The sequence below is a fragment of the Eleginops maclovinus genome, chromosome 22, assembly GCF_036324505.1.
Source record: "Eleginops maclovinus isolate JMC-PN-2008 ecotype Puerto Natales chromosome 22, JC_Emac_rtc_rv5, whole genome shotgun sequence".
NCBI lineage: Eukaryota > Metazoa > Chordata > Actinopteri > Perciformes > Eleginopidae > Eleginops > Eleginops maclovinus.
The window spans coordinates 19,448,316-19,520,404 of NC_086370.1; the positions used below are offsets into that span (position 1 = coordinate 19,448,316).

The 72,089-nt window shown below is 40.6% G+C and overlaps 2 protein-coding genes and 1 long non-coding RNA gene across 3 annotated transcripts; 2 read left to right on the forward strand and 1 right to left on the reverse strand.

The window, feature by feature from the left end:
* The first annotated feature begins 26,817 nt into the window (after positions 1-26,817).
* Positions 26,818-30,478, forward strand: six2a (SIX homeobox 2a). The gene is made up of 2 exons (XM_063874253.1): positions 26,818-27,843; positions 29,258-30,478. Exons 1-2 carry the CDS (start codon positions 27,284-27,286, stop codon positions 29,568-29,570), a joined length of 873 nt encoding a protein of 290 aa, XP_063730323.1. The 5' UTR covers positions 26,818-27,283; the 3' UTR covers positions 29,571-30,478.
* An 18,920-nt stretch (positions 30,479-49,398) lies between these two features.
* six3a (SIX homeobox 3a) lies at positions 49,399-53,514 on the reverse strand. The gene is made up of 2 exons (XM_063875117.1): positions 52,684-53,514; positions 49,399-50,871 (listed from the first exon to the last, which is right to left on the reverse strand). Exons 1-2 carry the CDS (start codon positions 53,373-53,375, stop codon positions 50,679-50,681), a joined length of 885 nt encoding a protein of 294 aa, XP_063731187.1. The 5' UTR covers positions 53,376-53,514; the 3' UTR covers positions 49,399-50,678.
* Positions 53,515-56,532: 3,018 nt separating this feature from the next.
* LOC134859162 (uncharacterized) lies at positions 56,533-66,542 on the forward strand. The gene is made up of 4 exons (XR_010165051.1): positions 56,533-56,571; positions 56,812-56,940; positions 64,441-64,578; positions 66,158-66,542. It is a non-coding gene; the product is annotated as an uncharacterized LOC134859162 (long non-coding RNA).
* The last annotated feature ends 5,547 nt before the right edge of the window (positions 66,543-72,089 follow it).

A 72,089-nucleotide genomic window follows, 5' to 3' on the forward strand; every position in this document is an offset into this window, starting at 1 on the left:
ATATTTCTCTGATTTATAACCAAAAAGAACATTAAAGCGACCGAAAGGATGAAGTGGGCTTAGTTTAGACCACTTTCTGGTACTGATAACTGGTTACCTGAAGCGGCGTCATATTGGTGAAGCAGCGATGGTCTGCCTGTCAGAATTTCTCAAACAGTGTGAGAATGCAGGAAGTGCCAAAAAACGGAGAAACAAGAGCTGTGTGTGTATGTGTGTGCCTACACAAGTGTGTGTGTGCGCACTGAGGGTCCTGGAGGGCCCTAGCAGAGCAGGTCAGGCTGGGTTTACATGGCTGACACTCTGTCACAGATACCCCCGCTGCGTCCGTCACTCAGCACATACACACATAGACCCAGACAGTGACATAAAAACACACACATACACACACTTAAACACCACAACTGTCCGATCATTATCTGTCAGTAAAAACACAATGACATTAATCAGAAACATGTTGTGGACCCTTCAGCGTTTTGGTTCTTTAAATGAACAAATACTCACGCAGCTTTATTTAGTTTGATGCTTTTTATGATACAATTCCAATCTCTACGCATGCTGTATCATCTATAATTAATGACCACGGAGATGTGACCTGTATACAAATCTGAGAAGTTTATTTCAGCTGAAATGTTATCATGTAAATTCATGGTTTTGTGAAGTTTCCATCCCTTAGCTGAAATATTAATTCCATAGGCTAATATTATTTATTAAGAGTTAGATAGTGAGGTCGACAGTATTGAGTAAACAAATTAGAATTAAATCATAGCAGTTTATTCACATGCCTGTAGTGAAACTATACTGTTTTTCCATACAATGACTCAAAGATTCACATATTTTAAATAACTTTTTCTCTGCCATTTTCAATCCAACATACTCACTCACACAAGGATGGTTTATCCGTCCTACAGTAAACAGAGTTTGAGCGTGCTGTCTATGTGGTTTTCCTGCCAGTGATTCATCCTTCAACTATTACAATGGCTCTGATACAAGATAACTAGCCTCACTTGAACATTACATACAGCCCTTGGCCCCATAAAACGTGTGTGTGAGAGCCAAAACACCAGTGATACTCATAATTTAAGAGATGGACAGTTTAACAGCCGAAGGCATGAGGAAGCTTTTCTAGAAAACAGTTTCCCAGTTAGAAGGCCTCAAAGACCATTAGAGTAAAGAGTACTGTGACTCTTGTTATGCAAATACTGAGTGGTCAAAGGGTTTAAAGTGACAAATGATCTTTATTAATGTAAGTATATTGGCGTAAAAGCATCAGACATGTATGCCATGCTAACCCTGAGTATTCCCTAATGAGCCCCCATCGTCTACCGATCAATAAAGTGTTAAGTGGCCCTTACAAAATAACATCATAGTGTTAAGTTGGTCTGTCAAGCATAGAGTCCACAGGCTGGGCTGCAACACTTCAAATTTAAGAGCTGCCATCTTGTTAACATGGATTTATTCATCAGCCAGTTAAGACAAAGGGTCTCACTCAAGCTCCTGCTGTTAGAGATAGTCAGGCAGTATAACAACACATAGACACACATTTAAATATCCTTTCATAACCACTAAGTGTGTTTTGGTTTGGTTTTAAAAGTACTATTCTAGATGAAATATAGAGCACTGACATGCCAATAGTGTTAATGAAAACCATATCAGTTTAGTAGGTGACCCGTGATGATGGATGCTCCGAGGAGAACACACTATGATACAAATGGTCTAAAACGGTAATGATTATTGAAGATAAAGGGTTCAAGACATGGCTTGACTGACATTACCAAACATTAAAATGCATAATATAGGGTAAAGACAACAATTAACAACTAAAAATGTCTCCACTTTGTTTATTAACTGATTCAGACCTCTCGTCCTCCTCCTTTCCCACCTTTACCCAAACCAACTCCATCTTTCCAAAGAGCCTCACTCTGTCTCCCACCCACGGCCTAGCAACACACACACACACACACACACACACACTCTCTCTCACACACACACGCAAACTTTGAGGGCGAGCTAGCGAATTCCTGAGGGCTATCGGGTTTCGGGTTGCCTTGGCGACCGAGCACGGAGGCAGATCCATTAATCATTGAGAGCGGTTCACTCCAGAGTGGAGGTCAGACTGATTGCTGTGGATAGGGTATCATCCCAAAACACACACACACACACACACACACACACACACACACACACACACACACACACACACACACACACACACACACACACACACACACACACACACACACACACACACACACACACACACACACACACACACACACACACACAGTGAATGTGGACCAAGGACCGTGATTTCATTTTTTTTTAAAGGATACGTCTGCCTCCCCTTTCCCAACACCATGTTTTCTTTTAAAATACATAGTGTATAGCAGCCATACACTCAGGCACATGCAAATAAGACAAACACGATGATGTATAACAACATGCAAACAGAGCATCAGTTAATACCAGCTCTTGTGTCTGGTTGCTTTCTCTTTCTTTTGCTCTTTCAGCCCCACACACACACACACACACACACACACACACACACACACACACACACACACACACACACAGCCAAACAAGACAATGTTTCCCTCCAATGTTGTCTGGGCATCAGGGCGGCCACGGCGGTGTCATGTGACGTGGCTGCGTGGAGCCGAGTGGATTAAGAGATTGGAGCTCCGCATTCATTTTTCAGGGACTGGGCTGAAACACTAGACCTGCACAGGTGTCTAGGAAAACTGAGAGACAGAAAGACAGAGAGAGATGGAGAAATAAAGCAGAAAGAGTAGGGTTACATAAAAAAAGAGGCAATTTTCCTCCTTTTGCGTATTTTTTTTCTATCACTTTTTCTTTGTTATTTATTGTAATGAATGCCTTGTGATATCATGGAAATATAATACATTGCTTAAAAGGAGTATTTTACCACATACATTAGTATATTGGGAATGAAGACAGATCTTCCAAATCAGCATTCAGGGTATGATGATGGAGGATGAGTGGTGCAGGTGAATGTGTAGTAGTAGATGACGTAGTTCAAGGTGCAGTTTGATGGAGCCAACCAAAGGTCAAAGGGTCAGTCCACCACAGCAACCATATGTCCGTGCTGAAGTGCAGTTGAGCAAGACGATGAACTTCAAACTGGCTTAATAAATGTAGTTTAAGCCTCTTGGTGTGTCGATGTAGGTTAATTGCAACCCTCTTGATTTGTTTTTAGAATTAGATCAATTCCCGGCTGTTATTGTTAGACAAACCGGACCTGAGATTTTCTGTCACTGAACAGTGCTGGGTTGCTTCATTTTCATGTTGTTATTGATGGGCGTTCACGGGCCGCCACCTGACACTTTGTTCACTTGGCGCTTTAGTAAATTGCTTGTTTAGCTAGGAGTGCGATATTTAAAAAATCAGTTTTTGGACTGTAGTGTTCAGAGCTATATGGAGCTGCAGTATCAATGTCTACAAAGTGAGGCAGAAGGTTTTGGTGGTGCTATAACTCCTGTAAGACTTGGCCTTGAAGGGTTATGGGGGGGTGTATGGAAAGGATCAAGTCACCAGGCTAAAATTGGTCGGGGCCCCTGAGTCACCAAGCTGTACTCAAAAAGGGTAGTGGTGACAAAAACTGCAGGTTCTGCTCTTTGTGTTGTGTTAAGTCTTCTGGACTTACATGGACCATAGAGAATACATGTGATGGGCAGCCTACTCGTATGTATTTCGCACATTATAAGTTCTGGATCTACTCATTTTTCATCAACTAATGTGTCTTGTAATATGCTTGCAATGCAGATTTAAGATTTGGGGCATAAAATGTTGAACTGCTGCACTGAATTTTAGATTTTTTTAAGACGCATGTGTCCATATTTTAACTCTGGCAAATCATTGGTTTTACATGCATGCATACAACACAAAGGCCTCATACAAGTTCATTCACACACGTCATACACCAACACGTGAATCCATCAGTAATTCAGTTCGTCCAGCTAAATTTACAGCGTCTTTGGGAAACCTAAATGTAGACGGTCACAAATCAGTGTGACTATGAAATAGAGAGCCACATGAACATTTTTACACACACGTGCACACTCCAAATCTAAGCATATTTTGTCACACAGAGAGGCACAGCCAAGACACTTTCAAACACACACACTCACAGCACATGCACGTGCACATGCACACATGAAATATAGTTGCAGCCACTGCACCACTGAACAAGCTCCCTAAGGTGCTCACTAAATTTACTGGCTCCTCCAGCCACTTCAAACGCTCTCCATAACTTAGAGGCCAGACGATTTTATTGTTTCATGGAAGAAAGGAGGGTGAAAAAAGAGAGCCAAAGAGAGCGAAGGAGTGAAAGATAGATGTCCTGGGAAAACATTAAATCCTCTTTTGTCTTGGACAATTACAATTCCTCTGGTTGTGAGGCACATACACATTGCAAATGCATGCACATCTAAGAACTAAACGTTCTGGTTGTTTTCCTTTACCTTATTACAGGTATAGGATATAATTATTTGTAGTCCCTGTCTTTGTGTCTGTTTCTGTGTGTGAACCCCCTTTGAGTTTCTATTGGGTTAGCTAGTTAAAGCTAATGATGTTGACACCCCTCTCCTGCAGGTTATGAGGCAGTGAGCTGGTAGCAGAACTTGTTAATGTCCACTCCAATAGTAAAACCTTCCTCCTGGCCCTGGACTAATGATAAGCAAAAGTGACATGTCATAGACCCTACAGCTTTAAAAAAGGACTAGTTGGATGGAGTTTTTAGAAACTGGTATACGTTTCAGTTATCGTTTTCAAAGTTTGATTTGATCTTAAGTTGTAAATCCTGCAGTGCAAATAACAGCCATAGACTATTGAGGAATAGATTGCACTGGCAGTGTTTGAGACTAACAATAAAACTTGGCCTCTGTGTTTTATCTTTCTGAAGTCACGATTGACGTCTTGACTGAATCATAAGTTATGTGTGTTCTTTCGTACTACTCAGATATTGAAAATCTGTTAAATGTGTTTTATTTCTATTCTGGCCGCCGTTCTTTTAAATCAGTAAGATTTAAAATCCTCTTGTGTGCTCCAAGCGTAAAGAGAGATGTCTGTGCAATGTACGGTAAAGAATCGCAGCTTGCATGTTTTGCGTTTCTTCTTCTTCCTCACACAGTGTTTGTCCTATAACATTATCAGTAATCCAATACTTTTGCACCTCCGTTGTTCAGGTAAATGGCGAATATACACACACACACACACACACACACACACACACACACACACACGCAGGGATTGGTTAGATGAGACTCAGTATTTAGCAAATTGAGCTTCCTGGCAGGTGGTCCACCAAATGTTATCTTTCTGACCTCTGTCCTCACACACACACACACACACACACACACACACACACACACACACACACACACACACACACACACACACACACACACACACACACACACACACACACTCACAAGCCTATTCAGTAGTGAGTGGAGGGGATCATGATGTGATAAGGAGGCCTCTGACATTAGGACGAGGATTTACGTGATTAAATCAACCTGAAAGAGAGCAAACACACACACACACACACACACACACACACACACACACACACACACACACACACACACACACACACACACACACACAAGATATACTTTCACTCAATATGGGGGTTTATAATATGGTACCTTTTCCTTTCTCTTCCACCACTTTGCAACTGCATTGATTTTGTGCTACGTTTTCGAGGTTAAATTGTTGATTGGAAAACAAAATGTGTGTGTGTGTGTGTGTGTGTGTGTGTGTGTGTGTGTGTGTGTGTGTGTGTGTGTGTGTGTGTGTGTGTGTGTGTGTGTGTGTGTGTGTGTGTGTGTGTGTGTGTGTGTGTGTGTGTGTGTGTGTGTGTGTGTGTGTGTGTGTGTGTGTGTGTGTGTCAAGAGTGGTACCATCTGCTTGTTGTGATGTCTACGGGGAAACTCTCTGCATACGGTTGGTGGTCTCAGCTTCAGCAACCCCACAGATTATCTATCTGTGTTTGCATATGTATGTGTGTGTGTATATCTGTGCATGAGTGTGTTTTCAACTCTTTCTCAAATGTGTGTGTGTTATTGTGAGCGCGCTGCAGCCCACCAAGTCAGAAAACCCAGATGGGACGAGGGATCATATTCTTGATTAAAAATGACCGAGGGAGTGCTGAATTCTTCTGTGTGTGTGGTGTGTGTACATATGATTATGTGCGAACACACACTACACACACTCCCATATGTTGGTTTTGTACCTGCTCACACACTGAGTTAGGTAGAGCTTGGTTCTCATTTCCTGAACAAGTTGATAAATTCCAGATATCCTACACACAGACGCGGCAGTGAGTGGATGGAGAGAGAAATGTGGAGCGTTCGCGGGAGGTGAATACTTATTCTACGCAATTAACCTTTAATTAAGCAGGCAGAGGCAGAGGTGAGGCTGCAACGAGCCACAGAGGAACAATGTGCTGTCTGTTCATTTACTCAAGTGTAATTGCCCTGGAGTCTCAATCGCTTGGTTGATAGATAAGTTTGGGTTGGATTGGTTCAGAGCATTTTAGAATTAAATAAACATTTGTATTTATGAGCTGAGAGCACTGATCGCTTTGGCTCGGTTATAGTTAGTCATCAGCATCAGCAATAAAAGCCACTGATCCTTGTGTTTTATATATGATTTTCCTCATTAATGACCATGCCACAGATGCCTTTAAATCTTAATCTGTAGGGTTGATAATCAGGTGATGTTTAAACAGATTTGACAGTAACGGTTTCAAGATTTGGATATTTAAGCTTACATCTTCAAATGTTTGGCCACTCACACACCAAAAAGACTCCCTTACGCTTTCTAAAATGCCATCTTTTCAAACTTAGCCTGACTGCTGGTCAGACCCCACATGTTTTCATTCCAGCTGAAAGGTTCCTATCATATTCTGACAAGACCTGAGCTTTTTGTCATAGCATTTGTAATAAAAATGTTCAATAGTGCCTAATGCAAACAGTGTTGTAAGCACATTCTGAATTGCAAATATTACTGAAACCATAATATTTTTGGGGGGTTCGTGGTCTTGGCATTCAGAACAGTCAAAAGATTGATTTTAATAATAATAATAATAATAATAATAATTTTAATAAAAATTCTAATAAAGGAAGTGGAATTTCACGTTGAAACATTAACCATTGGTAGCTCGTGGGAGAAAATAAATAAATGAAATACATTTACCTTTGGCTCTTGTTGGTTCCATCAGGTGTAATACAATAAGCAAGTTCAACATTTAGGTAGTATTTATTAAAGGGGTCTCAATTATTTTTGCAAAGATTGTGAAACACAATTTTAAAATGTTTTAATTTAGGTCTCTGTTATATTGTGTTGATATATGTAGCTCTTCCTCGCTCGTTATTTTTGATAAACTGTGCTTAGTATACTGCTTATTACATATGGCATGCAAAAACCTGATTCATATCTGCTCTGGTTAGATTGATGTGTCTTGCCAGCTCTAACAGTCTCAAAGTTGGGGTGAAAACGTAACGTGAACGTATCTTAAAATCAAACACTTGGCTCCAGAATTTCAAAATGAATTCTGATACTCTGAACATATGTGATATATGTCCTGTAGTAAATTCTCTGTCCATGTGCAACCTATTTTTGAGACAGTAGCTGGCAAATCAAATTAAGTGTGCCGTAGACACCTCACATACTTTCTCTTTATTTATCCCTTCATTTTTCCTAAAATCAACTTGTCTCTGATCTGCAGATTTAACTTCTTACAGCAGGTAGCATGGAGAGGCGATTTGCTCTTTTCCTGTCAGATATATCTTTGCCCCGCGCTGCCCTGCACAACGCTGCACACACTCCTTTGACTATTTATGGCAGCAGTTAACTCCCAGCGCTCTGGTAAAGAGCTTCAGCAGCAGGTGAAGTCCGAGATACAGAGAACCATATCCCAGACCTGATACAACAGTACAGCGCATCATAAACTTACAGGGATGAAAAATAGCAGGGACCAGGCACACAGGGTTAAAGATTAAAATGTGTGTTTGTGTGTGTTTTAGGGCTAGTAGTGAAATAGCAGATTGATTCCAGACTGGTGTTTCGGTGATTTTTTTAGAAAGGCAATACGCCCTCCTTTAGCTGTAGCACTGCCCCTATCCATTCAGCTGATGGATGGAGCCCGAGAGAGTTACAAACACACAGGCAATGTCAGGAGGGAGGAGAGGACAAAAGAGAAAGGAAAAGAGGACAAAGATTGCTTAAGATTGCGGCAGCCAGCCGATTCTCCACTGCGCTCTTTTACTTTATTCTCTATTCTTTTTGTGACACAGCAAAGTGTCTATTTTCTCTTCCTCGTTCCAACAGAGGGATGCGTCCCTCAGGCCTCGGACCGATTCAAAACAGGCTTCATTGTAGCATGATGTTTCTTTTGATTACAGAATGGTCTCATTTTACCCCAATACTCCGTAGCTCAGCATATCAAATTATCCCCTTGGTATGTAAGTGTGTGCATCTGTGAGTAAATACACAAGTGTATGCAGATATGTAGTCTACATGCATGGTTCCAAGTGAGGTTTTGTCTTTCCAAAGCTGCATTTGTTGCTGTTTTTTAAGGCACATTTTCCCTTGCTCTGTTAAAGTATGATGTTAGAAGCCTCTGTTGTTGTGTGTATCAGTACATGTCTTTTTCATTCTTTGCTCAAAAGTATCACATGGTTGAAACATGTATCTAAGATGCTGGGGAATCGTTGATTTTACGGGTGTACATTTCCTCATACAGTCATCCTTGTGCAGTAATCACACATGCTATTTTGAGAAAAAGCAGTGAGGAAAACGGCATTTGTCGCCATAAGTGGCCTCGGAGAAGGCTGAAAAACCTTTCATATCCATGTCTAAATGCATATCATAACCACATTTGGGACTCAAACACTGAGAATAGAGTTGCATAGTGTTTAATAAATTGGGTCTGACTGGCCAATAAAAATGCAGTCTGCTTCAGAGGGGACACTCAGGGGTCAAGGGCCCAGCTCCTGATGCACACAGACAGCAGTGATTCTGTGTTTTCTGCTAAACACAACTGGGTGAAATTCATACTTTAGCAATGTCAACTTCCCTCTGCAGCACTGTCACTTACAGTGCAGGCCTCAGAGAGTGCAGAGAGAAAGAGAGAGAGAGAGGATATATCCTGTATCATTTCCTGTTCTTCCAAGCAGTGTCTTTCTGACCTTGTTCATGATATGCCTCCATGCTTCTCAGTATCCTCCTGCCTGGCGCTTAAATACCTGGTGTGTCTGCCTGTCTTTCTCACTGATGCTCCTATCTGTCTCCCTGTCTCTTCCTCTCGACCTGTTTCCCTCCATCCTTAACTCTCTCTTCTCCTCCCACGTACCCACAGTCTGCAGCTGGCACGTCACTCCCCCTTTCTCTCCGGGCGACGCGCCATATGCCGCCTCTCCTTCTACACCCATTTCTGACCACACAGTAAAGAGGGAGTGTTTTCTGTTGCTCTTGGACCGCGCTTTCAAAAAGGTTTTCCTTCACCCTGTCTGTCCGGGTTGCTCAGACCCCTTTTTTCCAACTACAAGTGCTAGTTCTGGCATCGTAATAACTGGCTCTACACACACACACACACACACACACACACACACACACACACACACACACACACACACACACACACACACACACACACACACACACACACATACACACACACACACACACACACCACACCCCAACCCCCACACTGAAACACCAAATATTTCATTTTCGAGGCAGGGACGAGGAGGCGAGGGATGAAGGGGGGGGAAAAGATACAGTATATTTATGAAAACAAACTGACGGGTGCTTTGACGAGAGCAGCTTGGATGGTGGATATATACCAACAGGAGAGGTGAGAGGCAGGTAAATGTAAACGTTCATTACATTACCATCGACTGCCTGGCCTCTGATGTGCGTTCCCTGGTTTCTTAAAAGCTCTCCTCTGATCAAAGTCTAGCTTCTTCTAATTCCACACAGAGCTCTGGGAATTTATTCAATTACCTAAAATGATCACATAAGAAAAAGGCCTTCAGAATCTGCTGAGGTGCACAGGATAAGCTTTCAGAGCTATCTACAGAATCTCTTTAATTCACCAAAAGTGTGTGTGTTTTAAAATGTCAAAGTGCCTCAGAGTATCTTTTTTTTGCTGAGTCCATTAAAATCTCCCACATCCTTCTTTGTGTAAACAGGAAAATTATTTGAGAGAGAACCAGTGTGCGTACATGTGGAAACTGAAGGATTATTGATTCATATTTTCATGGCTTTTGTGTTTCTTCTTACATCTACAACTGTTTTTGTTGGGTCTATTCTAGAAATAATATGGTATTATATAGAAGCTAGCTTTGTCAGAACACAAAACCTTTCAAGGCGAACATATTATATGAAAATCCTTAAACAACGTAAAGTCCATATGATATCAACATATTTAATTCAAATCTATGCTTTTCATTTGGTTACGAAATAAATGCCTAAAAGCTGCTTCAGTGAGCAGTGTATAATCATTTGGATTCACTTTGCAACACCTCATCACACACAAAAACAAAATATTTGTTTAGAGATGCAACAAACAATTATCGTCATAATTAATAAGTCTGACAATTATTTGATTAGAACTACAAATGTAAACATATCTTAATTTTCACAACCACAATTCTTAAAGCCCAGGGTCACATCTGTAATGAATTTGACTGAATTAAACTGAAAAAACTAAAGAAAAACTAATATAATGAGACAAAGAAAACACACTTTACTTTGAGAAGCTGGAACTACAGACTGTTTGGCATTTTTGCTTGGAAATCGACTATAAAAATGACAAATGTTTCAATTATTCAATTCCCAGATTGCAAAGAATAGAGGAAATATCAGTAAGCCTGTACAAAATGTTAACCTCATATTGTCTTTACACCTGCAGAGTTTTAAGGATTGGTCTAAATTGAGGTTAAAGAGTATCTTTTCCACCTTCAGCAGACTTGGCCTCAGCATGGAAACACCACCCAGACAGCTACATGCATGCACACACACACACATTTTAAACTTCAGGCGTACACACACACACACAAACCCAGAGTGCTGTGTTAATGAGAGTGTAGTCTCCTTCTGTTTCACTTCTTTTCTGCCCCATCAGGGAATATAAAGTTTAACTGCCGTTTGCTATCAGTGACCCTAAAGAGGAAACACACTCACCAACAGAGAAAGACTACTAATTACCCAGAACTCTGTGGGTGTCTCTGTATCTGTGTGTGTGTGTGTGTGTGTGTGTGTGTGTGTGTGTGTGTGTGTGTGTGTGTGTGTGTGTGTGTGTGTGTGTGTAAGAAAAACTTTAGGTGGTAGTCAGGTTTTAGATTGGTAGGTGTGTTGGGGGTGCAGGCTAATTTATGTCAGCACTATAGTGAGTTCCGAGATGTATTGACGGTAAGGCAATACGGAGAGATCTGCTTCTTCAAAAACGCTCTGTAGTTCCCCCTTTGCTCCACACACACACGCACACGCACACACACGCAACTTATTGCCCTCCACCTCCCACCGCCTATTATACAACATGTCTGTCTCTCACACCGAACCCGACTGTAACTGTAGAGGCCGTACTGCTGCTGTGCTGACGCAAAGGACATATGGTCCCGAAAGAAACCATTAGAAGTATTGGGGCGATGGGGGGGTGCACTTTCTCTCACTCACTCACTGACACACACACACACACACACACACATACACACACACACACACACACTTGCACTGTACATGGCCCATTCCCCCTTTTAGCCGTCCCTATAAAATGACAGAATTCTTTAAATTTGTAGAGGGATTGAGCAAGAAATTGTCCTTCAGAGGGAGGGTGAATTCACCGGCTGAGACGGGACAATAATTTGCAAATGGTTCAGATGGGAGTATCAAGACAAGGAAGGAAATGGCTTGTAAATTGTTGGGAGCAATGTCTGTTTCTCTGCATCAAAAACCCCACAGCTGCATAATGTAAGACGTCTGTTCAAAGTTTAACCGGTTATTTATGTGCAGAGTGAAGTAGGATGTATTATCTTAGAGATCAGAATACCTGTTAAGATCCTCTGTTGGGCTGCACAAATCCATCTTAATTCAATCCCATGTTAGATTGTTTTACATTCTTAAAGTGTTCAAGGTTGTATCTTGAAGCCAGAATGTTATATTAGGCCGATGCGATGTTGGGGTTGTTGCAATAACCTGCATCTGAACTTCATGTCCATCCATTTACATTTTTGAACCTTTTAAACCCCTTCTGCCTTATAAAGCCACCCACATGCATATTCTTATTCACAACTAGTATATCTTTCAGTTTGCAAAAACGCTTGCATCTGTAGTGGCCCTGAGTGTCTCTTCTGTTGAGATCAAGCAGAAAGAACTTCAAAGTCTCGTTTCAGAAAGTCTTTTTATATGCAGGCCTGCGTTTTCTCCCATGCAGCCGTCGTCGTTTCAGAAGAGCTGAAGGCTTATAAAAGCCATGTTATGGTTATTATGAACATCCTATCTGCTACAGCCTTCACTGACCCTCAGACTGTGTGTGTGTGTGTGTGTGTGTGTGTGTGTGTGTGTGTGTGTGTGTGTGTGTGTGTGTGTGTGTGTGTGTGTGTGTGTGTGTGTGTGTGTGTGTGTGTGTGTGTGTGTGTGTGTGTGTGTGTGTGTGTGTGTGTGTGTGTGTGTGTGTGTGTGTGTGTGTGTGTGTGTGTGTGTGTGTGTGTGTGGTCATTTGGCAGGGCTACAATGGAATCCGTTTACGCTCAATAATTTTGCAGTTCGCTTTTTTGTGAGCCTGAGAGGAGGAATGAACATCCTGAGTTTATTGGCCATTAGAGAGCGCTAGACATGTGTGTGTGTGTGTGTGTGTGTGTGTGTGCGTGCGCAAGTATAAATGTGTGTAAAAGTGAGCATGTGCGTGGATGAGTGTGTATGTCAGGAGAGCTAGTTTGTTTGGCTAAGTGAGGCAATTTTGGTGTTTAAGTATCTCATGTCACTTCCCCTCAAAAAGCGGCAAGTGATACAAGCGCTCCATTCTTAGCAACACACACACATTTACAAACATCTGTATGGGCAGGTACACACACTCCATGCATACAACTCATGCTCCAATTTGACAGTAATAGTTGTTTGTATTTTAATACTTAGTAATTAAGTATAATTCCGAAGTATTAATGTGAGTTTTATACTTCATGTAGGTACCTCCAATTCCTCTTCCCACTCACGCACTCAGTCTTGTTTTGCGTGCATTCCCATGTCCTCCAAAGCCCAAATTAAACAAATCAAACTGAGTAATCACTGATATAATTGAAATCAAAGTATTTAATCCCTAAAACAGACTCAGTGACATGCTCACAGAAAACATAGGGCAAGTATAAAACAGAAGAATGTAAATAGTTGCTCGTCAAAAAGCAGCCTAATTCCTTTAAGTCATGTAAGATGTTACCTGATTGGTTCTCCATGGTGGTCCTCTGATTAACCTGACCAGCCAGAAACCCGAAGACTTTGATCTGTGATTGGTGAGGTCAGGCGATGAGGTCAGCCGGCGTCTGCCGTGAAACTGAGAGGGCCGGTGATGAAGTATTTGAAGAGCATCGTTCCAAAATGACACGTGACACCTAATTTCACCCAAAAAATTAAAACAAACGTGATTACGGGCATGAGAGTAGAACTGGCATTGATTCAGATTGACTTCATCAACCATATACAGTCCGTGACTTAGAAAATCACGCAGCTATGTTTGATCCATCAAGAAAATCTTTTTAATTGGATATAAGATTGTGTGATATAGATGAAATCAATAGTATTTTCTTTTGTGATCTGGACATCTGCTGTTTGTGAGGTGGCAAATGTAAGCAAATCACATAAAAAGTGAAGTTCAAGTGAGACCGGTTTTCTATTGTAGAGGAGATTGGAGTTTCTTACTTTCTAGTACATTCATGTGGAGTGTTTTTTTAGATACCATTTAGGATACCATTTAACAAAATGAGATTTAAAATGTTAAGGCAGTTAATCAGATTATCCGAAAGTCGACTGGGAATTTTTTTTTGTCATCTTGTTGCATAAGTACTGATAAAATTCTTATCTCTCAATTTAATATTTTTGAGTTTTCACCATAACCAAACCCTTGAAGATATCATGTTGCACTAGAAATTGACAGAAACTGTACTTGTTTCTGACATTTTATAGCTCTTAGTTGATTTTAATCAGCAATGAAACTACTTTTTGTTGCAGCCCTTCTTATGTTTAAGTATATAGCATTTTTTGAATATGCGTCACTCGAGTCCCTCTTTGTCCTCTTTTCTTCTTACTTGGCTTTTCCCCCTCCCTGTTGTCTCTTTCTTTTTCCCTGCTTTAACATCTCTCTTCATCCCGCCCGCTGCTTCAGAGGAAGATGAACTCTGAACAGCTGTGGTGCTCCCTGCATGCCGTGAGTTATGGCGAGCTGCTGTCCTCTTGGCTTTTATCGATAATATTACACTGGCTGATGTAAATATGACTCTGGCTGCAACAACTCTGCTTGCCCTCTCCATCAACCTAAAACAAAGCTCTGTGTGTGTGTGTGTGTGTGTGTGTGTGTGTGTGTGTGTGTGTGTGTGTGTGTGTGTGTGTGTGTGTGTGTGTGTGTGTGTGTGTGTGTGTGTGTGTGTGTGTGTGTGTGTGTGTGTGTGTGTGTGTGTGTGTGTGTGTGTGTGTGTGTGTGTGTGTGTGTGTGTGTGTGTGTGTGTGTGTGTGTGTGTGTAGGTGTGTAGGTGTGTGTAGGTGAATTAATCTACCGTGTACCTGTGTGAATGCAATAGCAAGTGGAGAGGTCACGGAAAGATTCACTGTGTATCTACTATGTCTTTGTGGTGTTTTATATTCACTTCCTGACCCCAGGACACTCCTTCCCCAGGTAGAGGCACAGCGTTAGGCTGGGAAAAGCGAGCAGAGATCCAACATGATAAACGGCTCTGAGTTTTAAGCTGGCTAAAAGAAGATCCTGCCCTCGTGCGTCCATATATTTTCCGTCTGTCTATGCATGGCTGCTACTTCCCGCAGTGCTGTAAATAATATGTCTCTTCACGGGTCAGTGTCTCCATGCGCTGCACACACAGAAACATGACTGGATTTTACTGCCACATCGCGTTTTATGGCTGTCATTTGTCTTTACATTCCTCCATGTTTGCCTGTTTTATAAATGGTATTCATTATCATTACTACAAAGACAAGAGGTAGAGAGAAATAGACACAGATCAAGTAAAGTGTGGCTAAAACAAGACTACACACACACAGACACACAGACACACAGACACACAGACACACAGACACACACACACACAGACACACAGACACACACACACACACACACACACACACACACACACACACACACACACACACACACACACACACACTTTAAGCCTTCAGCTGCATTGTATGCGATGATTGGGTTTTTGGGTGCCCTGACCTGAAGGTGTAAATTCTACATTAATGCCTTGTCAATTAACCTCAGTGAACTCTAATGCTCTCGCTATCAAAGATATGACACACACACACACACACACACACACACACACACACACACACACACACACACACACACACCTAGACATGGGCATACGTACAAGTACATCATCGTCAAAAAGCTCATCGAGCTGCAGCTGCTACACACCCACACACTCCAACCAAGTCAGTCCTTCCACACACACATATACCAACACACACACACACACACACACACACACACACACACACACACACACACACTTTGTACCACATTCACAGCATTCTCCCATTCCTCTAACACAGGCTGGCAGGAAGCAAATGTGTCATTTATTGGGGCCTGTTTCCAATCTGTGCTGATGATGAATATCTCCGATCCCCCCCATGCTGCTCCTGAATATTCGGAGACAAAGGCCCCTTATGAAATTATACTGTCATTAGAATGACTGCTCTGATTAGATACTGGGACCGGATTAGCCATCTGCTTGGCTCTTGCGCAGAGGAATGATATGATCTGAACGAATTACCATGTATGTATTGGAGGGTTTAGTTTCAAAATATGATATGCTGTATTCATTTTGAGCGGGTAAAAGATGTCCCTGTGTGGTGGAATTCTGTTCAGTATGGCAGGGGGCTGTTTTTTTTTATTATATTGATCATTTCCTTTAAAATACATTTTGATTTTTAGCTAAAAAACAAACACTTTTAAAAATAATAAATGTCACACTAAATCTGGATTAAAGGAGAATAACTCAGATTATAAAACGTAAAAAAAGAGACTGAAGATAAATATTGTCATGACCATTTTTGAGTTTTCACATCTCAAATACTAAAACGTAAAGAATTCAACTTGTTTATCTTGCCTCCTTGCTACTGATTCAGGGATAGGTATACCATGTTTACCAAAATATTTAGCCTTGTAGCACATATTAGGCTAACGAAACAGCTGTCTGTTTTGCACAACCCTATCCAAGTAAACATTTTACATTTTCAATGCCTCTTACAGTTTAAGCCGTTGCACTTGCTTCCACATGTCACGCAGCATAAAAGAATGGTGATCGTTGTAGGCAGCGTGCTGGTGGAGTTGCCACTGCGGAATGGACATATGCAGCAATTTATCACTTGTCTCTCAGCACGTGTGTGGGTGGCCCGGCAGCGGGTATTATTGCAATTTGTGAGCAATTGACAGTAATCCCCCTCTTTCTGCTTGTGTGAAAGCTCATCATCCCCCTGAAGCCGACAGGCACGTCTTCACTAGAGATGACCTCCAGAGCTTTGTGTTGTAGCTCGTACTGTATCTCATTATGAAATTATCTCAAAGATGCTGTTGGTGGTCTGAAGAGGCCTCTCGAAGTAAACAACTCAGAGAGACTCAGCTCAAATGCACCTTGCAGATGTGGATGTCAACTATATGAAGGGCTATTCAACTACTTTCTAGACAGAAGACATACTGATGCATATGCTTTTGTCTTTACACCAACCACTGTATTCAATTGTGTTGAAGAGAGGTGACCCACAAAACAAACTTTAAATTTGGACGTCAGTCTTTCACCTGTGGCTATCAGGTTTGAGTAGTTCCTGAAAGCGGAAGTATTTTTCTTCTAAATATCGTCAATTGTTGAGAGGAAGTCAAGAGTTGTGCCGCTGCTCCGTTGTCTGAATTAAGTTTACTTGCCATGCCTTGTGCAATCCAGGAAGCATGATGTGTAGTAGCCACTGTAAAGAGGTAAAGAGGAGGAGGGTCAGGGTGGGTATGTTGGCGTTCACAGTACAGATTTTGACACCAGAGACCGAGTTTTGCATCCCACATGCTGTTTGGTTTAGACTACTAAAGCACTTGGTTAAAATCAGGTACGGATTGCGGCTTTGTAAGAAATTAAAGTCAACATTTCCTGTCTCATGCTTCAACTCAGTATTGACTTTTTTAATATTTAACCAAGACCACGATCTTTCCTTTACTTTACCCAAGTTTTCCTGAATAGCCAAGAGCGAATTTTGTAGGCAAAGCAAAAGAAAAGTGAACATTTTGTTGGTTGGTTTCATTTGCCTATTCCTTCATTATGCTGATCTTGCTCTTGGTAACACTGTTTATGAAACGTATTTGCCTTTAAAATGTAGTTGTTTTTGACCGCAATTTAAAGATGCTGGCTCCATTGACCCTGTGATCCTAACTGGATTCGATTGACAAGATGATTTATGGATTATGGAAAGAACAATTACAGGTAAACTATTGGCTGGATCACCATAGTATAATAGTGTAAGAGTTAGGGGGTTACCAAACCTGCAAAAGAAAGATTTAGAGGCAAAGAGAGCTTTATTAATCTGTAGTTAAATTATTTAAAGAAGCTCTAGAAGGTTTGACCAGCAGAATAAATATAGGCAGGGAAGATGTAAGAAAGGGTATTCTTACTTTAACGTAAACAAGCTACCCTGATCTTCTTACTTTACAGTAAATATATATCAGAATTCATTCCTTTTTGTACTATTGTCATTTGATATTGGCTTAAGGAGTAACAGCATAGACTATGCAGCAACAATTAGTCTACATATTTAATAGACAGTTTTGAATTAATCTATATTATTATAGCTGTGTGTTTTCCAATATAATTTGATGTAAATAGGAAGTTTGACATGTTGATTTATAGTCTGGCTTGAAGATGAATCACTGGCCTAAACAGCAACACTGTATAGAGAAACTAAACCACAGTAAAATGTAATGATGCATGAGGCAGTTCCTCCGCCTAAGCCCCATCTTTTCTCTCAAATAGCTGTGGTTGCCATATGTTCAGATTGACTATAATTGTTAGTTTCCTGTACCAAGTGTTCAGAGGTTTGCAGGCATTTAATATACCCTACAGGCAGAATTAAAAAGCAATCATGAAATTCAATTCTTCCAAATAAAAACAAATGAGCGACACGCCGTGCCACACGCCTATTTACAAAGCAAACATTTCCTTCATCTTACGCGATGCCCAAAAGAGATCAGAGCACGGCAACAAGTTTGATGGATAGTTTGCTTTAATGAGAAAGAAGTCATTTAGAAGATGAAAGAAAATACATTATTAATGGGAATTCTTGGAGGCCACAGAATGGAAATGGGATTTTCAAAGCTTCAACAACTAATACATTAAACACTTAAAAAACTGTGAAGAGATAAAAAGTATAGGAGCTACTGTAAAGACCAGGCAACAATGCCAACACTTATGATTGATTTTGTGGTGGTCTGTGCTGTGATGGCAGCATAAATCAAAGTCTTCCTTGGAAACAAAGATCAGCTGACTGAGAAGATCAGTTTTCTTTCTGCGCCCGCCTTTTTATTCAATCTGTATTGTTGTTACACTTGCTAGCAGTATGAGTGAGTTTGGCAATGATAGTTTGTTGGTAGGCCCACCACATTGATCCAAACTGAAATATCTTTAAAACTATTTGATGGATTTAGCACCACCAGCTTGTAGACATTTCGTGTTTTTAGATAGATTGATTACAAGTATTCATGGTGCCCAGAGGATGAATCCTAATGGTTTTGGTTATCCTTTTACTTAATGCCAAGTCCAAGTATTTTCTCATCCAATGAAATACTGGATTGGCACCACCTTTATGCAGACATTCATGGTTCCCAATTGATGTATTATAATGAACTGTGATTTGGGTTGTTCCAGGCATTGACTTTTAACTCAAGCTGCTCTTTGTACATCATATCTCTTGACTGTTGTTTCTTGATGTCACCAAATTACCTCTTAAACGGCTTTTTATTTTGCATCTTAAACGTGGGATGTAGGTTAGAATCTCCGTTGCATCTTCGGTGAAGTAACTCATGCTGGTGCATAAGTATATATATATTATTGTCAAAATTCAAGGGTTTCAACACCAATGGAAATAATTTACATGACATTAAACAAACAGTTTCTTATCATAATACCATGACAGTGACACATGGAATTCTCTATAATAAATACATCAACTTGTGCAGCTGTTCTAAACCCACACACCGAGGCTATGAACTATTCTAACCAATGTATCAGGACGCAGTAAAACAAAGCACCAATCACATAACCAAAGCTTCATGTCAATCATCTTCATGCCATAAAAAGCACCATGTAGTATGATATATAATAAGACGTCTCTCTCCCATACAGTATCTCTACAACCCCTGACTCTATCATGGAACTATTTACTGCCCATATGGCCGGTGACACGGGGTCAAGCCTGTGTTTCAAGTAAAACCACAAAGTGTTGTAAAAACCCAGCATACAGGAATGGAGACAAATTCAAGCATTAGCACATTGCTAATTACTGCGGGTCGCTTTTAATAAATTCTTTCCTGACATACGAGTTCCAGCACTGTAAAAAAGGAAGAATGCTGCATAGGGAAAAACATTAAGTGATGCTGCAGACGTAGCTTATAAGTGGAAGGCGTGGGTTGTACGTTAAAAAATACTATACTGAAATATCTCTAACATTCACACAGGACACTGAAGATTTTAAGAGAACACTCACTTGAAGAATAATGTCTTGAATACAAACAGAAACCTTGCCAATCAAAGTAAATAACGTAAGTTGTGACTGCTGTGCTGCAGAGCTCTCGGTGGCTAATTTAACATTCTGTTGTTTTGTGTCTCTATGCTTTCTTTGCTGTTTTAGTAAAACAAGTTTCCAAAATAAATTGGATCCCAATTCTGGGTCTTTTTCACACTGAGATAACATTGTGGTTTCATAGCTGAGTCTTCTTTTTTAGTTGTTGTTAGGGTGGGGTAGACTTTGCCTCACGCCAAAGAGGCATTTATTTGCTATTCCACGAGTTACATGATCAGAGGCAATTCTGGTTATCTGATGTAAATAAACGTCCCACCTTATGTCTCCTTTGATCCAGAACACACTGAGGTTTATCTGATGTTACATATTGGTCCCATGGCAGTTTCCTTGTTGCTTGCCATATCAAAATACTCCAAAGGTCCTCCTCCACCTCTCAGCAAGTCCTCATCAATATGCGGCAGTGATTACACATGAAAATCCATATATACAGTTTTAGTTTGATCGTAGTTGGTCAATTTAGAATGATCAAGGATAAAATAAAGAGTACAATGTGCTATACTTTGCAAGTCTACGAGGTTAAAAAAGAAAAAAAGCATTGAACCCATAAGTCTGCCTAAAAGGAAGTGGATGCATGGAGGGGCTGCACACTTTGCCCTTTGTACACAAATTCTAGACGATAGTAATACATAATTCCACACCGGAGTGTGTTTGCAGTCATTTGAAACAAGCCCACACCGTTGACATAAATCAGGGGTGCGTGAAACTCATATACCTGCATGTCTGCACACTGCTAGGTTGACGAGAGACAGGTCTGAGGGGATTTCACCGTAAAGGTAAGGAAGCGTGAAATATCTGAGAAGTGCTGCAGCCCTACTCCTCTCCAAATTATAGCCCAATGTATGCAATACGGTCTTAGTGGTTGAGGGGAAACGCCTTGGCAGTGCATAAAGGGCTCAGTGTGCGGCTGAAATGACCATGCGACTCCTGAAAATAAACAGGAATCAAATGGAGTGATTGATCGAATAAATTAACCATAGCAGTGAGCGCCACTCTCACTCTCTCCCCATGTTCACACTCTCCCTTCCACACACTCACACACACGCACACTGCTACTGATCAGCTCCAATGACCAGCCTCGTAAAAAAACAGACACTTGTTGCTGTTTGCTCCAGTGCTCAGGCCAGCTGCAATTTAGGTGTACATTTGCTCCACAGCAGTGTGGTGGTGGCAGGCAGTGCGATATTGGTGTGTTAAGTCGTATTTACCAGTGAGTAATCGCTGTAGCAGCATAAGGCAACGTTAAAGGGCTTTTTAATTTACCGTCTGCCCCCTAGAATATGTTCTGACTGCAGTTATGTGGAAGGTTAATGCACCAAAAGGCAATCTAACGTTGCTGAAACAGCTATATATACATGGTTATAGAAGTCTGTATTTCTGTATAGTAGTGACTTTTGGTTAACTTCAGGTATTGCCAATGTATTTCATAAAGTCTTTAACTGATTTGGTGCATAATACTTCATAGTTAATGCATCCTAGTGTTTGTCTTGTTGGGTCACATTGCACAAAGAGCTATTAACCCATAATTGTATTAATTACACAGGTTTGTTATTGTAGTCAAAGTGTTGCATCAGGAGCGTTTTGTCCTTGAACTTGAGCAAAAGGATTTGTTAACGAGTCTATGCATCAGATTAGAATTCAGCAACCCATAAAAGCAGAAACTTAAATTGAAGTTGTTCAGGAATATGTTTGTAGTTCATTCAAACTGTATGAGTATTCCATTGACACAAAAACTTTCAAACTAATGCATTGAGTGGATGCTCAAAGTAGGCTGCAGGTATTAAGCTGTGTGAAGAAAAAAGGGAGAAATTATTGTCTTTTCTACCTTATTTTGCTTGTGCTGTTTGCCCGTGATGAACATGAAGGTGATGCTTGACTCACCTTTTAACTGCCTGTGAAATTGCTGTGTTTTGTGCAGGCCTATGTGTACTAGAGTGGGCCTGAAATGTAAACCGTCCAATCTGATGAACCTGCCGACCGGCCAGAGCCTTCTGGAAATGAAGACAAGACCCACACACACAAGTACACACACACACACACACACGCACCCCCACCCCTCCCTGCTGCTTGCCTCTGTGGTTTATTGAAATCCCCTCCTTGCTCTATAGGATAGCCCGGCCCCTGGGGTAACAAGATAGATGTAAACAACCAATTATTGGATAGGCCCTCATTCATATCCCTTTAACCGGTATAGACACCGAGGCTCTGGCTTTAATAATTTCTCTCTCTCATGCCCAACATTGGGATGTCTGTCTGAAAGAATGTTACTCATCAACCCCTTGTTGCGCCTGTCTCAGGTCAGTCCTATAGAATAAAAAGCCACGTCCCCTCTTGTACCCCAACCACAACATATAGGCTTTGCAACACACACCAAAACACACATCTTGCAATAATCAGCTCAATTAGTGCAGGTCGTGGTGGAGAGCGGCCGAGGTGAGCGGTGGGAGGTTGTGAAAATAGGGGGTTGGCTATTAGGGGAAACGTGATCTCCATTCATCAGCGGCCGTAATAATTACCGTTTCAGAGCCAGAGCCCTCTGATCAAACTGATCCGTGGAAACAAGTGGTTTACAAACACTGTCACGGGCCAGTCAGGGGACTCACCCCGTCACTGCCGGTGCACACACCCGGAGGTTCTTAGCATTAATGCAACCAAGAGGATTTGTTTTTGTTTTCCCATTGTAATTGACTACTTTATTTTTGTATTTGCTCTCATATATCCTTTCTGAGGAAGTGACTTTTTGCTCCCTAATCAGATGCAGAATTAAGAGCTTATGGGATAAACAAAGACCAAGTGAGCAGGTGTTGAATGAGACATGTCAACAGGATGAGTTTCTCTACGTTTTCAAACGTTTTCATGGCAATAATGACAAAAGAAATCCCAATATTTAACTCAATATAACTCCATTCTGATTTATTGTGGCCTGTACATCTGAACGCCTGTCATAGAGCAAGGTGGGATGATACACTGAAAACATTGAAACGTTGACTTTAATTAAATGTGTTATGTCATCAGATTTCACACAGCTCTATTAGGTTATTAGAAGGAATTATATTACGCTTAAACACAAAATCATACATTTTATCCAAGTCAACGTTTCAGTTTGTAGCTGCCTGTTATTCTCACACAGTGTATTATCTCATCCGAATAGCTTTAAAAAGACTCCTGATGGAGCTCCTACAAGCAGATCCTATTTTGGTTACATCTGCGCTCATCATGCCCCATTATAGTCCAAATGACTCAGGACAGAGTAAGCTAGGGATGAGATATAGGCCTTCATGCAACCACTGCTGACAGCAGAGGCACATGGGCAACAGAATATTGCCAACACTCAAAGCTGAGATGAAAAAGAGGAAAAAAGTAAAGAAAAGTAAATACATGACAGAAACACATCTACGTATGTATGTATTTATTTTAAGGTCTTTCAGATAAATCATCACGCCTTAAAAGGCATATCTGAACGTCCTTCGATATAAAAAGCGATGATACACACCCTCTGTGGAAAATGGAGTGACCACTGTGAGTGTAATTGCAGCAGCTCTTTCACCAGGGTGAGAGTGTGTGATTTGGGCTCACTTATGAGGCCTTTAGATGTGTGTGTTAGATGAATGGAGATGATAAGAGAGAAGTTTTATCTGAGATCGTTTTTAAATGTAACGTCTGTCAAACAGTGTTTACAAGCAGCTGCTCATTTTCACTCATCGGTTTCTCCGATTTTCATCAGCTGACTGAATCAAAGTCAACAGAGTAAAAGCGACAAAGTGATTTAATGTCTCGTCTGATACATTGTGAGATATGACTGTGTACTTTAATGGATTATTATCTCTTATTGTATTAGAGAATATTACTCATTCATAATTAATGAAGATATATATATGTTTCGTGTATGCACGTATAAATCGCTTCCTTGTTTTCCTCGCTATCCAGTTCAGTGGAGCCCCGGGTCCCCTGACGATTACCATCAGTCAGCTTAATGCCGTAATACTCTCTGAACTGCGCTTCGGGCGAAACCCAAGTCAATTTATTAAACAAAGGCGGAACACAACACGGAAACAGGGATCAGGCTCCTCTTACAGGACTCCTCATCTCTAGTGATAAACCAACTTCATAATTACACTAATAACTCCTTTTGAGCAGCCCGGACTCAGATGGACTGGCCCTTCGGAATAAAAGGCTTATTCAGCTAGAAAATAATATTTACAAATTGATCTGAGAGAAAATTGAAACTGAGCAGCCAGTGGGCTACATTTATTGTGTATAACCCTGAAATGTTATATGATTTTAAATATTCTGCTGATATTTACATGCAAATTATTTTTTAAAGTATATATTTATAAAGGCTTTATTGAATAGAGGGCTGCAAATATATCAAATGATGCCAATCGACTATGGAATACCATGCATTCTAATAAAGATAACAAATAATAATACAAATCAATATTAACGATTAAATGTATTTTTATTTTTTTCACACTGCCTATACAAGTGTGTGTGTGTGTGTGTGTGTGTGTGTGTGTGTGTGTGTGTGTGTGTGTGTGTGTGTGTGTGTGTGTGTGTGTGTGTGTGTGTGTGTGTGTGTGTGTGTGTGTGTGTGTGTGTGTGTGTGTGGTTTGAGGCAGCAGTCTCGAGTGATGTGATACTGTGTGTGGGTGTAGCTGACAATCGTATCTCTAATGAAGAGGTCCCATGGTGAAGCGATAGAAATCTACCAACTGGTCAATCTTTGGACCAACAGTCAATAACACACATTCCCGTCCGCGTGGCACACGTCTCCATATACCTGACAACACTACGATACAACATATGACACTGTTTTGATTTTGAGGATTTTCATCGGGCGAAACAAACTCATCCTTTTTCATCAACAAGTATCAAAGTCTCCTAGCACTGAAACGATTGCTCTGCTCTTAAGATCCTATCTCCTAATCCGGCTGTGATTATGGTTATATCTGACTTCCATCTTTCTCCACTGTTGCACTGAACCGTGTTAGCTAGACGGCTCCAATACAGTAGTGTAAAATAACTCAATACATTTACTCAAGAACAATTTTGAGGTACTTGTACTTTACTTGAGTATTTCAATGTTTTGCTACTTTGATAAACCACTAAAACTCAGAGGTGAATTGTGTGATTTTACTCCTCCATAAAGTTACGTTGCACAATTGGATTAATGATGTGAAATATGATCAACAATTAAATCAGACTTTAGTTCCAGCTGGAGTAAATTCAAAAGCTACTCTGCAGTATACAAAGTGATTCAAACTAGCTGCACCTTTACCTCTTTGATAAACACATTAATGCATCAATAATTATAATCAAAGCATATCGTATATATTATTCTGGAATGGGCCAATCTGCATAATGAGTACTTTACTTCTGGTACTTTAAAGTCTATTTTAATGCTAACACTTTCATACTTTTACTTCAGTAACATTTTGATTGCATGACTTTTAATTGTAACAGAGTGTTTCTACACTCTAATACTTCTTTATACTTTTACTTAAGATCCGAGTACTCCTCCCAGCTCGGATGATATCTGACCTCCATCTTCCTCTGCTGTTGCACTGAACCGTGTTAGCCAGACGACTTAAATACAGATTGAAATGTTTGGCTCACCGGTGCTGCTGCTGCTGCTGCTGCTTCTGCTGCTGCTGCTGCTGCTGCTCGGTTTTCTTCTCCGCTGTTCCCCGACACACTCTCCCTCTCTGCTCTCCCTCTCTGCAGCACGGTCAGACTGCTGCACACCTTCACATTGTTTCTGAGCCCTCACTGGCTCACCCCTCATTTAGATGTAAATAATAAACAGTAGCACGGTTATATTTAATTAGAGCAACATGTCTTCTCACAGAAATGTAATATCGCTGTATGGATCACATAAATACACGAGTCCATATTTGATTAAAAAAATAGAAAAGTTAAATTAGTAATAAAACGAATTGGTTACGAGGTGTCAGATTTGATCTCCTTTGGGAAAATTCTTGCGCAGTCTTCATACACGAAACGTTAGCACATATTTTGCATATATTGCTTACTAAACTTATACATTTTCAAACGTATAACGTTATCTTTCTTATTATACTATTTGTAACTCATATCCCAAATGACACCCATTTATACATTTAGACATGCAGTCATTTTTTTACCGTGAGACACCTGTAAACCCATTTGACCCAAATTCCTTGTTTACAAATGAGTATAACAATGTTTACATCTTCATGTGGGCTGAAAACACATGTATGTAACTTGTTGGAGCTGAGAAAACTTAAACCTCTCCTAGATGACATATTAAGTCTAATTGTAATTATGTGTTGCTTGCCATAAGTTGGTCAGTTATTTTTGGGGAACCTTTTCTTAATTTATATCTTATTGGTAGACAGCTGACAGTCACGTTATCGTGTATAAAATGATAAAGTGACTAACTTTAAAGTTCCAGGTGTAGTGGAAATGTTGAGTGATTTGTGAGAGCCGCTGGAGGCTGGAAGACAAACTGCAGCAGACTGCGCGCTCTGGCGCCATCATTCCCCCAGCTGCGGGACCTCTCTCCCTCTCCACACCCCCTCACCCCTAGCTCTGTGCTCTTTGGCTGCCCGAGGTGTCTGTCAAAGTGAAGGGAAGAGAAAAAAAAGTGTTTTAGAAGAAAAATCTGAGCAATATTTCTATTGGTAGGCGGGCTGGTCGTGAAGGGAACAATCTTGTTGACTTTGCCAGGGAGCCACCTCAAAGCATATCAGGTTACTTTGAGTGACAGCGTAACCATGGCAAATAATTTGACTAAGGCTATTGTCTTATCCTCGCCATCCCCGGGTCAGATAACCGACCAATCAGATTTCATATAATCGCTTGTCTTGCCAGCTTAGAATAATATTATTAAAACGAGCCAGCGAGCCCGGTCTCTGGGAGTAGGTTATGTTGAAACGGCATAGAAAAGGTGGAGGAGGACGGCTCAAGGAGTAGCAACTTTCTCTCTTTCTCAGCAACTATATGAGGATTTGTCGCCTGGGGTTTTGCATGGCTGAATGGACTTGAGTGTATGCCACCAGACGCAGTTGGATATTACCTAACCTTGGGCTGTTTTAAGTTTTAGGTTGCTCTTTTGGGGACCTTCTGTCGCGTATGGACTTGCGTTTTGATTTAATGTGAGACTGAGAGGGGAGACGTGGAAGTAAGGCACAATATAATCTGAATTGTTGTCGCCATGTCCATGCTTCCTACGTTTGGTTTTACGCAGGAACAAGTTGCGTGTGTTTGCGAAGTTCTCCAACAAGGGGGGAACATCGAGCGGCTCGGCCGCTTCCTCTGGTCCCTCCCGGCGTGCGAGCACCTCCACAAAAATGAGAGCGTCCTCAAAGCGAAAGCCGTGGTCGCTTTCCACCGGGGGAACTTCCGAGAGCTCTACAAAATCCTTGAGAGCCACCAGTTTTCTCCGCACAACCACCCAAAGCTGCAGCAGCTGTGGCTCAAAGCGCACTACATTGAGGCGGAGAAGCTGAGAGGCCGTCCGCTCGGCGCGGTGGGGAAGTACCGCGTCCGGAGAAAGTTCCCCCTGCCTCGCTCTATCTGGGACGGAGAAGAGACAAGCTACTGCTTCAAGGAGAAGAGCAGGAGCGTCCTGCGGGAGTGGTACACCCATAATCCTTACCCATCCCCGCGGGAGAAAAGAGAGCTGGCCGAGGCCACGGGACTCACCACCACGCAGGTCAGCAATTGGTTCAAAAACCGACGGCAGCGAGACCGAGCAGCGGAGGCGAAGGAAAGGTAGGAGTACTAAAACTATTTATCAGAAAAAGGGAATATTGTGTTTTTTTAAGCTTGTGACATTAATTAAAAGTAGACAGAAAACACATTTTAAACAGGCAAAAACAGCTAGGGTTTCGTTGATGCTCGTATATGATTTGACCTACATCTGGCAATTTATTGCATTGCCCAAACGTTTATATATTTTCTGTTCTTACCTAATAAAGTTTAGTTTCCTTTACGCATCTGTTTCTTTAGGTTGACAATTATATTAAAAGCAATCACTTTTCCTTAGTTTTGTGTTCAGTAAACTCACGTCCTGCACTTTTGTTTTCCCTGTTTGTGATAATTATGCAGCCGTGCGTAAAAGTTGAAAGGCAGAAAATGAAAGAGTTTTTGTCAGGTAAATTACAAGGTTATAAAAGTTGCATTTACCCCACTTTTATGTTTTAATCACACTTATTATAACATGAAATTAGACTTTCACGTCAAGATCAGAGAATACAAAAGTTTGAAACCTCCAGATGAGCCCCTGGATGGGACACAGAGTAGATAAGAAAACATCCCAGAACACGTTTAAAAGCTGTTTTGCGGTGTAACTGATGTGGCTGGCTGGGTAGGCTCCACATCAGTCAGGTTGCCATTTCATAGGAGTCGTTTGTATATTTCAAAGTTTTGAAATGACATCGTGTGGAGAGGTTTTAGTCAGGTGTTCACTTGGTCGGTGTCTGTTTTCGCCCTGTGGCCAATAATTCGGGCTGAAAGCTCCACGTAAATCATGTCTTCCCACTGAGCCTTACTCACCACTGCAAACACATGCACTACGCCATAGGCAACAAGCACACGTTCAGCAATATTTAGAGCTGTCAATTATTCAAACGTACCAAAGAGCTAGCGCCCTTTGATAGGCGTTCTACCCACAGGTCACTCTGGTTAGGTTAATTTGCCTTAAACACATGCTTAATGCAGGTTCAATAGTCTGATAGATTTATTGTCTGCAGTCACTCATGTATAATGCAGCCATTTAACTTTCTGTAGTGCTGTAGTGAAATGAGCCAAAGCCTCTAATTATTTCAATGACTTACTTATTGCCCGCATCCTGGCACACGTGATGCATTAATACATCATTTGATCATATATACAAATACATGATGCTATTACGGCTTCAGTTAATGTAACTTGGCCTAAAAAGCAACATTAGCATTGTGTGTTTGTGTTTGTGTAGGCCAATATTTGTTATTTATTCAATGAGCAAGTTTTGTTTTCTCAACTTTAAAAATATGTATTTATAAATATCAAATTTGCAAATTAAAGTATTTATTTTCTGTGAAATCACTACAGCTATTACATCCGTCACAGCTTGACTTAACATCTTTACAAGAGTTGTTTTGCACTTGGACCATAATGACGTGTGATTTTGTTTTGTTGTTGTCAGGGAAAACAACGAGAACTCCAACAGTAACAGTCACAACCCATTGACTTCTTCCATGAATGGAAATAAATCTCTCCTGGGGAGCTCGGACGACGATAAAACACCCATGGGGACCCCGGATCACACGTCCCATAGCCCGGCTCTGCTCCTCGGCTCCAACTCCGGTTTACACTCCCTGCACGGCCTAGCGCCCCCGCCTGGACCCAGCGCCATCCCGGTACCCAGCGGTGTAGACTCGGTGCACCACCACCACTCATTGCACCATGACACCATACTGAACCCTATGTCTTCTAATCTAGTGGACCTTGGCTCTTAAAAAAACTGGCACAGAAGGGGGACAGAGAGCAACCATTTTTTGGAAAAGTAATTTACGAGGTGGAGTGAGGCAAACTTCGAGCACTTGTGGCAAAGTGCAAAGCAGACGGACTGGAGCACTGCTAAAGAAACAACCACCTCAACAAATAATTTAGTCCCATATCCAAACTTTTAAAGAGGTGGGAAAAATCTGCCTGAGGGTGCATTTATCCCTAAAAAAAAGTCCGACGTTTTGTTTTGTTTTTTAGAAACCAGTGTTAAGGCAGAGCACTTTAGAAAATGCGAAAATATTCTAAATGCAGGTACAATTATGTTCTCTTTAATTCGTTTAAGGGAAATGTAATTATATTGATATTTAGAGATTATGACTTGTTAAAATTGATCATTTTTGCAGTGCTGGTGCTGGTGCAGACAAAAGGTGAGGTGGATCTAGGTCGTTTTAGGTAAAAAAATAAAAAATAAAAAAAATAGAAAAAAGTATTTTACCGGAATGTACGTAACATGCTATATTGTTGAAAACAATAACAATAAAATGTCTTAATTCTTGTTACTATTACCGTTGTTATTTTAGGGGTTTAGATTTATCAGCAGACTCTGAAGGCACCGAGTTAAAGGTACCCCATCGCCTTTTTGTTTACACGAGGTTTTCCAAGAGAAAGGGGTGGGTGGGGGATGAGGGGGTATAATATTCTCAAGTGTCTTATACGAGCCGTGATAAAAGGAAATATCCTACCTATATCTCTTAATATTATTATTATCATTTGCAATTTCATTTGGAAAGAGACTGCATGTAAACTATGCGATAAATGATGAAACATAAAACGATTCACCTATAGTTTCATATACCCTTTACAATAAAAGAAAAATAAATACATGGATTAAAAATCGAGGATTTCTTTGATTCAGAATGACTCCTGACATTTTTGCAGAGGTTTCTCTCCTGTGGGTCAATTTGTGTTCAAACCATTCAAGCTGGGTGACATTTTAAGAATATTTAAACAAAAATATTCCCACAATTGAACAGCTGCAGGCAAATATCAATCTTTACTGTGTCATATGGTTTTTGGAATGCGTATGGATGTTTTAGTAATTGCTTTGCACTGGTAATGGAGGATGTTCTAATGTTTACGTTAAATTCTGTTTTCACGAATCTCACTTTGATTGTAGAAATGCACATTCATTATAGACTCTAACTCTATCAAACTGGCATTGTTTGGTTATAAGTAACTCCATGCTTCACTGTGTCCTCTGGCCTTTTGAATGTGCACTGAAGTGAACGGTAGAACATTGAAATTATAGAGCAGTAACTAAACAGCAAAAGCTCTTAGCCTCTGACACAGATGCCTGCTCTTAGAAAGGGGATATTGTCATTTATGTGTGGGCAGTCTGCGGGTTTGCTCGGTTCGATATGCCGGGATTATCGACCATTGTATCACAACTGCTGCACGGGAATTTATTCTCCCTCTCCAAGACATTTGAAAGCTTGTGCCCTCGGGTTTTGCAGGTAAATCGGTTCTAAAAAACGTTTGTTTTAAATACATTATGGCCTTTTTCCACTTATGGGATTCTATTTTCTATTCATTAAATCGGTATATTATATGAGATAGTTTAAAATACAACACTAATTCTCTTTGCATTTGTTGTTTGTATTCACGGTGTTTTTTTAAGTAATGATCGTCGAACTTAAGTTTAGAGTTCATTTAAATCATCATTGCCGATGTTAAAATGACAAAACTAAAGAGGTTCTTAATCTGCTGCTTTGTTAAAACAACACAAGTCAAGAGACTGTGGCATGTGGCCATTATGGGCAAAGCTGGGCGAAATTTGTACGTGCTTTTCCAACCGGGGAACCTTGATGTTGAAGTGATGACACCTTATCTTTCCGCGCTCGGCTGAGGAGAACAAAAGTGCCGTAGTGTTTGGCGCAGAGGAAAAAAAAGAAAACACAGAACTGGAAACGGGCGTTGAAAGAAGACACTTTGTTTGAACAGCTTCAGTCGTGCAACACCTTCAGCTTCCCCCAGAAGTCTGCTGCCCGAGAATAAACCTAAAACAACATGTGTTCTGCTCTTCTTACTTTCAGTACAGTATTGTCCTCTTAAAGGCTACAGGTTCTGGTGCTACTAGAGTGCTACATGTTGTTAATTTTATATACCCCATTGTCCTATAATAAAGGTATTATGGCATATTTGATCAAAATCCGAATCGGTTATAGGCTAGGCTACTACCAAGTAGGTTTAAAAATACGAGGAATTTGCTTTGGTGTAAATTGTGCATACAAAGACACAGATAGAAATATGCCTATAGCCTACGTTTTTTAAAGAAAGGAACAAAGTACTATTATAAAAAGTATAAATAATGCCATATTTGTAAACATTACATACAGAATTATTGATCCCACAGCTGATGTATGATTTACTGTCATGATATTATCGGATTGTTTTGGGAAAATAGCAATTATTACTTTCAAAAATCACACTGATGAGGACTTCATAAATTGTCTATGTCAGCATAAAACTCATTAGATGTTGATTCGTTTACAGGTTGATTTTTAAAGCGTACCTTAACAGAATATTATGATCCGATGATCCATTTTCTGGTAGGAGCCAGGGCGTCTGCAATGGGAGTGTAAAAATGAGAAGTGTACACAAAGAGGGTGTGAAGTGTCTCCCTCCTGTCTGCAAAGGCGAGGGATCAGTCGCTCCTTGTTGGGTACAGCTGCTGCCGCATGAAGGTCAATTGCACATGCAGCTTAAAGCCCACACGTTATAATTAACGAGGACTTGAGTGCACATGGGTCTGCTCAAAACAAGCCTATTACAGCGGTTTGTAAGGAGACAAAACACGGAATAGTTTTTCTCAAACCAACTCTGTAACCCCACTAAACGCTGTGAATTTCGTCTTCTCGTATTTTCTCTCTCTTGTTTTGCCATAAGGCTTGAAATGTGAAGTCAAACTGGCATAGTGAGCGCGCCATGTGTGCCCGGGAAGAGGGGAGGCTCGTAAATGTTTGTTGGGCAAAAGATGTTAGGAAAATACGCAAGCATTGAAACAAGGCCTAATAAGGCGAGCTGGTTATAAAAGCTGATTATTCTGCCAGCATAGCCTTTGGAAAAAAGGATCTGGATAAACAGCCAGACAGGTGTGAACTACTCGTGATTTCTCTTAAATAATAATCTTCAGGCTTTTTTAAAAAAAATCATTCACCATGGGGTGAGGATGTTGAGGAGATTAAGTGATTAACAATTTAAGAAAAACAATCTCGTGGAAAATGGGAAACAAAAAAATTACACAATCAGCAGAGAATGTGTGCTGGTGTTGTGAATCACATCCATTCACTTTATAAAGAAGCTTTGTGTGAGTTTTGATCCGATTTCTTTTTTTACTTAAAAACTGAACAATTTATGGGATTATTAATGTCATATAATAATTACATAAACGTGAATACATTAGCACCCAAAGCACACTCTTTTTTTCAGGGTGTTTTAGTGAATAACTTGAGTTGATTATTTTAGATATTGATTTAATTTCGTTGTTTCGTTGTTTTTAATAATACGCAGGGTTTTCATGACGTAAGTGGATGCGTTGTCGCATCCTGCTGCTGTAGAGAGCTTCTGTTTTGGTTTTGCCTAAACACTATGAAGATTGGTTACATAAATTAGTAACGAACGACATTTTCCCAGTCCTTTGTTTTGTGTCAGGTAAGGAAGGTTAACATTAGCTGCGAAGCACTTGCTTAAATTAAATAATACAAAATAAACAATTGCGGACCTCATAGTCACAAAATCCTTATCCTCCTTATTGTGTTGTTTTGCAGCAAGTTGTTGCTTTAATTAAGTGTCGTTTGCTTATTAGCATGGATGCATTATGAAGAAAATAAAGCCACACGAAGGCGTTGGGTTGATTGTCACATTGTTCCTACCTTTTGATCTTTATGTTTAGATCGTTCACGTAATTAAAATAAACGTGCATTTTTTTTTCCTGCTCTGTAGCACTGTGAGATCGCGGAAATGAAAAGTGCAATACAAATCAAATGTATTATTATTAATAATTTATTCCAAATAAATCGGTATATTGCGCTTGATTTAAATAACGTGTTCCCTTTATATCCTTAGCAAATGTAAAATGCATTCTTTAAATCTGCTATTTTAGACTATGATACCTATTCAGGAATGCATTAATTGATTCAATGCAGGTACAATGCATTTCATTAATCGATTATTTGTTTAAAACAAAAACAAACATCCACAATAATTATTCCCACTGACCAGTAACTCAAACACCAAACAAAAGATTGTAAAAAACTTGTTTCTCCAAAATGTTTTTCTTTTTAGAAAGTTTAAAAAACTACATTATTTAATGCTGATCAAAATGCATTTGCTTGCATTAGCCACATTATTTTGAGCTATCCTGAGAAATTGTCCCACTCTGTTGATGTACATCCCATTATTTAGCGTAATTCAATCTAATCGCAGGATGATAAGCATCAGATTCTCATTCAACCTGAACGTTTTAAGTGATGATAGAGCACTCGGCAGAAATGTCAAGTACAGTGATGATTGTGATAATTTGACACATCATTGGTCCCAGTGGGGAAATTGTCTTTCCACTTAGACCCCCTTCAGGGAGGTCAGAGGTCAAACTTTTATAGCAGCAGCAGCCTCAGAGCTGGAAGACATTCCCCAGTTTGCTCAAGGACACTTCAGCAGAAAATAGAAGCTGTTTTCATTTTCAGAATGGTGAAAGAAGAGTACACAAACTTTTTTATGATAAGGACTAATGCCACTTGTTGCCTTGAGAGGTTGGTGTTTGTACTAAGGGTGTAAAGCAGCAGGGATTGACATAACTGATCAACTGTGACTGCAAAGTCAAAACTCCTCAACAGAGAGGAGTGTCCACACTCCATTTATGCTCACTTTTTACTGCAGGCTTCCACAGCAACACGAAAAGGTGTGTACCACTTCATTTGAACCTTTATATGTTTAAGTATGCAAGTAAATGAATGCCCTTTTACTGCAATAGTACACTTTCTTCTTGCAATTAACCCTGAATATGTCACATTTATCCCTTTTACTGTATATGATTTGAAAGGCATCATCTTCAGTTGGTGAAAAGACAAACTCTACTCTCTCCTCTCGTTGTAGGGAACAGCAGACTGCTCATCAACAGATGAAACTCTCCTGTGAGATGCAGATTACATGCACAATTCTGAAAATCCATTTTAGTTTCTTAAAACAATAACTGGATTGTGAAAGAGCTGCTGGACAGTTAACATCATGATCTAAGAGGTATAAAAAACAAAGACTTCACACAATGTTGTGCCATAGATCTTTGACCAGAAAAGGTTTTTCTTCTGTATCAAACGATATATTATTGATATCTATTATAGATTTTATAAGTATTTATATCATCATATATTTAAATTGTGGATTCCTTGTATGTAAGTAGTTCTTGTATGAAATAGACCCGCAATACATGGTGAAGAAGGCCAACTGATTTAACATGGATTACCATATAAATGAAAATGATTCTCAGTCTGTTTCTGATACAGTATTGCTGACAGGCAGCACAGGGTCACTGCTTTCCGGCATAGATGAACAGATCAAATTATGTACATACAGCCAGAACACCCAGACAGTCAGAGGAATAAAATACTATTTCATCTGTAGTATGAAGGTGGTTTGAATTACAGAATTCCTCTTTTTTAGGGACTCGCCCAAAGGCACAAAGACTCAAACACAAGCTGACCTGGGAGTAAAATGTAAACATTAAACACAATCTGATGTTAAGACACACATCGGGAAGCGGTTATCCCTTTATACTCCTTGAGCACTCTTTTTATAGGAAGTCAATAACCAACACTAAGACATAATTAAAGATAATAGTGTTTTCTGTTAATGGTTGTTTCCAAAGCAATCTCTGTAAACAAAGCAGCAAGCAAAATGTTTTAAATTATTCAAATAGTGAAAATACATGTAGTTCAAAGAGTCCCATGTAACACATTTGTCCTGATTAGCCCAAAACAATCATTAATAAATGAATAAAAAGCAACAATGTTACCATTTTAAATATAAATATATAAGGCATTTCACTTTCACAACACGTAAAGCAGCTTCTTCTGGTCTCTAGTTATTTTGACAACGCTCTGAGGTCAACCTCAGTGGTGTGTTTATAGATGAGCACACTGATTCCAGCCCCTCCTTCGCCATTATGCATATTTGATGTATCAGGTGTGTACCATAAAAGAGGACAAAACAGTAGGGGGGCTGAGGAGGGAGCGGGGGGGGGGGGGGCGGGGGGGGGGGCGCGGTGTAGAGTTACGGTCAAAAAAGAGAGAGAGGGATGGCCAGGGGAGTACGAGCATTAATCCACTCCCTGTGTGCTGGACGCGTACTGTTACAAAACACACACTCGCACAAATACATAAGCACACTGCGGGTGACCTTTGCCTGAGTGAAAGGTCACCTGGCAGACCCAGTGCAGACTTCCATCGCTGCAGCCCACTCCTGAGACAAGGAGAAACGTTAGCTAGAGTTAAACATTAAACTCCTGGAGCTTCTTTATTTCAAACAGTGCTACTTTGAGTCGCCTATAACATGAATACAAACACTGATAACTGGTCATGCCACGTTAGGATGCAATTGCACACACCTATGAAAAGATTTTCAAGTTTCTATGTGTAGTGTTAGTGTACAGTACTGGTTAGCACCTAGATAAATCAACTTAGGAAGAAAAAGCGTATAACTCAAATGATCTATTTATACACCAGCCTCTATTTGTGACTGCCCTCTGGAGGAGTGATAGTCATTAACAAATACAGTGTGCAACACCGGTGTCTTCTTAAAAGTACATTTAGGTAAAGATAAGATAAGATGGGATTAACTTTATTGATCCCAATTTGGGAAAACCTTTTTTGTCACAGCAGCATCATTTTGAACAAAAGAGGAAGAAATAAACAAACATGAAAAATAAACATCAACAACTCAAATTAACAAATAGAACTGATCTTAAAAGTAAAATATACTTTACAGTGTGTGATATAAAGTGTTTCTATGTTGGTATGTTGTATAGAATTGCTTCTGTGTGTGTGTACTTGGGGTTTCTAAAGGCTCACCTGGGCTTTTTTCCCGTACTGTAAATTTCTCTCTGGGAGACAGACACGGGCTGTTCTGATCGCATTAGGTTCACTCCGATGGCTTTTCCAGCTATTGTCACTTGACACCGTTCCATTAAATCTGTCCAGCGTAAGATTAACTACTCCATTCTTTATGCTTTCACTGGGTGTTCACTCCAAAGGGCAGGTTAAATCATGCACCCGATTTTCATAGCACGCAGTATTTTACCGTTTGGCCTATCTAGCTTTTTAAACTCGCAGTACTGTGAGTGTCACTCCGATAAATCGTCAGGAAAGTAGTCCATTCTTCAGCTTAGTACCCCTTTAATTTTTGTTAGCAGTCTGATATTATAAAAACATATGAGACTGAGGATACTCAATGTGTTTATATATTTTGTTCTTTTATTTGTTATGTTGTTGTTATTATGACAACATATTTTAGACATGTTGTCATGTACAGTTGTTATGTGGGATAAGAGCCCCTCTAGTAGATGAGGGGATTCAAATGACACTGATTGACTGTGATTTAAAGTAGCCAATATTAGTATTATCTTAACGGATATGATCAATTAAACATCATAGTACCAGTTTAGGTTCCTTTTACAGTTTATATGTTGAATGAATGAACAATAGAGACAAACAAGTGGCTTTTATGTCTATATAAGTAGCTTGAAGTTCAAGTGAGTTACATTAATGGTCACTAATTAAACTATTCATCAGTTTTTCTTCATCGTTTGCTATTTGTTTTTTATAATGATCTCTTTAAGCAGCACCTCCCACATGTCTGTCGCTCATCTGCTTATATTTGTTTTGTCTACTTCCTTGTTTAGGTCCTGAGAAACGCAAAGTCATCATTAGACGAAAAGTTCTGCATGCTATTACAATGCATTCACCAGGTAAGAGGTTTGGTTATCTACTGTCAGTCAAATAAAAGGAGGAATAAATAAGTGCCAGAAAATAGTCCAACGTAAAATCATTTTGTGCATAAATGATTGCAAAATTATATCCAGCTTCATATACATGTGAGCTTGTGTATTTGCACAAATTCAGCACTTTATTCCAACACCATGTGGCATTTTATCTGGTCCCATTTTAGTTCAATCAGATAAATATAGTGTGTATATTATTTTTGGCATTTGTTTCCAATGCCATTATTTACATTTCCCCATGTGATCTACATGTCTTTGTTTTCTTGTTCTAAATGTTTTTCTAAATTCTTCACAAGAAAATTAACACCATTAATAAAGACTTAGAAAAAATAGAATTAATTCCACATCTATATCTTTCAATAATGAAAGGATATAACAGCCCCATGCATCCTGCTACCCTCATGGGTTGTGTGTTCCAATTTGGAAGCAGATGAAGGGAAGTTTACTCTTTTACTTTTGACCAATCAGTAAGGATGATGTTGATTGTGAGTGTGTACAGTTGAGGTTCATCTATTACCAGCTAAACACACTAACAGGTTGAACCCGTTAGTTAGTGTGTTTTAAACGAGTGTGTGTGTGTGTGTGTGTGTGTGTGTGTGTGTGTGTGTGTGTGTGTGTGTGTGTGTGTGTGTGTGTGTGTGTGTGTGTGTGTGTGTGTGTGTGTGTGTGTGTGTGTGTGTGTGTGTGTGTGTGTGTGTGATCATGAGTTTCAAAGTTGGCACTGTGCAACAAAATAAGGTCATGCTCTTTTAAAGACTACTGTAGACTAACTTTGCATGCAACAGATGGAACGGCAGTATACTTTAAACACCCCTCACGGTTAGTAGAGAATTATCAGTGTGGTCACTCAATCAGGTGTGAATGAATACTATCTTTTCTTTTCTTTTTTTCATGCCTTTACCCATTTCAAATTCATTTTCACAGGTCTGTTGAGTGTGGCACCTGAGGTAGAAAGGTTGTAACCATAGCAACTGATCTATGAAATGTAGGATAAAGGGGAGATGAGATGAGTATAAATGAAGGTGCCTGCTTTATTAACATGAATGTGATCCTTTGACACCAATAAACACACAGTGATCTGACCCTACTCCTCCCAACACTGTACATCAGGCACACACTGTAACACTGTGTTCACTCCACTTAGATCTGTGTGGGTTTTTTTTAAAGAGAAAGAACATCTCAGAAAAGACTTGATGAAAGGTAACCATTTGGTTTTCTTCACAATTAAGAGGGAAAGCAGCGGAGTTCTGCAGAAAAGGTTGAAAAGGGTAACGCTGCTTCTCCCTAGTGATCAGAAAGTGTAACTGCATGGGTGTTAAAGAAGGTACCAAGAACCTGATCACACTTTATGATACAAATACAGAAAAAGGAAATACAGCTTGGATCTGATATGATGTTGCTCATTTGTGCACATATGAGCAAAGTCATGGTTCAGTGGTGTTTTAAAAAGAGTATTAGGATAAGAAAAACACACAACCTTTGTCAGGTTTATACAGAGAGATGACTAGCTCATTATAATAGCAGGGCATGTGTGTTAGTTATTTACTCAACCTTTATTTCTATAGATATTTAACACGAAAAGACAGACCCAGATACACATGTTGACTAAACAATACTCAAGATAGTCATATACTGTAATTGCTGGTAGATACTTTGTCAGTATCGAGTCAAAAGTGTCCTTCAAATTGTTGTGTTTAATGTGAGTATCCTCTGGTTGATTCACCATGAAAAAATGACCCAAAACAAAGCTAAATCTCTCTCCATTCTTCCCTCTGTTTCCCATCCCTCCTCCTCCCTCTTGTTTTCTTCCTGATAACTTACACTAGACTGGTTTCCAAGCTGCGGACTCCTCTTGTTGTTATTTTTCACCCACAGCAGTGGCAGCTGCTTGAAGTCTCTTTTGCTTTGTTGCCGTTCACTTGCTGCTTGATTAGCTTCTCCACTGCACTTCAAACGCTCCTGGGTTTCAGCCAAAGCAATTTTGTAGTGATAAATGCAGAAAACATGCCACGGGTATAATTTCACTACACAATGAGAGATAGGCATAGAGGGGGGCGATATGTGTCAGTGACCTTAAAGCTTCTGTATACACCATTTGTAATTTATTGCACACTTGACTTGACACACACACATGCAACTACTGGAATGGATCTGGAAGCCATGAATGCCATTAGCATCTTGCATAGACAACAGGAAAGGCTGAGTGTTCTTCAGAGAGACAAAGTGAATATTTTTCCATGTAATGTATTCTGAGGGATGGCAGGCCAGATGCTGTCGGTCTGTTGTTGTGTTTATTCTTCAGTGTTGTTCCAAATCCCTCTCATCATTTCATGCATTAAGTCAAATGTTCAGCCTTGAGCTCATGATGACCCCTTGTGGTTGAAATAACACATTTATTTTGATTATGCTTACATACTGTATCAAGGCTTATATGAAAAGAGTTCTTGGCCTCTTATAAATATAATATCTAAAAAAATGACTCTTTTTACAATGAACACGACTTGATGACATCCAAGACTATGGAAATAATTCAAGTTATGCATTTATTTATCTCTATATAATAAGGCCATTTGTTTACACTTTCTTGACTATACTTAAAAAGATAATCTGGGGTATGAGAGATGAGAATGCATTGCTCTTCGGATAGGACTTTAATAATAATTACCTCCATTAATATCTAAGTCCAAATCATTAAGTCACAAATATGAAAAGGTGTGGTCATCATGCATCATAATGATAGTACTATAATGCATGATTTAAGTGGTGGTTTCAGACTTATTCTCATGTTGCCAGTGAGTCATTTTGCTGTGATGGATTGTTCAATAAAACAACTTTGTAAAATGTATAAAGATAGATAATGACTTGTGTCATAATGTGTTCATATAGTGAGTTTCTTTCAGGGTGATCTAGAATGTAGATTTTGAACCTTCCATCCCACTAAAACACAGAGGCCGTTTTCTTTGACTTTACTATGTTCAGATTGTAAGAAATAATGTGTTCCTACAATGCTTTTTAGTAATGTCATGAAACAGTTTTCATGTAAGAGTGTGTTATTATAGTTCACTAGATGGCAGTGTAACATACTCTACAAGTACTGAACCAAAGCAATGCTGGGACAGAAGACCATGTTTGTTTGTGTGCCTTTATATGTTCCTGTGTGTGTATGTGCATTCATACACATACATACAATGGTTGCACTTATACTCTGCGTGTGTGTGTGACATTTGAATGAATGAGCGATGAAGTGATATCTTAATCCCAGAACAAACACCATCCAGCGTCTCACTCATCTCTCCTCCCTGGGGCTTTACAGGCTACCAGTATGCTGCAGAGGATTACATCAGGGAAATCAAAAGAGTGCACATTTGCACATTGCCCACTGACATTGTCACACCAAGAACAGACACCACTGAGTTAAGCCAATTGACCATTTACACAGCTCTCAACCTCTCCCTTTGCCCTCCCTCAATTCTCTCCAACCGCCTACATTTGGTTTTGGTAGTGTGTGTGTGTGTGTGTGTGTGTGTGTGTGTGTGTGTGTGTGTGTGTGTGTGTGTGTGTGTGTGTGTGTGTGTGTGTGTGTGTGTGTGTGTGTGTGTGTGTGTGTGTGTGTGTGTGTGTGTGTGTGTGTGTGTGTGTGTGTGTGTGTGTGTGTGTGTGTGTGTGTGTGTGTGTGTGTGTGTGTGTGTGTGTGTGTGTGTGTGTGTGTGTGTGTGTGTGTGTGTGTCTGTGTCTGTGTCTGTGTCTGTGTCTGTGTCTGCGCATGTGCATGTGCGTGCGTGTGTGAGAGAGAGAAAGTGAGAGGGAAATACAAACAGACAAAGATTTTAGCTTGCATTGTAACAACAGCATATTTTTGAAACTGACATATTTTTCAATTATCAAATGTTATAGTACAAAACTAAAATATATGCTTTGAAAACTAGGTTTTGTGAATGTTGCTCAAAATAGGGAATCATTTACAGTGTTAAAAGCTTTTCTCCTTTTTTTTACATAATGCACTGAAAAAACTGAAACGTTGACTTGAATGAGATGTATTACATCAACACATTTTGCATATAGCTCAGTTAAGCAATTATATTAAGTTTAAATATATATATATACAGTTATGGGACATTGGCTGCCATAATCCACTTTATGTAAAGTCAACGTTTCAGTTTTTTCAGAGTTAAAGATTTATCATCTTTTTTACGTAGATGTGAAATTATATTAACCTCACAGAGAATGATGAGATTCAGCCAACTCCTGAGCTGAACATGAGCGTCCAAACTTCAGTAACTATGTGAACTTGTGAAGGATATTTGATGCTTTGACCTGTGTCTGCTCCTCTCTCCTCCACCTCCACATTCGTACCTCAGGTCTCAGGGCTCTCAACAACCCAGGCTGTTTTTTCTTTCTCCTCGCCCGGCTCTTTTGGGAGCTGTGCAGCTGCTGCTTGCTGAACTGGACTGAGTGAAGGGAGTGCAGAGGACAAGGCCGGTGCATGCTTCAATAATGCATGTGTTTTGGAGGCCACCTCGGGACAGAGGCCGTCTTTAAAGAGCCGCTTTAAAGATACTCCACGGCTGACTCATGTACAGCAACCTATTAAAAATAGAAAAAGTGGTCAGACAAAACAGCATGCTTCAGCTGACGGCCTCCAGAGCCCTGAGCTGGTTATTAACGAGCAAGGTACATTTTACATGCCCCTCTTAAGTAGAGGCTCTGATGGACAATGCATTGCAAAGTGTGACTTTGAAACAGAAATGTCATTAAACTTTCTCCCTTTATTTCCAGGTGGTTAATCTCCATCCGAGAGCAGCAATGACAAGCAAAACCTTTCAGTTTCATAAAGGGAGATGAATTTGTGAAGAGGGACGTGGACAATGGAAAACTCAAAGCAAAGCCTTCAATTTGGCTTCCATTAAGTTAAGGTATGTTCTTTATAACTTACCACAGAAAACATTTATGTTCATGTTTCTTTAATGTTTTTATTCATCTTGTAATTCATACTCCCTTGTTGTGTTCAACGTTGGTTAAAGGCTTTAAAATAGAATTCACAGATCCAATCATTTTTGGAGATTCCCTCCCAAAGTGCATTTTTTACCTCAAGGTTCTATTAGCTAATAAGTCTATGAAAGTTGGATGTATTTCCATCAAACCACTAAGCTGGTGGAGCTGTTAACTGACTCCTGTGACCCTAAATAAAGTGTGCTTATGCTGTACACTCATGTGAACCTGAAGTCGGGCTGAAACCGTTTTACGGCATACGAGTGGATCCAAAGTGGGGAAATGAGAAAGATATTGCTCATGGCATGTAATATGCTGACATACCCATCTCCTCTTACAATGATTTAATGGTGGATTCAAACCTAGTTGCCTCAAGCATTTTACTGTCCATTTACAGTGAACCCTTCTCTGTTGCCTGCTCTCTGTCCTCTTCCTCCCCCTGCCCTGGCTCTCCATAATAGGGGGAGTTAAACTCTAAAAGGCCGCGCTCCAGCGGACACCATTATGCCGCCCCTCCTCACCACCAGGCCGACCATCTCTCTCTCACACACACCAGTCAGTCAATTGGCTCCTCGGCAGCTTCAGTGAAACTCTGGGTATCAGTTCTGAAAAATTAACCAGGGATCGGGGGTTCCATTACACTCTCTGGCGTCTGAATTCTTGATCTAGAACTAAATGGAGAGGTCGCTTCAATGTTCCTACATCATTTGACTTTCATGCCATGCAACTTTAATGAATGTGTCCTGTAAAGTGTGCATACAGTATGTGTACGTGTGTGGGCAGTAAGACTTCACCGGCCTGCAGTTGTCCCTGTAGTGCAAGCGTGAAGATGTATGTTCGTGCTTTCTTTGGCATCAAGCACAAGGAGGTTTAACAGAGAAGTCCCAACTCAAGCCGAAGTATGCCTTCATGCTGTAGAACATAGTGAAACAGAGTTATTACTAGTGAGGTAAAAACCACTTACTGTACACTCTGCTGGAAACAGGGATAGCTACATCAGCACTAGACACGTTAGGCAGCTATTATTCAAACACAGAGACTTTCAACTAACAGTGAGGAAATGTAAAATAGGCTAATGCATAAGGCATCTACGAATGCAGGAGCCCGAAAACAAAGGAATTCAAAATGTTGAACAGGTTCACTAAAGGTTCTCATGCTTTTTGCCCTTCACTTGACATGATAGGAGCAGTTTGGGAAGACGTACTTTGAGGTCATGTTTCCTCCACTAGATGGCAGTCAAGGCCCACGCTTGGCTCTGTGCTCTTCTTCCGTCTGCTCTGCACCTGCCTGTCCCCTCACAGTGAGCACTTTCCTCTGGTCGTTGGCTTGGCATCCCGGGTAATCCATCCTATATCTTTGTAAATGGAGGTTAAATTGATAAGGACACCCAGGCCTCAGTCAATCCCCGACCTTTTGTTAAGTACATGGGCACAAAAAGGAGGCGTGTCACCTGCAGGCTTTACTAAAGCCAAGTCTTTTTACGATGTGGTACATATTAGGCCAATCACTTTGATATATGCTAAACCTATGGTGCAATGAATATTTTAGAATTATGGCTTTAATGCATATGAGCCGTTAGCTGAGTTTGATCTGTTACAATAACACATATTTAAAGGATATGATTTGTCCTGCAAACAATACAATCTATTGGTTCACACTTTAATCTTGGTCGAACTATGATACCCCTAACATATCTGTCAGAAATATCCATAACATAACAATAACACACCAGTTTCAGGTCCTCTACACAGTCGACTTTGTTAGCTACGTTTTCTACGTTAAACGACATTAAATCCTTATTTCTTTACTTGATTTTAAGAAAGATTTACAGTTCATCAATTTTTATTTACATATTCAGTCCTTAAGGCCTTCGTCTCATTATGCCGATTTACGTGTTTTACTTTGAACCTCGTTTCCGGAAAGATTTGTGCATTATCGTCCCAAACCCTAATGGTTAAAGAAAAGATACGGCATGTGTGTGTGAGGTGTCCTGGGGTTCGTGTCCAGTTTCATCCGGTGCTTTCAGTACCAGAGCAGGCAGGAGCTCCAGCTGACGGACAATGGCCTTCAGCACCAGAGCAGGGAACAATCGCCAATTCATGGAAGGAAAAGGGGGAGTAAAGGGGGGACGTGTCACCAAAACGCACCAGGTCCCGAGAGCAGGACGGGAGTGTGATTTAGTGGATGTATGCCAATAAACAAACATTCAGTGACGTGAGTGTGTGGACGTCTGAGATTATATACGTAATGAGTGAGAACGGAAATGCGAGTACAAATGGAGAAATGGCTAAAGTTGCTTTTCACTTGGTCCATTTACCTGCTGATCTAAGCAACTTTCATTGGAGTATTCATATTTGCTTTTACCTGATATTAAGATTATTTTTGTAAAACCTGCATTCTTGGATTGGAATAATAGTCCTAACAAAAACATAACATAAAAGAGGGTGAGACTTGTGAACCCATAATATCGGGGATTTCAGTTATATTATTCATTGTAGTTTAGATAAACTCCCACATCCCCTCCTTTATTTCTGGCACATGGTGTGTGTGTGTGTGTGTGTGTGTGTGTGTGTGTGTGTGTGTGTGTGTGTGTGTGTGTGTGTGTGTGTGTGTGTGTGTGTGTGTGTGTGTGTGTGTGTGTGTGTGTGTAACGTCTGCGTGTTCTCGGCGTTGTTCTCAGTGCATTATACATCAGTGCTGTGCTGTGCCGTGCCATCCTAAGAAGGCCTGAGAACGGCGGCAGAAAACACAGGTGCTGGGGCTCTATTTAAGCTGCTCAGCCCTCTGTCCACTCGGTGTGCACAAGGCGAGAGATCACAGCCTGCACCAAGCGCCCCCCCCCCCCCCCACCCCAACACACACACAACCTCCATATGTGCTGTCCGTGTAAGGCTATACGCGTGCACGTGTGCGCGTGAAAGTATGTGTGTGTGTGTGTGTGTGGGGGGGGGGTCATGTTCGCTTGAGTAAGCCAGAGTTGGGTTGCTTTCATGTTATGCTTGTTTTAAAAAGATGAGGCTTGTGCAATGTCAGTCCACACTAATAAGCATTAGTCTAAAGTATTTCTTGACACCCCCCCACCACCACCACCACCACCACCACACACACACACACACACACACACACACACACACACACACACACACACACACCTCCCAAACTGACTATGAAAGAGAGAGGGTATGATTCCATCTGTCTATATACGGTAGCCCACATATAATGAAAGCTTATACGCCGCTGATCCTGTATCATAGCCTCCTGTCTTGTGTGACCTCCAAATTACAATTTAATAGCAGTACATTTTCAAACGGTGCTCTTGTCTTAGAGAAAGAGAGTGTGTCTGATAAATGGTTAGTGTGAGACACAGACTGTGTGATGGGGGGGTTGATCAGTTAACAACTAGCAGCAGGTGCATGGCGCTTGGAATGGGTAAAAAAATGCGCACAATTTATGCACCTCGGAAACATAATCGAAATTTCCATAAAAAGTCAAATGCTGCACATCAATTGACGTTTACCTGCTTACAACCACGTCAAATTATAAAACTGTTGACCCGACCCCTAACCACACATCATCATTAACCTATTTTCTTTATTATTCCAGTTTGTAGCGTTTCATACGTCTTATCTCCTTTAATCCCTTTAACATAACTAAAGTTATTTTAAAACATGTTGCTGTAATTCCTCTATGTTGCAGCATAGTTGTGATTTAGGGGTGATGGCGAGGTGAAAATATAATGTGTAATTAATGCACACTCGGTTGTGTTGGCCTTTACAAGGATGCCTAATTGCTGATGATATTTCTCATAATAACCCAGAAAAGGAGAACAGTAGCTGTCCGTCTAAAATCCATAATGGAAGGTCATATAATTTAGTATAAATTACCACTCAGCCAGGAGGAATACTGCATCCCTGTGTCTTACCTATTGAAGAAGAGAGAGAGTGAGAGCAGGAAGTTTAGTCCAAAGGGCCCCGCTCATTCCTGCACTGACAGCCGCGCTGCTGAGGCTATAGGAAAAGTGGTGCTGCATGAATACACACCAATAGGAAAGTTGTGTTCAGTTAACCGGTGAAATCCGAGAAAAAACAGGGCAGGGCAAGTATTTCTCACCGCCAGACTCCGGCTTAATAGTCCCCCCCTCCTTCCTCCTGTTGGACTGACGGTGCCTGCATTAACTTCGGTATACAATATGTCATGGTTTAGAATAAAAGGGAAGGTAAACTATGACCTTTAAACGGATCACCACGACGCAAACAACCATCTGAACAAAAAGCTGTTACATGTTTTCCCGAAGAGCATTCACTTCTCCTCTTAGACACACTTTAAATCACTTTGGCTTTAAATCTGGAAGTCATACAAAAATATAATCGTCTTTACGTTGTTGACGTCCATGCAAATCTTGTTTGACAGATGCACTAGCACAGATAAATGCAAAACAACTTCACGGAGCGAAAAGAGAAAAACATGAGTCTCCATTGTTGCCGCACTTGTCTCACATTCTCGTTTACTCTCATGTAAGTATCACACACAGAGATTACTCCTCGCTAAGTTCCTTTGTCTTGTGATCCATATTTGAGTTGACAGATCACGAACAAGAGCTCCCCCACTGTTAATGACCCCGGCCAGCAACAGATAGACTGACACTTCGAGCACTTTTTTACTGCTGCCACTCTGGCGTACATATGTTTGCAGCGAGGACAACCATACCTGTTTACACGCGTTTCTTTTACATGCCCTAATAGAATATCACTGTGATATTTAATGAATATTGACTTCTGGTGTGTCTGATATATCAAATCCTACCCTGTGTCGTACAAAGAATAGTTCTCCAACACATAGTTGGCTGGTGAATTATGGAAATCTTTAATAAATACACTATTTGTGTTTATAAAAGTAACCCAAGGGTGTGAAAGTCAAAGTATCCATCTTAGATGGCTATTTGTTTGTTTTAAACATTTTCTTAAACAACACATCGTCTTCATTATTCTTTTCTCAAGTTAAGTTTGGATCTTCATATTTACACTTTCACAGCTTTGGGGAAATGAACGCAGCGTTGCGCAAATGAAGCCCATTCATCGCTTGTTTTGTATTCATGAGTCCCTATCCGTGGCTCCATCTCTCCGATAGAGCTCTAATCCTCGTGTCCTCCTTTGCCGATAAAAATGCTCTTCAGTTTACGATTAATTTAATCTCAATCATAGCCGGGACTTGTCGCTGCCAATAAAACTTGTGGAGTGCGTAAATGGAGAGGTGGGTGGGGGGATGATAAGGGTCTGCTGGTGCTGCGGTGCCATGGCCCCTCGGTGCTCTTGATAGGGCCTATCTGTCTCTGGCAGGCCGATTTAAGACCCGGAATGGGTTTAAAATATGATACAGATTTAACTCATCTGCAGCCCATTGTTAATGAGAGAGTTTGTTTCAGCAGCAGGAGCTGAGCTTTGCGTTTGTCTGCATTATGGCCTTTGGTTATTTCAGGATCACAGGCCTATTCAGTGCTGTGGCTGAAGCCTTTGACACACTTGTTTTTGTGTTTTGATTGGGATCCGTGTGCGGGAGACTTGCGGATAGCTTATGCGCATCCAGTGGAGACTGATAACATTTATGGATAAAACACATAATCCATAGTCAGATCTAAATGTTTATAACCATATCTTTAGTCAACTGACATTTTGATTTTAGCAGACAGGCTAAATGAGAAATATATTCTAACAAAATGTTATGAGTTATAATTAATGTTATGGTTGTTTTTACACACCCGTTCCCAAAGATTGCTTTGTTAAAAACCTGAAGATTAACAAATGAAACTAATTACGCACTCTTCCGTGAGAATTGGTTTCCTGTTCCCTATTCTCAAATCTAATGTCAAATGCTATGTTTTAGCCTCTATTGTGTGCGCAGTTATTCGAAACACATCGCCCATAGTATTTTCTATTCAAGCTTTCTGACTTTTCACAAAATTGCCAAACATCATGTATAATATCTTAACAAAGGTAGGCCTGTGGGACCTGTATCACACTTTTTGAGACATATAAGATTCAGTGGTGTTGGTATTATTAATTGACTGTCTGAAATCCTTCTTGGAAATATCTTAAGCTTTACACCACCGATGTGACCACGGTTGTATTTGGGGTCCCTAAGCCAAACACCAGCCTTTGCCCTTTCTCTTGCTAAAATCGGGTGTCGCATTCATAATGCAACACCCGAGAAAACTCGACGCGTAACACAAAGTTTACTCAGGCCCGCATTTACATGGGAGATCCTCAGCGCTGCTTTTAGGAAGCACATATTTGAGCAAGTGTTTCCACCAAAACTACAGTCCCTGCAACAGTGTCCTGTAGCAAATCGGCTCTAGTCTGCAGCATAATTGGTTGGGGATTTAGATGGAAAGGGACTGCAGGAGAGAAAGCCTTTTTTTGGAGGGGGAAATGGTTCTCGTCCGAGGAAGAAAAGCTCTTTTCAGCGGGCCACAATGGGAGATTGGGACAGGGGAGGAGTCCCATCGTGATTAGCCCATTTAATGGCGCGTTTACTTAATTTCTGTATTCACTAGCAACGGTAAACAAAAGGGGAAATAGCACTCACATTTTTAAGTGCTGCATGACGTTGACGTTTGCCAGAATGTGTGTAGTATACAGGAGCAGTCATATAGGGCTTTTCTACCTACATCACATTTTAAACTGGGGCAGCAAATTAGGAAAGTATGACGTCTGGCAAATAAAATCTAAAACATTTTAATTACAGCATTCATTTGCGTTTTGTAAAAGACCTAAACAGTTTACACCAATATGATGAATAGTCTTATAAACCCGAGTCAACTCTGTTCCGGAAATAAAACTCATTTTAGGTGAGTTCAGCCCGCTTAGTGCATAACTTAGTCCGGGACCGCATAGCCATGATGAGCATTAATTCTTCCACAATCCAATAATGACCCAATATGAACATGTGTTTAGCCACTTGTCAATGTCCTTATCCGTAATCGGATGGAGAGACAGACATCATGCGTAAAAGGTATAGCAAATTGAATACTGTATTTGATTTAGAAATGTATGGTACATTAACATAATAACCACGCAAGAAAGAAACATTGAATAGGCTAATGTAAATAAGCGCTTTGAGCGACCCTGGGGCGGCAGAGAGGAGAGGAGGGGGCAGCCTGAATAAATGAAGTAATAACAAACATTTCCACTTTTCATATTATTTTTTCTTTGCAGAAATATGGCTGGTAACATATGTCATCATCAACCCCCCAAAAACAACAAAAACAACAAAAACGCCTAGAGCACTTCAGTTGTAAGTTTTGACAAATATTTTATGTAGGAACACCAAGTCAAGAAAAGTGAGGAAGGGATAGAAAAGAGGATGAGACGGGGAGAGCAATAATTATGTACAAGCATATTTCTACACGTATATTACAGACCGGGAGAATGATCGCATTATTTGAGATATACATAATTCAATATAAAATTTTGAAAATAAAAATAAAAATCTGATACAGTCACACACAATTCCGTTTGACATTTTTTTGACCATGTACCCCACACAGGCAGTGACAGAAGTGTATTTAAAAAGGTGCTTACGACTTAAAATGATTGTCTGATGAACACAAAGTAAAAACAGGATTGCATCTTGTCTGCATGGCCGTCATCATCATCACCATCATCATCAGCACTTGGACTAAAAACGGAGATGAGGAGAAAAATAAAAAAGCGACAAAGACAGCAAGACGATCTGTTTTTATTCCCTCTGATCGATGTTCCTGGTGGAGAATCTTGCATTCAGGTTATTCTCCCTGATTACAAAATAAAAAATAAAAAGACATCATGCAAGTAGTCTAGTAGTAGTGGTGGTGGTGGTAGTGTGGGGGTATGACGAGGAGGGGGCGGCGTGGGTCCTTTGAAAGCGCTTTTTAATAAAAAAAAAAAGAAAAAAAAAAACCACGTGCTTTTATCTCTTTTTATTTTAATATTTATATGAATCGGTCCTTTTTCATCCGCGATATTTCATAAGTCTTTTTTTCTTCCTCTCAGGTCCATTTTCCCTGTAAATATTTCTCTTTTTGTGTGTTTTTTTCTGCGTATCATACATCGCACTCCGAGTCGCTGGATGTGACGGACAGAATGGACGTCCCAGTATCAACTCTCTCTGTCATACTGGAAACGCTGGTGGTCGGACTGGCCGCGGTTGAGGGCGATTCTGCCGAGCTGTGAGGGGTGAGGCCGGCCTCTGACAGGGACCTCATACCGCTCGGTCCTATTGCTTGGTGTTGGAGCCTGGAGAAGAAAAGAGGCAAGGAGGGGAGGGAAAAAGAAGGGGGAAAAAATGAGAGAAATGGCAATTAGACCTGAGAATGTCCCCCCTACCCTCCTCCTCCTCCTGCAAAATAGGGGTTCAAACTCGCCTTTCTTTCCCCCTGCCGGCCCCAGCCATGCATGCATGCTTTTATCAAATAGCCAGCTTTCAGGGGACAAAACACAGCACTATTTAGACTACCAAATGTTGGAAGAAATGTAATGGGGTTTTTCTTTTTGTTTTTCCAGGAGTCTGCATGTTCAACGCGCAAGTCAGCAATCGGGGATTTAAAGTACGTGTCATATCACTGCAGAGGAAAAATAAGCTTTAAATCCAACTTTTACGAAAACAGTTTTAAGGCAGGCTTCACAACAACAGTCTGTAGCTGTTTTTCCTGCTTCTTCACCATTGGCTGTATATTTCTTATTTTTCCTCAGTGCTGCACAGTTTTAATTATATTAGAAAGCCACACAACTCTGCCGTTTTATAACCAAGTTATTATTATCTGTTAGAATAAAATAAAGGCCCTGGTGTCGAGATGTCATGAGGCTTTGAAACAGATGTATTTCAGTATGATGGAAGAGTATGAATGAGGGACACCGAGATCCAGGTTACTCCAATCATCCTAAATGTTTATCTCCAATCCACTCATGATAATAACTCCATCACGGCGGGATAATATCAGGCTGGAAATATATCTATTCATTTAGCAAAAAGATTAGAATAGTGTTCATATGGCTTAGTACTCTCCGAGGTATTTTCTAATCAATTATAGCATTTCAATGGAATGATACCACACTTAATGTTATGAATACAGCCTATGTCTTCAAATGCTTTTCAATACGCGTGCTCGTTTTAGTCAAGTAATATCCATAATATCTCTATTATCCTTTGAGATAATCCTCTTCAACAATGCTAAGTAACATGTGATGTTAAAATAATAAACGCACCATAGTACATGATAAGTGCAGCCACTATACGCTGTGTTACTGAAATCAATTATTTAAAAGCTTTAGCAACAAACTAAACAACATTTAAAATTATTTGCAAAACATTACAATTCCAAATTAATTTAAAGGTACAGAAACAACTATTTTGAGTTTTACTAAACTAATGTTAAGACTAATCTTGTCATGTTTATTTGATAAATGTTGCTTTTTCAAAAGAAAAATAATTCAAATGGTTGTTCATACTAGTATCATTTCAATAGTGTATATACTTTAAATAAGTGAACTCTAGTAATGGTTATTTACATATGTCAGCACTTGTAGGCGTTTATTACTAGACTTTCACTCCTACGGTAAACACCAGCAAGCTGTTTAGGCAAAAATCGCAGCTTCAGTTTAACATCTGTCTAGTTTGTGATTATGTTTTTGTTATTATTGTTGTATTATTTCGATTTAGTTAAACACTTTAAAATGTTGTACAATATTAGTATTTTTTGTCTATCTGAAAGTTAAATTACACATTTGCCAAAAATGTTTTTAGAAGATACTCTAAATGAAATAATTAAGTAATTGTGTTTTTAAAAGACAGTTTTAGATCAAAAAAACAAAAAAACAACAGCATTTAAAGTGTTCTCGATGTTCATCCTGATTTCACTTCATAACAAAAATGTCGCCGCAGCCTGCTCCCTCCCCCTGCAGACAGACTAGTCATTTTGTCAGACAGTCTCTCTCCGCAAATATAACTTCATGTTTTATACAATCTGACTCTTTCTCTATTGAATGTATACCTTTTAAAACAACTTCAGTACATCGCTGTGTTGGACAGTAAGGATAAAAAGCACCAACCTGTTTTTGGCTGCCGCGGCTCTATCTCGTTGCCTCCGGTTTTTAAACCAGTTTCCGACCTGTGTAGGAGTGAGTCCAGTGGCTTGAGCCAGTTCCCTTTTCTTGCTGGGGTTGGGATAGGGGTCCTGAAGGTACCACTCCCTCAGCAGGCTTCGTGTCCGCTCTTTGAAACAGTGCGTCTTCTGCTCGCCGTCCCAGATGGTCCGAGGCAGCGGAAACTTCTTCCGCACCCGGTACTTATCGACCGGTCCGAGGGGACGACCGCGGAGCTTCTCGGCCTCCTGGTAGTGTGCTTCCAGCCACATGGCCTGCAGTTTGCCGTGCGAGTCCTTGGTGAACTTGTGGTTCTCCAGGATGTGGTAGAGGTCTCTGAAATTCCCCGTGTGGAACGCCACCACGGACCGGGCGCGCAGGATGGATTCATGCTTGTTGATCGCCTCGCATGCTCCCGGAGCCACCGGCAAGGACCAGAGGAAGCGGCCCAGCCGCTCGATGTCCCCGGTCTCCTCCAGCGTCTCACAGACGCTCGCCACCTGCTCCGGGGAGAAGTTGAGGGTCGGTAGCTGAAACATGGACAAGTCTTCTGGAGACCTGGTGGTGGGAGCGCTGTTCGCCAGTAGCACAGGGCGATCAGCGAAGTTTGGCAGGAAGAAATGGGAGGGATAAAGCTCTAAAGGGGATCTGAAAACCATGGAAATGACCTGAGAGAGAAAGAAAATTATCGAGAAAAAGGAAAACCGAAAAAATACGGCCAGTAAAAAAGATTGAATGATTCAATGGCTATCGCCTAATGACACCAGCCTCATAATATCTCCCCCCTAAATCCGCCGTTGAGTGTAGCATTGAAACATTTTGTTTCCCTTTTCTATTGGTCTTCTTGGTGTCGTTGTAGCGTTGTCATGGCAGCCCTGCCAATCACTGTCAAGCGTGCCAATCATTAGCCAGTACGTAGCGCGAGGCTTTCACCACTTGTGCAGCACGCACGGGGGGTTATCAGAGTCTCGGATCTCCACAGCAACCCTCCCACAGCACCGCGCGCATCAGGCACAAGCCAATGCTCGCCTATCTGCTGAATGGAATGAGCAATTAGAGGGTGGAATATTATTGCGATCTTAACGAGGCTCGTTAAAGCTAAAGAAGATATGTAGACTGGAGATGCTTAGCAGACACGGGAGGGGAGGGAGGGAGGCAAAGGGAGCTTTAAAAGGGTGACAAATGGACAACCAATGACTGCAACTCCGGAATACACGTTTCGAATTGAAGCAAGTCAATTTGCACATTTCTGTACAGTTTTTCCTGTAGTAGCTACTTTTTAAAATCTTTTTCATCAGTCCATTCATTTTTTTGTAGGAAGGAAAGAAAAGCGTTAGGGTCTTCTACATCATATTTATCACTTTCCATTTTCCTGTTTTCTAAAGGATCAAATTATGACACAATCTTATGATATTTTGGCTTTTGCCCTGGATCCTTAGAAGCTTTTAAAACGTGCATCTTCGCAGTTTTAAGTCTTGGTCAGAGCATGACTTTGCTCGGGCTTGCTGGTTTATTGTCACTTTGTGTGTGATGGGTGCTGGTAGGTCCGGGTGAACGCTGCAGAGTGATGCCGCTCCCCCTCCTGCTGTCCCCGGCCTCTGCTCCGGGAGGAGAGCAGCCCTGGCCCCCTGCCCGCTGCCTCCTCTCATACTAACACAATTTATTGTTCCAAATGAATATCGATGCACAGCGTTTTGTTGATTAAACACCGATAATGGCATTCAGTTTGAAAACTAATTTTCCAATGGCACCACCCTTTTATGCCACCAGTTTATCACGGGTTTTTGATAGTCCAGCCCTTTTAATAATACCATTAGTATTGGAATTACAATCAAATGGCAACATGAAAGCTTCTTGGGGACATAAAAGCAGTTTTCATGTATTTGATCTAGTGGTAAGGACACGATCAATGTCCACATCCAGTCACAGGATTCGGCTTATAGCGGTAGCCATGGCGGTGTGATTTTCATGTTTATGGCTAAAACGGCTTCGTATTTAGACAGGGCTTATAGGGTGTTAAAATAGTGTGAGTTCACTCTAACACGAACAGAGCTCACATTGTGAAAGGGCCGTGTACAAGGCGTAGCATCTAGACTCCGCTTAATCCGCCCTCAATAAAGCTGACATAATGATCCTAAGCCGCCTTTCTACAAAATCATTCAGGAATTCAAAACTTTTGCTTCTCTCAGATTTGCACATTCTCCGGGGCTGGCCAGATAGACCACCGACTTCAAGCTTGGAGGGACAGTGAGTAGAACAGCTCCACATGCATGCACAGTCACTGCTAAGTGTTTATGTCCATCCTTTCACCTTAACTGACGTACTTTAACAAGGGCAGGTGCGAGCGTGCAATTACGCACATCTGTGCACTTTTACGCATGAGTGTTTTGGGCAAAAGAGGGCTGAATGAACATACGTGCACGCATGTTGTGCTGGTTTCTGCATGTGATACAGGGCAGGGGTTGTGATGATCCTGTTGCAGGGTCAGGCGTTTGGTTTGTGCTTGTATTTGGGATTGTGTGCGTGCGCGCATGCGTGAGGGGGTAGGGTATATCTGGGGATCAAACCTGTCCACTGCGCTGCTATACGAACCTCAGGAGAACTAATTCCAAGTGGCACTTGAATTGGTCCCGTTGCAAAGCTCTGTGGACTGGAAGTAAAGGCTGGTATTTTCATGCTGGTGTTAAAACTAACCTCCTAGCCTATACCCCCCACGCCTCTCTCTCTCTCTCTCTCTCTCTCTCTCTCCCCCCCCCCCCCCCCCCCCCTCCTCTCTCTCTCTCACAGAAACACACACGCACGGCCCCAAAATTAAGTTGAGAGGGCAGGCTTAGCAGCATTACTCCGAATATGCAAAGCCTCCCACCTTACTGGGTTCCTGGTGCACCAATTTAGGTGATCACCATTCAGTCCGAGGCTGCAGGTATTATCCAGCTTTATGTTTTGGAGGAGCCCTAGCCCTCGCAGGCAATTCGGAAATCACTCCTAGAAAAGACAAGAGGTGAAATGTAAAACCTGAATGGGGATTGAGGAGAAAAAGCCAGTGCTAATTCACATTCTTTTACATGGCTTTTGTTTACGCTAAGCATGTAATTAACACCCCCCAAACAAGTTTATTCACCTGCCGTAATTGTGTGTTTATCCGAGGGCTTGCTGAATGTTCCGAGCTGCGGGGGACCGGAGCTCTGAATGCACATCGAGCATTTAGCGTCTTCTCCGTTTACTTACAGCCTAAACCTCCAGACACGACAACACAAACAGCGTGTTGCACTTGAAAACACTGATATTATGTTGGTCAAGCTGACTGAGAAGCGTTTTATTTACACTGACATCTCTCTTCCAGCTTTACATTTATGCTCATTTATTTTTAATTCCCTTTGTCAAACTTTGTTCAGAAAACTTTTATACAAATAAAATTCGTTTTTGCTATTAAATACATGCTCAAATGATTTGCCCTGGTCGTTATTGCAGCATGCAATGGATCTAAGATGATAGTTAACACACTGGTTAATTGCCAATTAGCTATTTGCATTATCAGACTGTTCCAATAAGAAGAGCAAATAAACAAAGCTTGATGCTACGTCATGTATGGAGCGAGAGAGAGAGAAGGGGACCGGATAAGAGAAAGAAAGGAAAAGGTGTTGACTGAAAAAGGTAAGAGGGAAAGAGAACGAGGGCACGAAAGAAAAGGGTCTTGTTTTATGTTTTGCTCCCTCGTTGACCCCGGTTTGGCAGAGGCTGGCCAGAAAAGGCAGCACACCCCTCCCTGGCAAATACAGAGAGACTCATGTGGCTGCTGCTCCATCCTGGATTCATCTCAACAAAACACAGGGCGACACTTAGGAGCAAACACCGGTACGTACCCCATTTTTTTTATCTGCTTAATTTGTTACCTCTTAAAATATTCATGTGTAGCCTACGCGGTCCTATCAGTTTATTATACAATATAAACTAACTTTATAACATTTGTATGCCAACGTGATTTTAATGATATGGAAGTCAACGTTGTTTTTGTTTTTTTTAACATACATGTCAGGATTTACCGTTCATCTTTTTGCTGCTTTTCTCTTTCTCGCTCTTCTTCGTCCCTTGCAGAGCTGTGAGCAGAGTGCAGTCTGCAGACTTAGTCATCATTGGAGCTTGGGACTGGACGTGACACTGGTCTTCTGCTATTTCACTGCTCAGTTCGTCCAAGATCAGGATGGAAATTCAACGGCTGCTCCTGTAAGTAAAATAGATCCGTTTTATCCTACGATAATGCCAGTAATGTTCGATTAATTAATTACATTTTTTTTGTCTTAAATAACACGGATCAGGGCTTTTTATATTTGACGAGGGGTAATTATTAGCATGCCTTTTATTTTAGACACAAATGTTTATTTTTTATTTCTGTGTTATTGTCAGTTTTATTCCCGGAGCACCGGGCAGACCTGTGCCTCCGCAGAGCACATGTGTGATGCTGTCGGGACGGGGCGCAAAATCCCCTCCGTCCCATGCTGGCCATGCCATGGAACAGACACTGTGTCCACACTGTAAAAAGTATCAATCTAACCAATTCGTTAAATGAAGCCTTTTATTGAAAAAAAAATCATTTCTTGCTGAAAAGATGTAAAAACCTCTGGCAACGAAATGTGATAAATTGATCATTTTAATAATTGTAAATGTTAAATATAATGGATAATTATTAGACATAATGCGTGTTTTAATATGCCTTCGTATGTTTCTGCTTAGTTTTGGTAATGCAAAAATATATGCAGAATAGTATTTGGAGAAATTTCACCTTATTTGGGGAAAAATATAAAAATGATAAAATTAAGATAGAAATGTTATGATATTTTTTACAGTGCTGTCAGATAAAACGTATGCCCTGCTGCTGCGGCAATGTTCAATCATGTTTCCTTTTCAAAGCTTATAAAGGCTAAAAATACGCATGCTATTTTGTGAATTATTTTCTAGATTGAATGACCCCAAGTGCCACAATTAAGGTGGTTATTATCTTAAAGCAGTGAACAAGTTAGACAATAAAAAACAAACGATTCGTTTTGATTTAATCAAAATTATTCAAACGCGTGATTTTTTTGTGACAAAGTTGTCATAATGATGTGTAAACGTGGCGAAAACTTTTAGCAACGCTTGTACAAAAGTGTTTAACACCTCTCCTTCTCTTTCACTCTCTCCCTCTCTTTCCCTCCCTCACTCTCTCTCTCCTTTCTTTTATTGTTTTTATTGTGTGGTCTCATTAGGGGGACTTCCTGGCAGGGCTGGGAGCTTGTATCGGAGCTGTCCAATCAGTGTATTTACACGGGTTGTTAGCGACAGTTAATGAGGGCTCCTCCCCGGGACGGTAGAGAAAGGCGCCTCAACATTAAGATTTACCTTGTGTCAACTCGTTACTTCTAATGAATCTCCATGCAAAAGCCTCCTCGTACTCAATGGAGCCGTGCGCCCGGATCTTGTGTGTGAGACCCTGGAAGAGTGGAGCTGCAAGCCGGCCTCCCTCACCCCCTTTTCTTCCGCTCTCTCAGGGAGAGTTGCTTGTTTTTTCTCTGCAGGTCTGGGCTCCATGATGCATGCATGTATGTCTGTGTGTGTGTGTGTGTGTGTGTGTGTGTGTGTGTGTGTGTGTGTGTGTGTGTGTGTGTGTGTGTGTGTGTGGGTCGGTTGAAGTTGGGTGGTGCACAATAAGAATGTGACGTTGGCACAATCACACGTTGCAATGTGCAGTAAATTAACACATTGAGACTACATGGTCAGATGTGTTGCAAATTAAAACGTGTTAATGTGGATGATCATCACTCAAAGTGTGATCACATTAGAAAGAGCAGGAGGGAGTTTGTGTTGCGTTCCCATATCACAGACCAGATATGTCTTCCATTGTTTGGTGAATGAGGCTTGACATGTCAGCTTATTGCCTCTGCAGAAGTAAGTTCATTTATAATCACCCTCCATCCCCCACTGGTGCATCAAGCTCAGTCCGGGCTCTGGCCCCTCCGTCCACCCCTCGTCTGGCCCCCAGTGTGGCTTGTTGAGCCGCATCAGCAACACATCACTGCCCCTCAATTCAGGTACAAACTGGAGGAGTTTGGCGGATCCCTGAAGTGGACTCCCCTCTTACTCTCCTAACCCACAGAGACACCACTTAAAAATCAATTAGGCTCGTCTGGTCTCTCTCTCCCCGCCTGTCATCATTTCTGAAACAGGTGGCCTCCACCAACATTTGGGAGGGATTTAAAAGTAAAATCCAACTTGGAATTCGTATTTTATTTGAACTTGGACCCAGTTATGAATGATTGAATATGACCGCAATCCACATCACTTTCTTTCTGACTTTGTGAAGTCATTTGTTGGCTATTATTTGTTGGGGTGAAAAAAAAAAGAAGCTGAAACGTTTTCCCAGATCTTTTATTTGTAACCCCTATAACTGATTGTCTCTTGAACTCACCACACAGTATGTTTGCACACGATCATAGGATAAACCATTGCTCGCCCAAAATCTACTTCCACCTGCAGCCAGCAGGAGACAAGTCATGTTTCTAAAAGAATCTGTTATCACGGTAACGCCATAACAAATGTGCATTTTCTCATTTCGTCTCTTTCCCCATCAGTCACCCTGTCCCCCGTGTTAAAGAGCAGCAGCGCTCGAGGAGGCTGTATGCTCACTCTTCCAGGTAGACGAGTTGATTTGGAGGTGGAGAAATAAAGATAATGGGCGCACAGTAGATGCATTGCCTCAAGTTTTACATATGATGCTCACCTTCCAGTCCCCAATGACTTTGTTGAGGAGCAAAATAAGCCCTGCTCTACTCTCTCAGCTCAGTTTATTCCAACAACATAACCCCTTAAAGAACCATCAGTCACTCATCTGCATGTGTGGGCCTAAAAGTGCACTCTGGAGAGCTTACACCATGGCCAGATTTACATCAGCACTAATGTTGACAGCATTTCTCTTTGGAAAATATCTCTGTTTTGGACTTGACTGTCAAAGCTGATTAAGCGCCCCGGCTCTTAGATGCAGATAGGAGCTGTGGAGATGGCCCAGTGTCACAGGAGCTAACAGGCCGTAATTACTCCGGCTGACATATCGCTCTCAAAGATGACTAATGTGGGCATGCATACAGTGGAGGCCGCTAAACTCTTTGGCCACTCAGTCTCTTTTAACCCGGGTTCATGCTGCTGGGCTGGGCTGGACCAGCTTCACAGCTGATCTTTCCCATTTGAACATTTCAGTCGTGAAATAGCATCTTATTCATATGCTAGAGATCTGATACAACATAGAATAAAACTGTGTGTGAATGAGAGCAGCATGCTGTGATTCACAGACAGCAACACAGAACATACATCAAGGGTGGGAAGTAACTAAGTACATATACTTGAGTGATGTAGGCTATTATAAAGTGAGATATAGTCCAATCCCTTTATTTGAGCGCTACATGTATTACTTTACAGATGAATATTGAACATGCATATTGAATAATATGACATATTACGCAACTTTAAATTACTAAACAGTAAACAAATAGTTTAAATCTTAGTCCCACACAGATCAATATGCATCACATAACACACTAAAAAGGCCAATAATTGTTACTTTTTTTTACTGAAAATATACTTTTTTATACTATAATTATGAATATTTCTTTGAGCATGCTAACTATATTGATACCACATGAGCCTGGCAAGGACTTAGGGAAGGGAGACTCCTGCCATATCACTATAGTGGAAAATAAGTACAATTCTGAGCACTTTATTGAATGAAAATTGCTGCATTTACAAAGTGTTTACACTTGCAGTGGCTGCTAGTCACAATCATTTATCTCCTTTCACAACACAACAACTTCTATCTCTCTCTTTCTCTCTCTTTCTCTCTCTCTCTCTCTCTCTCTCTCTCTCTCTCTCTCTCTCAGTGGGTAAACGTTTTCATTACTGCCCTATTTTGTAATCGACCAATGAGAGTGATCCATAGATCCATATCGAGGAAGTGTCCCACTCCCCCCCCCCCCCCCCCCCCACCCCCACTGTTGTGTGTGTCTGTGTGGGTGTTATCACCGTGTCACCCATGATCCTGTCATTGTCTCGCATTTTGTTTGTTGCGGTGTTTGCATGGCACGCAATGAGCAAAACCGACGTCACAGTCTCTCGCTCTCTCTCGGTCTCTCTCCCTCTCTCTCCCCCTCCTTCTTTCGCTGCAGCTTTTGACATTACTCCACTCGATTGCCCGTTTACCCCCCAAGTCAAGTCTGAGACAGGCAAGAAGTGTAAAAGAGGTGGGCCATGTCATATCCGCTCAGTGTGCATGGGATTGTTGGCCTGCACGGCTCTGATAATTGTTCAGCAGAACAATTCCTGCACAGAGCCGGCAGGAAGGCAGCATATCAGAAACAGGGGAAGAATGGCTGCAAACACAGGCTGCTTCGACAACTTGCACATAGTTTTTCACTGCAGAAAAAGCATGGGTTTATCTTCTACTGTAGCTTTTGTTGGAGAATATTTGTGGTCTAATGGATTTATTAAGCAGTTCAACAATTATCCTGCTATTGTTGTCTCTTAAATATGTTGTCTTAACCTACTGTAACATTAACATTATTTAACTTTAAAGTAGGCCTACTTCTTTAAATTAATCTAAAGTACTCTGCACTTGAAAACCACTTCAAGGATATTAATAATAATAGCTTCTCTGAAAAATACCTGGTGTCAGTGAAAGTTAAATTGAATGACCATGAGAACCATTTAAATATAAAAAAGCCTCCAGCATCAGTCATGAACTTTGTTTTTATCAACGTTACCATAACACCTCACCTTTCTTTTTTAAATCCATCATTTCATTGGTTAGCCAATAATGTGAATGTGTTTTTGTTGTTGCAGAGGCGTCCTAAACTATCCCTTTAAAGTTGATTGATTGATTTTAATAGGTGATTAATTAAACGCATACATTGCACGTTTATTTAAGCATACATACCGTCCATCCTCTTCCTCGAGTTTGAAACGAATGCACTTTTTTGCCCCTCGAAATCTATAATAAGTTGCGTTGTGGGTCTCTATACAACTAATGTGTGCTAACGTTCTTATAGAAAAAAATATATATGGAAATTACGCCACTTGTGGATCATTGATTGGCTATTTGTTTTTTATTTTAAGCTCTAGTTGTTCAAAGTGGTTGCTAGACAACAGATTGGTTCCGGTGTTGCGGTGGTTCTAAGGTGTGATCACATGACAGCAGTTTGAACCCAGCAGCCAATCAGAGGTGAGTTCTGGCACTGACCGGTCTCTATCTGGATATTAGTTTACAGGATAATAACGGATGGATGCGGTGGCTGAGGAGCCGGTTACTCACGGGTGCGCAGCGCCAGTCCAATCTGATTTATGTCACGCTTCTCTGTTTGCCTCTGCAGATCAATAGCGGACGTCTGGGAGAGCAGGGGGGGGGGGGGGGGGAGACGGTGAGCCGAGCTGCTTTTCAGGTTCAAGGAAAGGTGCAACAGGTCAACAACAGTTTGACCCAAGAAGAAAATGAAGTGAAGTTGGTCCTTTAGTGAGCTGCTCCTGGTGTATGTGGTGCTTTTGAGAAATACAAACAATAATTTCGTTTTATAGGTTTGGGGAGCAATTATATTGAAAAATATTAGAAACTCAGAAAAAACCAACACTGTGCATATACGAAGTAGAATAATTGAACCAACATGATTAGAATATATGCATATATTTATTATACCACTCTTAACAATCATTTTTCTCTGGTATTGTTATTAAACCTGTCATTATTGTAATTATCATTAAGATAAGCTATAATTATTGTTTTTACAGTTCTTATAGCTTTATTAAAAATCCTAAAGCACTGAAATCAACGACTTACATTTAGCTCTTCTCTCTAAGATTCCTACTACTTGCATTTAACACCTTGGATACTATCTGTATGTGGAAATACATACGAAAAACATATTAAAACTCTTAATTATGAGAAAATCTTCCACCAATGCTGTCATTTGAATTTAATCCGCTTATAATCTTAAGAGTTAAAGTCTTAAATGAATATATTGTGTATGTTTTAATTTCCTTCGTTCTGTCTTTGTTCATAAATGCGTATTTCCAAAGTTTCCTTTCCTGCGCTGACAATGATAACTCATTGCTTCTGGTGGGGTATTTTGCCACAATGCAGATCTGATTGGTTTACAGTATCAGTAGTTTGTATCAGGTTAGATACGCTCAGTACGCACACCCACTCCCTGCTATTGAAACCATAATGTTTTCGTAGCATGGGGCTCATACACACACTGCTAAAACCATTGAAGCCTGCATGTAACATGTCCAGCTACACACGCAAATACCAACAAAAAAACGTAGGTGATACTCAGTGAAAGTCATACTGTAAGTATTGTAGACTAAGGGGAAAAAAACAAACACACCTCATATGCTTGACCTATATTTACTGAATAACACACATTTAGATATTTCAGCGTAATAATTATAAATATTCATTAATTATTCAGGTCCAATTTATTAGCTTTAGATGGCAGATGTCAAAGCGTGATGAAAATGTTTATGTTTGAGTGATTTAAGGAGCCATTATCCCGCCTGCTTATCAAACATTCATGTGTGGCAGCTGTAGTTGTGGATCTGCCCTGCATGTCTCCTGTGGCCGCATCACTTCTCTTCTTAAGCAACCACGACCTTTCCACTCAGTTAACCTGCTATCTTTTAACATTTCAGAGACAGCTTAGCCACTTCAGAGGAAAAATAATCTGGAAGGGTTATAGAGCCTATATCAAAGAACAAAAATAAAGACCATGCACTATAAAGAAAACCCTTAGCCTTTATGGCATAGCCAGCAGAAACGATTATTGTGTTGTTGTTTTCAACGAGAGATAGAAATACAACTGCAATAAATAAGGAAGAGAACATACATAACGTTTTTACTAATATACATTTAATTCCGTATTTTTACTTTGAATACGATATTGTGACATATGGAGTAAATTTAAATCAGGAATATTTCGGAAATGTTAAAAATGAACTAGAATTAGAATTAGTGGGTCTAAACGACTTGTAGGTTGCAGAATGCGCCACAATTTAAAAGCTTAATAATTATTACTCAGTTTAAATGTGACTTTAGTTGTAAACCAAACGAAAACTCAAACAATTTGTATGCAAACAAAGTTTATTTGAAGTTAATAAGTGGCGTAAAAAAGGCTTGGATAATAAATGATGAAGGGTTACGTTTCATTTTGAGCAAGGATGAAGTTGCTCTCGTCAAATTTGACACATTAAATATAAAATAATGGGTAACTTTCTGTAACTTTTATCTGATTATATGAATCTTTTTATTTGTTGTTTTCTATCAGCTGTTTATTCTTTTTTTCCATCACAGCCTACTTTTCTAGTTGAATATAAGCACACAGCCGTATGCTGCAACATTATATTTCCTTATCCAGATAGCGGTGGATGCACAGACTTTCCAGCGTCCATGTCTTTTTGTAATTGGCCTGTGAACACGGTGGTTTTCATTCTTTTGACGCTTCCATGAACAGCACTCCCCCCCACCCACCCTCTCACAATGAGCCCCATACAATGCTACGTGTGCGTGGTCGCTGTGCGGTATGTGGGCTAAATGTCGTGCAGAGGTAATGGGAAGTAGTCGGAAGGTAAGGTCACAGGTTCACGGCGGGGTTAAAGAGACCCGTCCACGGCTGCTGTTTGCTTTTTCTCCACAACTCCTCTTCCTTCCTACAGGAGGATGTGTCCGCAGTGCCACCGTCCTCACCCCGCAGCAACCCCGGCACAGCACAGCACACCCTGTTTGTTTTTCTGCGTTTATTAAATCTTCCCCCGGCAGGAAAGCGACCAATATCACCACGTCACTGGGAGCTGGTGAGTTTAGCACTTTGCATCCCTCCTCAGCTCCCTGGGAAACCTTCTGTGTTTATTCTTGAGAAGTCTTGTTTCTATTTATATCCCAAGACTCTTCCAGTTTATCCAGCTTTCTCTTCAGCATTTTACTCATTTTAAAGCAAAGCTTCTTTGTGATCAATCATCCAATGATCATAAACCATCAAGGGCATACTCTGCTGCACATATAATTTAATTTAGTGGCTCCACTTGTATTCTTTGCCCTTTATTTAAACATGTCTCATTATGTTTTCAGATTATCAGAAAGAAGCAAATGCACTTTCCAGTGATTATCCAAATGAGACTTATGCCCCTTTGCTTCACAGCTTCACATTATAAACCATATTTAAGCAGCAGGACAGTTAGGTAAGTAATTGAAAGGAAAAATACATAAATGTCTTTTTTTTTTAAAGAGATTATTATTATCTCATTAGGGATAACTGCCTGCAGGTCAGGTGGGTTATCCACCATGTTAATTGCCATTGCATCATTGTTCAGGCCTTTAACCATTCTACTGCACTTCGCTCTAAGGTAATGGGAATGACTGCTTTATGGAAATTAAATGTGATGTAGATTAATCCTTTAAGAAGGTACTAATCATTAAATACTGGGGGAAAATACACATTTTCCTGTATTCAATTCTATTTTTTCCTGGTGGAAGGAGAAGCCTGCTCTTAACAGCTGTATAGATAGGAAAAAAATAATGTAATATCAAACTCAGCACTTACATATTCTTTAACAGAATCCTTAAATTAAAACAAAAATAAAACGTGTTTTAAAATTATGTTGGTGTCACGTTTCCTTTAAGCTCTTAAACTGAATTGATACATGGTTAGGAAAAAATTACATTTTACATGAAGTAAAAAAAAAGCCTACCAGGAGTGACCTTATATCATATTTCATCCAAAGTCCTGTAAAAACACTTTCCTCCATTATACGCTGACATAGTATCTTTGCATATTTAATTGGAATTAAACAACTGAATGAAAACCATACAATGTTAGGTCAATTGATAATATCACGGAACACGCTGGAGTCATGTGTGTTACCTTTCAATATTTTCTGATTAAAAAGGTTATCGTTAAAGTCAGGACTAAATACAATTTAGGTTGAATGATGACAACTCTGTAAGTGTTATGCAACCAGGATGTTTTAAAACTGCTAATATCCTGAAATAAACAAAGTGATAGTGTCTGGTGTCCTGCTTGGAGGAACACCCCTGGAATCAAGTATGTATGCTCAGAGGACAACAATATGAATGAGGCAACCACACACACTCTCTCTGAGGGAGGAAAAGATGGAAGGAAGGATAACAGGATGCACAACAGAGGGTCAAAAGCGAAATGGGATAGGGGACAAAAAAGATTAAGACATAGAAAAGCAGAGCGAGACTGGAGAAGTCATATATCCTCAAAGCAGGTGATTGAGATTTCAGAAACACAGAAACAGAGTAACATGGGGTTTTGCATTGGAGAGGGCCTGTGTTGTTGCAGCCTTCCCCCTGTTTCCGTCTCTCTCTCAGTGTCTCTCATCCTCTCTCTTTCTCTTTGTGTCTGTATAGAGACATCTATACTGGAGAGAGGAAGAGATTTTGGTCGTCTGCCTATCTCCTCCTCAACATGGCGCCCCCGAGACCAAGCAAGCAATGAGAGTACACACACATACACACTTTTAGCTGCCACCGAGGAGAACAGCTTGGCTCTGTGTTGCACTGAAAACCCCACTTTCCCCTCAATCAGACAGACAGGTAGACAGCTGGGTGTTACGCTAAATCCCTTCCCCCATGTGTGCCTCCTAACAAGGGCTTCGCTCTTCTTGTCACTCTCTTTCTGCTGCTCTCTTTATTCCACCCCTCTAGAAGCGAGAAAGGAGAGTCAGCTTTGGGACGTATAAAACTATGATATGATTGTAAAATGAAGAGTAGTTTATGAATAGTTTAGAGGAGATGCTAGGGTTTAAAATTGCAGGATTAGTCAGCGGAAACAACCGCTGAAGACGTTGTAAATAAAACTTAAAGTGTCTGCAACAGAAGTGTTATCTGTGCTCTCTTGTGTCTCTCCACCCTGAACCCAAGTTCACTGTGTATAAGCACCACTTCACCCCAAGCCCACATTGTGTGTGTGTGTGTGTGTGTGTGTGTGTGTGTGTGTGTGTGTGTGTGTGTGTGTGTGTGTGTGTGTGTGTGTGTGTGTGTGTGTGTGTGTGTGTGTGTGTGTGTGTGTGTGTGTGTGTGTGTGTGTGTGTGTGTGTGTGTGTGAAAAGAGTGTGATGAGAGGGTGATGGTCAGGCCTCCTGACTCATCCAGAGAGAACTGTGTTGATACAGGAAAGAAGCCATGACACACTTATAACCCCCCCAAACACACACACACACACACACACACACACACACACACACACACACACACACACACACACACACACACACACACACACACACACACACACACACACACACACACACACACACACACACACACACACACACACACACACACACACACAAGCTGACAGCCTCTTCCCATCAGTCTTTTGTTGTGCTTGCCAGTGATAATGACCTCACCACATAGCAGGCCTAAGCCCCACTAGTCAGTCAGTTATGCAGACAAACAGGGAGCCAGTCAACATGCCATCACTCATCCAATTAGTTTCAGCTAAAAATCAAACAAATCAATTTTTTTTGTTATTTATTAAAGAAGCAGCAGCGGTGGAATGTCACTCAGTATATTTACTCAAGAACTTCAATACAATTTTCATATTTAACCTAAAAAAGCATGAGTTTATGAATAAAACTCATTGCATTTTAAGTGGATCTCGCCCTGTTTGGCTATTGTTCCCTAAAAAAGAAAAAGGTGTGTGTATTCAGGAGCCTTTGAAAACTTTCAGATTATGAAAGACATTCCCCCTCTAAACTTTTCACATTATGAGACACATTTGAATAGTGTGGGGGCTCAGAGCACACAAAGTATTATTGGTCCTGTGACCCCTACTGTGTTTTGTCCAAATCTTAGAACCATAAAGAAAATATCGAATAGCTAAATTAAAAAAAACATAAAGACAGAAACAGACACAAATCAGCTGACTCCTCTTAAAACTACATAAAATGGTTTTGTTCTGAATCTTAGGCACCCTTAGAACTAACACTTTTTTTTCATCATTTAAATAGTTAAAGCAATTTGTTTCTAACTTTGTTAATTTTAAATATATATTATTATTTTTTGTAATTATACAATTTATTAACTTTTTTTAATAGACTATTTTATTTTGTATTATTGTTATAATTATTATGAATATTACCTTTTTATGAACATATTTATATATATTTAAAAATCTGCAGGTTAAGTATTTGCCTGTGTGCATGCCATAAAAAAAAAGCTAATTCTCTGCACTACCATCAGGGAGACAATGCAGTGCTTTATTTATTACTTCAGTATTTAAGTAAATCATAAGTTGATTGTACTCTGCACTGGATAAAATGTCAAACTAATTCACTCTCTGTAAACAGCTGAGGTCGATTCAAAAACATGAAGCTAGCACAGATGTGGGGTCATGCAGCTGGTAGGAAAAGAGAGGAAATACCCACACACAGTTAGTAAATCTAAACTGACAGCCTCAAATCACAACACAATCAAAACAGCACAACAAAATACAATCAATCAGTGTGTCATCTATCAGCTCTTATCTACAGTCTTTTGTCAACCAGTCAAATTCAGTTCCCGAAAACGGTCCCTTCCTATTTTTCATTTAATTTAAAGCCTTCAGATAAGTGTGTATCAACTGTTGGGGAGAGATTAAAGGAAAAAAAGCTGTCTCTATTGTTGCCACTTGATGTGAATGCTCCCACACACCATAGAAACCTGAAAAAGAGAATAATGTGGTCTAATCAATTGTTTACCAGATAATAGCTGTGTCATTACCTATCTCGCACTACCTGCCTGATTGAGTTTCAGTTCCCCTCAGGCTTCCCGACAACTCTAGTGTGAAAGAAGAAAGAGCAGACTGAAATGAAACACATTTATTAATTTATTTAGTTAATTTAAAGGAGAGTCGGCGGTTGATATGCAACGGTGTGCCTGATGAGCATGAACAAAACACAGTGCTGGAGTTGGAATATTCTAAGAACAACTGTATCCGTTGTTGTGCTAATCCTAAATGAAATATGTATTCAGTAAAAGGATTAGGGCATCCAGTGTCATAAAAGAAACCACTTACCAGCACCAAAGGTAATTTGTAACCTTAGCAACTGCTTGTGGAAATGAATGGGGGATTAGGATTGGCTGCAGCCAGCGTTGTTCTCATGGAGTCAAAGCGACCTACACACCCTCACATGCACACACACACACCAAACAATATTTGTTAATATTAAGTTCAAGCACACTGAGCACATATGCAGGCATTAGAAAAGCTGTGCACAGACACATAATGAGGTTTCTCACAATGTACAGGTTAAAAAAAGTAAAACAATTGCAAGAAAAATAACAGGATTAAGTATTTTACGAGTGAGAGGCAGAACTAGAAGTGGGAACAATAAAGAAAACCAATCATTTTATTTATTCTTCGTGATTAAAAACCTCAGGCAACAGGTCAAAGTATTTATCAGTTTAATAATAGTGCAGAGCGGAATAAGCAGGAACACTTAAACCTGTCAACCATAACTTATTTCATTTATGAACTGACACCTTGCAGACAAAGGTGTTTATGCAGCCCTGTATCTTTTCATATTTGTGTGTCTGTGTGTGTGTGAGTGCTTTTTTTAACCCAGGCCTGTGTGTGACAGTTCTCAGGCTACAAAGGCGTCGACAGAACCTGTAAGTTCTCACATTACACTTAATGATGTCGACTTTTGCTTGAACAGACAAGGGTGTGTTGGTGTGTGTGTGTGTGTGTGTGTGTGTGTGTGTGTGTGAGTGTGTGTGTGCGTGCGTGCGCAGGTACAAGATATGTATGTACACACAGAGCGAAATGCAAACAGGCCGATGGACATACTGTAAATACATCACTGAATTAAAGGACATGCAGGAGCACACGCAGAAGTGGAGATAAATTCACCAGACAGAGAAAAAGTAGGAATGCAGAGAGGGATTATGTTCCACTTCTGTTTGGTTGCACCACCTTGTTGAAGACATCTCAAATAGCTAATTGCTTAATCATGTGGAAGTGACAATAGCCCAACCTAGTTCTCATCTGTTCTCTTACTCTCTGCCTTAATCCCTCTGTTGTCTTGTGTGTTACCTCGCTGTACATGCGTGCATTTGTTTGTCCCCTCAACTTGTCTGTCCCTCCATGTGACTCATCATCTATCTTATCTCACCTCATACCTTCTTGCTTTCTGTCACTCCCTCCCTAAGTCTGGGGAAGCTATTAAAGCAGTGGCAAATGGCTTCTTGGGTGACATTTGCTGACATTCAAGGAAGTGCATTTATCAGTGTACTACAGTTCACCTTGGTGAATGAAATCCATTTGTGCCGTTGCGATGGCCTGGTGGCCTCTCTCTCCCCCGTCTCCCTCCCTCCATCCCTGTCCCTAAATGGATGCCCAGTGTACAGGGAAATGGCAAGGTGGCGCACGGCTTCGCAGCTGCTCTCAAATGTCATGCTGAAGAAAAAATCTTTAATGGGCTAAGTGTAGCCTTTCCAGCCCTAACTTGTCAGGTAATCAGAAATCTCTCTCACTCTCCTCACCCTCCTCTCCCTCGTTCCTCAGCTCCCCAGGGCTATGACACGCCACTAATTACCTGTTATTCCAATCGTAGAGTGGGGTGGCATGAAAGAGGAAGTCTCCTTTAAAGACGGGAAGATATCACATCCTCCTTCTCATCGCCCTTCATTCAGGTAGGCTGCATATTTTTAGCCTGGTTATGATTTCCTGTTATTAAGCCAAGGCATAACTCTATGGCACTGAAGTCACCTGGAACATGACACCTCTTTTTTAAGTGGATGACAAATAACCCAGGGGATTTCTTTCAGTACTCCCACAGGAACCAGTGTTAACCTGTTGCAGATTGTCTCTGTTTCTCCCAGGGGGGTTTTCATTGTGACACTGAAAGACAAAACACACAAAAGAAACTTGAAAATGACCTCGTATTTTTTATTACATACTGGATAATAGACACCTTTGGTTATACAATTTGTGTTGTTTAACAGTGGGTCATATATGAGTTCAATTCTGAAAAGCAAACCTATTTTATCCAGATGTTTTATTTGATGTAGATTACCATTTAAACCCCATTGTTTCACATTGCCATCTAATTAGAGGATTTACTACTGCAGTAAACACCAACTGTTTAATCACACAAAAAACAAACCTTGCCTGAAGGTAAGTAACTTGCAGTTCAATATAACGGCCTTGCTAAATGACAAACATGTATGTGATAGCATAGTTTAATGTGACGTGTACACCAGGCAAAGATTTCCATTTCTCCCTCTGGGTGTTTGGTGATTGACAGCGAGACAGTGTCATGTAAAGTGCACACAACTACAAAAACATACATCTCACACACAGCGAGAAAGCTAAAATAAAAAAAGCAGTGGCGGCAAATAATTCAAGCTAGTTGGGTTGTTTTCCATACTGTGCATAAATGAATTGCACCATATTGCAACTTTATGTTACAGCTTTTGAATGCAGTGAACTCTGCACATGTAAATGGTAAAAATAATGTAGGATGAATGACTTACTTTGGATGCATTATGCATACTTATTTATTCAGTTAAAACATCTGTCAATAAGTAATGCAAGAGAAACAAAGCAAACGAGCTGCAGCAGAAAAGTAAAGCACTACTGTACAGTACATAAAGTTTATTGAATGGGAAAAAAACACCACATTATTATTCAGTTCTGATGGAAGTTCAACATGTTTAGTTTCCATTGTGATGGAGATTATTTTTTCTTGGTATAAAATCAAGTCCATACTGACATACTCCCTTTTTGTTGACAGGCTTCACACTATCACAACACTGCAATGCGTACATGTGTGTGTGGTTGTGTGTGTTGTGATTAAAATGCTAATGCCTGGTTGAGGTGCTGCTCTCCAGAGTGCTTTGTGCTGGACAATAGCCCGGGTCAGTGCGGTGCAGCAGGCAGGGGAAGCTGGATTGTGGGAGAGGTCTGGAGGCCAGGTGCGGCCATGAAGCTAAAAGACCCAATTCAACAGAACCCTTCACACACACACACACACACACAGACATGTTGAGATTGGCAAGTGTACGCACACCTGAATAGAAACAGGTATAGGCACTCCCACCCAATCCACAGCTTGCCTTCCGGCGTCTGAATGCATGAACACACACACTCACACATTTAAAAAGCTCATTCAGTAGCAGGGTGTAATGCTATTTTCCTTGAGGCAGAGCTTTAATAACAAGAGTTAGAAGGAACAGATGAGGGAGGGATCATGCAAAAGCAGGCGTGAAGAAATAAGGAAATCATGAGTGACAGGAAGACGTGGTGATAGCAATTGATTGACGGATTTGAACTTTTTGTGAGGTCCCGTCCCAA

Coding starts and splice junctions, on each gene's coding strand:
- six2a (XM_063874253.1), top strand. CDS start 27,284: ATGTCCATGCTTCCTACGTTTGGTTTTACGCAGGAACAAGTTGCGTGT. Junction 27,844..29,257: donor GCAGCGGAGGCGAAGGAAAG/GTAGGAGTACTA, acceptor TGTTGTTGTCAG/GGAAAACAACGAGAACTCCA.
- six3a (XM_063875117.1), bottom strand. CDS start 53,375: ATGGTTTTCAGATCCCCTTTAGAGCTTTATCCCTCCCATTTCTTCCTG. Junction 50,872..52,683: donor GCCGCGGCAGCCAAAAACAG/GTTGGTGCTTTT, acceptor TTTCTTCTCCAG/GCTCCAACACCAAGCAATAG.